Raw genomic sequence first — 72089 nt, forward strand, 5'->3', positions numbered from 1 at the left:
AGATGCCTATAATGTATTACCTGCAAATGAATTTTCACTGTTTGGGTAGTATTTAGATGTAACCTGGGAAATACATTGTTACTGTTTGGCTATGTCTAGAAGAAATATGGGAAATGCATTTCCAACTATTTTTTTTTTATTTTTTGGCTTTATACCCAAAACATGGTTGAGCACACAATCCCTATTACTATGTAACTTAAACTTTATAATTGTATCAGCCATAAGAATTAGCCATTCCTTTTGTATGCCTTTGTGTCTTGACTTGGAATCACATGTTTTCAAGATGTTAACACTAACATGTTAACACTTTGGAATAACATACTTTTATTATGATAAGCCATCATGTTTTTTATGTTTTATTCTAATGTGATAAAGCCTTTCGATCATTTCTAAAACTTCCATCGGCAAATTCAAAAGAAAATACAAAAGTTTGGAGGATTTAACTAGTAACCTAGAAGGCTTTATGACTAAATGAGATGTATTAGAGGGGAAATTATGTTGGGGCATTAGAAGAGATTGAAGAGGTAAATTAATTTCAAAAACCACACTAATTTCACGATTCTCTTTGGGTGAACTCAAATATTTCGAATTTATCAACAAATAATAGTAGCAAAAAAGAAAAAATAAAGCCAAAATAATAAACAGATTGATTTTAGCAGAGAACCCAAATGCGTTTATTTTTTAGATCAATAGCTAGTTGCAAAACCCAAGAAATACATCTTGAATATCTGAAAATAAACAATAGCTTATTGGAACAATAGATCTGTGGTAAACCCAAAAAATAAATCTTGGATATATGGAAATAAACAATAGATCTGTGTGGTAAACCCAAAAAATAAATCTTGGATATCTGCAAATAAACAATAGCTATCGTTGCAAAGATGGGCGGCTGGGTTTTAATTATTTGTTGAAAAAGATAGGTTGTTATAGGCTGCGGTGCTAGTTGAAGAAGATAGGCTATTGTGAATTATGAGATTTAAATATATGTGTGATTCAGTTTGTAAAGAGAATTATTGGGGGAAGATAGGTGATTTATGAGGTTTAAATATATATGTGATTCAGTTTGTAAAGGGAATTATTGGGGCAGGCTTAGTTGAAGAAATTTTTTTATTTTTTTTAAAATTTTTTTTTGTGATTTATTAAGAGGTGCATGATTGAATTTCTTCTCATTACTCGTCAAGTGCGTAATAATTTTTCACTTTAAGCTGTGCACCTAATAGATTTACTGAAAAATCTCGAGTAACTTTTTTTCATTTCCTTAATGTTGGAGTGTAACCGCGCATAATAAATTTACTGAAAAATGTCGAGTAGTCTACTTCCATAGTGAAAATATCATATTTACGTGTAATCTATTTCCAAATGATATGTTACCACGTTCACAAGCTAAGCCCCTAAACCCTAAAAACGTTCAACGGCTATGGTATGTAATTTCAGTAGCTTATCCAGACAAACCTTATACCTCTCTAAAACCCTCTCCCAAAATCCCCCCCTCTCCCTCTGCCCATTGACCTCCCAAAACCTCCTCTGATACATTTTCCATTTCTCTTCCCAAGACCTCTCTCTCTTCATTTCGCTATGGTTTTCTTGCGGACGTAAACAATTTCTCCCGGTTTTCTTGCTAAGTCAAAAGCATTTCTTCTGGTCTATTGACCTTTTGAAGCCTAATAATGCCTGGGCAGCTTCTCTCTCTGCGTGTCCTTAAAGGCTCTGCGTCTGCAACAACGGCTGTACCCTTTCTGAAACCGCACTGTACCTCTGGTTCTCTCCCTACTGTTTCCATTTTCACAAGGTTATTCCCGTATAAGCTCAAATACGTCTCTATCTTTTCAAACCCTACCCATCTTGAACGCTATAAACACGTCGCTACAAAACCTATTTATAAGTCTGGGTTCCATCAGTTCTCCACTAGGTCGAGCAGGGAGAGACCGTCTTGCTTTTCTCGTGGGCCAACAGCTTCCATTCATAGAGATTCAGGGTTTAGAAGTGCGAAATTAGGACAAAGCAAGAGCTTGGTGGAAGACGAGGCAGAGCTCAGTGACTGGATAAGTGACCTAAAAACTGATTCTTTGAAGCTGGGTTTGTCTGATAGTGATTCAGACATGGATTCTAGCTTTTCTAAGAAAAATCACCGAGATTCTAGCGACGATGGCTTGAAAAAGAGGCAGAAAAATGGCAATTTGGGTAATGGGGTTTTCTCGAGGAAGCGTTTTGACAAAGATTCGGATGATGATGTTTTTGAAAAACAGAGAGGTACGAGGGATTCACTTGGTGGGTCTCTCTCTAAAAAGCGATCAGATAGGGGTTTTGAAGGGCGTGGTTCAAGGGGTGGTCCTAATGGTGGGTCTTTCTTAAAGAAGAGAGATGATTTGAGTTTGAATGAGAAAATGAGAGATTTTGGGGGTTTAGCAAGGGGATCTCTTTCTAGGAAGAGGTTTAATAGTGATTCAAAGGAGGGTGAAGGCTTTGTCAAAAGCAAAAGTAGAGGTTCTTATTCGAAATATGGTCAAGGCCGACAAGATGGATTTTTGCAGCAAAGAGAGATTGGGGTGGGAAGAGAGAGGCCAAGAATGATTGAGGATGAAGATGAAGATGAAGGTGAAGATGAAGATGATGAGGATTCGGGATCTGATGATGCTTGGATCAGTGAGGAAGAGGGAGAGGGAGAGGGAGAGGGAGGAGTTGGGGCCTTAACTGGAGGTGGATTAAAGTGGAAATTAGCTGAAGAAAATAATGAGCGTGGAGGTGGATTACAGCCAAAATTAGCTGAAGAAAATAGTGAGCATTCTGATTCTTATTTAAGTCAGACGAGGTATGTTAATTGTGCTTCTTATCCAATGTCTCTTTTTGTATGTTTCAGAATTCCCTTCAATTGAGTTTTCGTAGCGCATCATTAATGAGACCCATAATACGAAGTGTAGCTGATCTTTTCAGGAAACTAGATGGCTGTGATTGGAACATTCCAGAATTTGACCGTATCTTGAATGTATAAATTATTATTGATGAATGAAATTTGATCCTTTCGTACTAGTCATGCATGGTGTCCATTCATGATTACACATTCTCTGCATGGTGGATTCTTTCACATTCCGTCTATTATTTATTTAAAGGAGATATATGTTTCCTTGGTTCTCTTTTTGGGGGTTCCATTGATTCTTTGACATCAAAGAATTTCTTGCCATGCTGGCTAATCCACAGTAATTGGATGTAGGTACCAGAATATCACAAACACTAGAGAGACAATATGTTGTTAGGATGGAGAGTCAATCACTTGGATAAAATAGTCATTTGATGCTAACTCACTACACCTTTTATTGGTTTTTCCCTGGACTACAAATGGCTACCAATATACTTCAAATTTCAAAACAGTTATGATCAACATGTTGCTTGACAAATGCGAAATTAGTAGGCGAGTTTAGACATTACAATTGGCAACCGACGGAAGCTTTAAATTTATGGTGACATGTGCACTACATGTTTCATGTGGAGTTGACAGTTGCGACATGTAAAGGGAAGGATGAAAGCTATAAAAAAATGATTTTTTGTGAAATGGTTAGTCATTAGACTCTCCAGAGTCATCCATCCATTAGATGAGGAGGAAGTTGAAGCAACAATTGAAAGATATGTGCCCTGGATGTATTAGGAAATTGGTTCAAGACGGGATGAAGTAGAATAAGTAGGTTGTAGACTGGAAAAGACCTAAACTCTCATTCGGACCATACAATGAGTCAGAAATGTGCAAAGAGCTTCATGGCAATGAGTTATGCATAAATGCTTTGGCTCATCGATGGTAGTGATAATTGATGACAATTGCTACATGTCTTATTTATTTGGTAATTGCAAGAAAGCTTCATAGAACTGATATGAGAAGCTCTAATAGCAAGGAGGATTGTGTTAGTGGCCTGCATGGGGCACTATTAAAGCATAGTTATGCAGGTGTCATAATTTATAATCATCAATTGCACTTCTAAAATTTGTTGTCTAGCCTAGTTTGAGAACATGGTATATTGTCCTGGACACTAATTGAGATCAAACAAGGAATTTACATTGACATGACAATACTTTTTGCCCTTATAGTTTGATGAGGATGGATTGACGGTAAGTAGCGCCTTTAAGACTAAGTTAATCTTGTAGGGCATATGGACATAAGAAACATAGTACATCTTGGACTGGAATGTGAACCTCAATACATAACTGCTGTAATGTGGCTGGGTTATCTTGGCAATATAGTCAGAACATGTGCTTCCAATTGTTTTATCCGGTGGTGGGGACTTGAGTGCTCACATAGTGAGGTGCAACAAATGCACACATGATTTCAATTATCTTAATTCCCTACTTTCTAGTTGATATACTTTGTCCCAATAAACTGCATCATTGCGGTAAAAAAATTGGTGGTTTTGTTGATGCACTTGTCATTCTTTAGATTCTTTGTGTGAAAGTGAAGTATAGTTGCTGGGATCTCCCAACCTAGGTGTCGATCGTATTGTGGAATCTCGCGCTGTGCTATTGGAAAGGGATCTTCAAGGGATCCTGATTTTCAATTTTTGGGATCTCAATCACCACTGTTAGGTATCTTGATCCCTACCTTGGGGAACCTTGACCCCCACCTTAAAGACAAAGATAACAACCAAACTGGTGATTTACTTTATTTATGGCCAGCTGACAATGCAATTATACTTTTAATACAGTTGAATTACTTGCAGGCTATAATAAAGAAATTCTTACTTTAAGGAGTACATATAATCTTAGACTATATATAATCTCAATAGTTGGGATGTAGTACCCAAAAGGTAGGGATTGGTGATGAAGTTGCCCATTTGGTTGGGATCGAGATCTCTAACATTTGGGGATCTCAATCCTTAGTATATGCCTTGTACATACATATGGCTCCCCAACTATAGGGATCTTTAAGCCTTTCATGAACCCCTGCTCTTGATCATATCCTACTTCGATCCCAACATCTATGAAGCAAGTTTGCTAGTTGTTACTTGTTATGTTTCGGGAATATGAAATGCCATGGTGCAACAATCCATGAATCAACATGTACAAAAAAGCACAAAAACTGAGAAAAGTGAATTGAATATAAGTACTATTTGCAACAAATTAAATAATTCGCAAAAAGTTCTTAGAGAGCTTTGTTTTCATTTCTATAGTTGTCAATGAAGCAGAAGAAGTGCCAAGTTCCTTTAGGGCATGACGAGGGGCTGTTAGCTGAATGGTAGCTAAGAGTATCTCTAATGGATAGATGTCCTTTCTGAACTCTCTCTGAAACAAGAGAATCTATATGCCTACTTCCTGGATCAGCTTATGAGAAACTTTCTTTGGTCGGGTCAGGTTGACAAAAGTAAGTTCCATCTTATCTGATAAGATTCTTTTACCCAAATCTCAAGGGGGACTGGGGACAGAAATTTGAGAAAACACAACATCGCCCTCTTAGGGAAATGGTGGCGGCGTTTGGCCACCCAACCTGGTTCTCTTTGGTCTCAAGTCCTTCGGAATAAGTACAATGTCTCGACCCTTTCGTGGATCCCAGATGACAGATCTTGGTCCAACGCTTCAGGGGTGTGGAGGTCTATTATGGCTTCCCTTTCTTCTCTCAAGAAACACTTAAGACTATGCCCTAGAGAGGGAAATAGAGTGAGGTTTTGGACTGATTCATGGCTAGGTGATGCCCCTTTCAAGGATTCCCATCCCTTACTGTTCTCTGTTGTGAGGAATAAAGAAGCTACTGTTGAGGACGAGTTCAGTATTGAAGGAGGTAGGAGACGTTGGAATCCATCTTTTAGAAAGAACCTTTCTGAGGATGAAACCCTTCAATTTCTCTCTCTCTCATCGCTGCTCTTCAACACCTTCATCCCGATCCAGGGGAGGGACAAGCTGGTGTGGTCCCTTGCCCCCTCGGGAGAATTCAACGTCGCTTCCTTCTACAAGAGTCTCATCCAAACCCCTACCTTCCCCCTCAATCCTACTTCGACTCTCGCACTAGTTTGGAAGATCATTGCTCCCCCAACAGTACAAACCTTTAACTGGATAGCAGGATCTAACAGGGCACTCACAATGGATCAACTTCAAAGGAAAGGTATCCCTATTCCTAATAGGTGTGCCATGTGTTTGAACCATGAGGAATCCAATAACCACCTCGTCCTCCACTGTAACGTGGCCCATGAGATTTGGAGTCTCCTCCTTCAACTCTTTCTGGTGCATTGGGTCTTACCCTCGACTGTAAAAGATCTTTTGGCGTTAAATTTGGCTGAGCATTGGCCGAAAGCTGGTAGAATCATTTGGAAAGCTATTGTGGCAGCAACAATATGGACCATTTGGATTGAAAGAAATGGCCGTATTTTTAGGGGAGAGTCCACCCCCGCCTCTCGGTTTCTGGGCGGCTAATCATCCCTGGTTCAAAGGCATTCCTTGGGACTCTTTCTGCCGGAATTAGGAGCATATTTTATTCCATAACCCAAAGAAAAACAAAGTTATTGTTGCTTGGACGGCTCCTCCCCAAGGAACTATCAAACTTAATTTTGACGGTTGTTCTCTCGGCAATTCGGGGCATGCAGAGGTTGGAGGGGTCTTTAGAGACCACCTTCAAAATGTCCTCTTCTCCTTCTCTGAATACATTGGGGTCCATGACTCGCAGTTCGCTAAATCTATGGCTCTCCTTGGAGGCATTCAAAGCTTTGATCGGTCCTGGGGATAGTTTCTCACTGTCGAGGGTAATGCCAAAAACATTATTTATTGGGCTTCTAAGACAGTTCTTCCCCCTTGGTACCTCTTACCCATTTATGATGAAATCGACTACCTCTGCAGGGATACGCCAAACTTATGGAGGCATACCTCAAGGACGTCGAACGGGTTCGCCGATCTACTAGCTAAGGATGGAGCCAAAGCTAGAGCAAAAGACTAGTGGTGTTATGTGTTTTTTGTGGAGCTCAAAGGGAGGTGTTATGGGGTTTTTTGCGGAGCTCTAAGGGACTGTGCTTTTATTTGATTCTCTTCCTCGCCCCCTTTGTATCTTTTTTGTACACTAACTCTTTACTGTGTAAGGGGACTTCTTATAACCCTATTTTGTTTACGATCTTTTGACCCATTTTTTACCAGAAGCCCTACCTTTTAGGCACTCCTAGTTTGCCTTGTCTCTTGTATCTATCTCTCTTTCTCAATACAAACGTTAACAGTTATCAAAAAAAAAAGAAGAAAGAGAATCTATATCGATGCTCATTTTTTTTGATTACATGGCAATAAGAGCTCGGTAACCCTCCGTAATCTAAGAATCTCCTCTGTTATATCAACTTGTCTCTGGGCGGATCGATGCTCCACAAGCAAGGGATTTGAGCAGTGATGAGAAGCAAAGTCATGACCCATTAGACGGGTTCTTGCTTTAGCTTCCACTCAGTCACATATGCTAGCCAACTCATGTAGTTCTTAACTATTCTGCCAAGTCTATCTCCCCAAGTGGGAGATCTTACATCATAAATATTCTGCCTGAGGGTGTATAGAAACTAAATCTCATACACTTGGAGTACAACTATGTCAAAACTTGAGACAATACAACTTAAATTTTACACAATACACTTGAAATTGAACTTAAAACTTGGAATTACAGCAAGGTTACTGTGATTACAGTGAACAATTGACTTCAAAATACGCTAAAAAAACATATGATACAACTCAATTAGGGTCCCTTGTCCATCAACAAAACAAAGTACTCAAAGAGATCATCAAACTACACATGTATGAGGTAAGGGGATCTCCTCCCCACTTAACTACATGTATGAGGTGCTTTTGAAAATTCTGCTCCACTCAAAATTATAATGCAAAATTATACATCAATGGACTTCATAAAACTCAATATAACATCCAATATAACAACAAATATATGCTCAAGTGTATAATGCAACATGTTCATGGAAAGCCGATTAGAGCTCTTAGGTGCCTGTGGTTTATGGCCTTGGGTCTAGATATGTGCCATTGGGTAACATGTGATGGCATAACACAAAATTCGACCAAATTCATCATCTCAAGAGTGGGAAACTAAGCATCTACTGATATACACTTAAAGCGAGTGATCAAATCATGTGGAAAAATCGTGGGAGAAATTGAGGCTCTTAAAACACAAAATCGGTTCAATTGAGATCACAAATCGAGCCACATAAATACGACATAATCTCTTCTTATGAAAACAACAAGTTGAGGCATCAAAAGAAGATCTAATTGATTGATTTGGTCATGAAAATCTCAGAAAAATATCAGTGAAAAATGCTCCAAAATTTATAGGTAAAAGCTCATGGAAACTAAATCAATTTGTGCATAGATGATGCCTACAACTATATGGATCAAGGTAGATCTAAGATATCAATGATCTAACATCAAAATGATGATGATAGCTTGCTGTAATTAGGAATGTACAGCAAGAAGAATCAACTAGAATAAAAGGAAATTGAAGAGATCTAACTTAGTTGATGAATGCCTTAAGACTAGATCATCTATGACTTGAATTTGAGCTTTGGATCACTATTAATGGAGTCAGCAAGGAGCTTCAATGGAGCCTTCTTTCACATCACCTTCAATCTAACTTTTAAGCGAGAAAGGAAGAGGAGAATGCATAGGGGCGTGTCACTTTAGGTGGGTAGAGAGAGAGAGTGGTGTGCCACTTAGAGAGAGAGAGAGTGAACTCATGTGTTATGGGGTGAAGGCTTAAAGGGGTGTTTATAAGCTTCTATCTATTAAGTGTATAAATGCTTTTAGATTAATGAATCTTGGCTCTCTATGTCATCATCTAATGGCTATAAAGAGAGGCTTGATCCTAGCCTACCATCCACCATCATGCCATCAAGATGTGTGGTATGGATTTAAACACCTTTATTCTCTTTTAATTTATTGCAATTTCCCTTGTATTAAAATACCCATGCTCTTTATATTTAATTAAACCAAAACTAAGTTGGAGGGAATACCCTTGTGTGTTAATTTGTCAAAAACACAAAATTCTAGCAAAAAGCAAATTTCAAAAGTTCCCTCTATTTTATAAGAGCATGCGGGGCTAATGAAATCATACCACATAAGCTAGGTGGTTAAGTGCATAATTACCACATACCCGTAGGGTTAGGCTTGTAGTTACAAACCCCTTTTAGAAGCTTCACACATGTGCACAAACTTTTTTCTTTTCACATTTAACATGTGCTTAAAACATTTTTCCAAAATCACTATATTATGTAAAATACAATAATACAATGCCCCTCACTTAATATAACAAAATACAAATGGACATGGGGGTTCCCAAGTCGGGTTGATGTCACCCCCCACGTCAGCCCAATCACCCTCCATGTGGGTTGACGTGGGACCCCCTAGACCTCTACGTGGACACCCATTGGCCATTTGGGTGTCCCGTGTGAGTCTCGGGGAATTGTCCTCAATTGTCATTAAGCCCAAACAATTTCGAAAAATGCATTTTCTTGCTAAAAAAAATCTAAAAAAATTTCCAAAAAATCTACAAAAATCATTTTAATGATTTTCATCCAAATAAATCATTTTAACATTGTTTAAAAACATTTACAAGGGAAATTAGGATCCTTGCAGTTGAATTAGGAATCAAAGCACTGTTAGCTTTTTTGCAAAGAAAAATGTTTCAAAATAACTTTTATTTTTAAACTTTTATTGTTAGTCTATTTATGTAGGATGGACCTTTGGTCCAACATGTTTTGCTTCATCTTTTGCTTCATGAGGTGGTTTTACCACCTCTTACGTGGCTTCTAAACCCCCCTTTTCAATTGTTTTATTGCTTTCTCTCTCTTTCTTATTTTAAAACGTACACTATCATTCTCTCTCAAATAGGAGCTTCTTGTTGATAACAAGAACTCTCTCTCTCATCAATAACTGGAGAGTAGGTTTACTCTCTTCCTTTCTCCCTCTAAGTTAGCTGGCTCTCTCACTAAAATTTTAGACAGAAGCGATGGACAGTTTTTTCTCCATGAGCTGGATGACTATTTCATGGCATCATGAAGTGAACGATGGATTCTGTTTAATGTATGGTTATCTCGCTCTCTGATGCGTGGCTCTCTTGTCATCCAGTAAGTTTTTTGAACTTAATATATTTTTTATACAAAATTTTTTTCATCTGTTCTGTACCCAATCAAAGTTTGTATTTTATCGATTGGCAGACCAATTTTTAGTGAGAGAGAAGTTGTTCCCATCAATATTTATTATAGTATACAGATTGGATGATATATTTTGTATTGAGAGGAGTTTGCCATCGTAATCACTATTTTTATTGTACCGATTGGATGATGATTTTTATAGAGAGAGATAAGTCTGTTTCCAATTGATGTTTGTGGAACCGTGCCAATTGGAAAGATATATTAGTATTTTTTGTGACTGTGGTTTTGTACGGGTCTCATGAGTGTGCAACTCAGGGACTCAGGATTTGTATTTCGATTTGGCTGTATCCTGGGAGTGTACTCGCCGGGACCCGTTTGTACCTTGGATTTTACCGAGACGGGAGACGTTTAACACTTTGAAGAAAGCGAGCTCCTCTCGTGCCTATAGATCCCTTATTTTTGAACTCTCATTTTTGGGAGTTCATGTCCACTGTGATGTTTTATAAATTGTGGTGAAACCCTAAACAACTAACAAGCACTCTACTCGGCTAGACCCAGAATCCAAAGTCACATTCTTAGTACGACCAATAGACTCATCAGCCACAATGTAGAATCATGGGTTCATGATCTTAGTCTATCAAAGTCAAAGCAATGAGCAACCCTGAATCCCTAAGTATAAGTGGATTTCTGGTGCACGCCCTAAAGGACATGCGCACGCATGGTGCGCGGGTTCCTCTCTTAGCACATGTGCATACCTCTTACCAATGGATCTTTGGAAGGGCAGCTTCTGTTGCATTGCGACTATTTATACACATGCTATGAGAAGGTTCTAAGAGCCGGGGATTTAGGCCCAATGCCCTCTATTAGCCTTAACCTTCCCGTGCAGGGCTATCTCTTCATTGAGCTCATATTACAACCATATAACCACATAAATTGTATCGCCTTGACTCATCACCTAGTCATGAGGCACAAACATAATAGCCGACCCCAACCAAGAGGTAACCCTAGACCCTCTAGGTACCTCTCATACATATAGATCCTCCTCATGACTCACTCAGGGTTCTATGACTCTCGGTCCCAGTGCGCCAAGATCTTAGATTCATGTTGCTCTATCACTCCTGAAGTTAAGAGCTATTTAAAATGTCAGAATTTAATGCCTTTAAAGGACATAATTCCAACATTGCCAAGCCTATCTGTAGCTACACCTCCCAACCTAACAATCAAATTTCATTAAATTTGAGCTTTAGACCTCCTTCAGTAGTTTGGGCCCCCATTTTCTTAGTTAAAGACCAATGTTGGATAAAACGGAATCGGTTGCCTAGGCGTCTAGCTAGCCACCTTTGTGGGCCCCTAGATACCTAGGTGCCCCCCTCGAAAGAAAGGAGAGGGGGGGGGGCACCTAGAAGAGTGGGAGGGGGACTCATACAAGAGTTGAGAGAGAGAGAGAGAGAGAGAGAGAGAGAGAGAGAGAGAGAGAGGCCTTCAATTTCTTTCGGATTTGGTCCCCCAATATCTATTGTGATGGTGTAGAGACAAGATAGGCCTTCAGTATGTTTTGATTTTGGCCCTCCAGTCTTTGTTCCTTTGGTGTAGCGACACACGACCCTTCTATTTGAAGAAAGAGATTTGATGGTCATAGAGACATGTAATCCTTTTCTTTTAAAATAAGATAATTGTTAGAAACACATAACTGCATAAGCCAAATATTTCAACCTATTTTTTCCTTTTTTTTTCTTTAAGAAAAATACTTCCTATGGTTAAGTTGGAAAGACATAACCCTTTTATTTTTTCCTTGTTCTTCTACATAGGCACATGGGCAGGCAATATCAAAGCAGCGAAAGCGTGCATAGGTGGGCTCCCAAATACATGCTCTCAAAGTGCGATTGCCTTGGCCCTAAGGTTCGCTTGGCTGCCTAGACTACCTAGGTGTCTAGGTGTTTGAATTTTTAACATTGTCTAGGATTTTAGGTCCAGAAGATCACTTAACTAGGGTACTCTAGTTAGGAACAACAATCAATACGAGGATTCAAATCTCAGTATCCTTGACCTTGTTTTCCCTGCTTTATTTCCTTTCAATTAGATGCCAGTGATGTTATGGTCGATGAGAGGGCAAAAGTCTCTATCTTTCACTTTCTCTTTCCTTCTCCTTCTTTATATTGTTAATGTTAAAAATTAAATTTTTTTTGTACTTTGACTCTCTTTGTGCTATATCAAAGAGTGGTGGGCTATGCCATCGCTGCTTTTCCATTCACAATGCTACGCTGCTAGCGATCTCCCTCTCTCTCAAGTGGCAAAAAGATCTCTCTCTCTCTCAAATATACAGACTCTGGGGCATTTTGCATACTATCTCATTCTCTCCAAATCTCTCGAAGGGGCACAATGTGATCTCTCTTTCTTGCACCCCTTGCATTCTCCCCCCACAAAATCAACCCACCCAAATGAGAGGGGGACATGACGCAATGAATTAGCCACAAGGAGGTTAAGCCTATCAATTGCATTGCGACCTCTTTCCTTGCTTATAATACCACAACTCGTCTATCCTTACTATCTTCTTCTATCTACTTCCTTCTCTCTCCCTGCCCTCTCCTGTCGCCTGTCTTTGAAACTAGTCACAATTCACGACTCACAAGGTGTGCAAATTGTACATGTGTAAAATATATAAGAAACCAAGGCCATTTACATATATTGTACATGTAAAAAAAATAAAGAACCTCCCTAATTTGGGATCTCTATCAAATTGTATATAGCTCATAGTTTAGACAAAATGATTGCCATTCACAACTACTAAAATATTTTGGTGATTCACATTCTCATTGTAAATGATCTCCAAGTGTGTCGGTGGACCTTGCTCCCAATGTAGAAGAGGCTCATTCCCAAGTTGTGAAGGCTCAATTCTAATTAAATGTTGACTCATGATTTGGATAAGTGGGATTTGGATCCCGTTGACTACGGATTTGGATCCCGATTTTGCAGATCGAGATCCCTAAAATCAAAAAACGCCTAGAATCAAGATGCCTTACCCTGGAGTGCAAGATTGAGCTTCCGGAGCTGGAATGGCCACCTTCTTGGATACGGTGACTATGATCATATTCTTATTCTATTCTCAAATACTTCAAAAGCTTGTTCTTGGATTATCAGAAAATGCGGTGACTATGATCATAATCTTATTTTGTTTTCAAATACTCCAAAAGATTGCTGCTGGATTATCAAAATGTACATTACCTTTCATGCTACACTATTGATCCATTGGGTTGCTTGTCATTTAAGCATCACCCATGACATCTCATACAGGTCAATGAAAAAACCTCAAATCCTCCTTTTGCAGGTTCAATGTTTGATGAGATCTTTTTTCCTTTATGTAATTTTAAAATTTTCTATGACTTTGATGAGAAGTTTTGTTTAAACAAAGTGCAACAGGAAGTTGCAAGTGCTATAAGGGGCCCTTCAATAGCTAAAGTTCATTTGCTTTCTATGGCCTGCCTTGGTACATGTACAACATTGATTTTACAGTATTTTGCTTTAAGTCATTCATTTGTCAGACGATTTCACCCATTCTCCACATGATTGGAGAAAGTGAGGAACTCTTAACCACCCAATGCTGTTTGCCGATGCACTTTCAACAACAGTTCGCCCTTTAAACTCTCTAGCTAGGATTATTTGTTCTTCCAGAACAGCACTGCCTTGAACCCAAATTGCAACCATACGGTTTTGTATAGCATTTTAAAGTCGTTTAATGCCCGACGTTAACTTTAGGCATGCATGTGAAATTCAACTCTACAATACTCATGGAAGGTGGAATCCATCTTTTGTCACAAATATACAACCGTTTTACCGCTCATCATTCATCATTGTTGCTCCACACCTCCACACCTCCAGCTCATCCAAGTCCTACTCTTACCCTATCCAATAATTATGTGAAATGCAGATCCACTCAAAATACACTTAAACAACTGCAATTACTGCTAATTACAGCTAGACAAATCCATTCTAATTTGGTTTCCATGAGTGGATATATTGAGTTCTATTGCCATTTTATTTGAGAGTAGGACTGCCATCGGGTCGGGCTCTGGCTGGTCTAAGCCTGATCTGAAAAAGACCGGCCTAGCCTGGTCTGAAAGAAATGATTTTGGGCTTGGCCCAACCCAGCCCAAAAAAGGCCGAACCCAGCCTGCACCCATTTTTATATTTAAACTGTATAAAACGGCTTGGGAAAGGTGTGGAGGATATGCAGCCAGCCACCCACCATGTTTCTCTCCTCGCCTCCCAAACCACCGCCTCTCTCTCTTTTCAAAAGTTGATTTTTCTCTTTCTTCTCACTTCTCTATCTACCCCCCTAAAAAAGTCCCTATTTTCTCTCTCTGGGTTTCTTCTCCAGTAGAGAAAGCCCGTGACTGATAATGAAAAATCAAAATCTAGAGAGAGAAAGAGGACATGTGAGAGATACAAGATGGAAAATCAAGGTCTCAAATGGGTCGCTGGTTAGTTTTTTTTCTCTTCACGAGAGTTTTGAACTTTGCTGCTTCTCGTAACCGAAAGTCACTCTCCCTCAATTGACTACGATATGAGTTATTTCTCCCTTACTCTATCACTTACCCTTAGTGGGCCTAGCTATCTGACATGGAAAGGAAAGGAATTGATTTTAACCCCTATCTATAAAGATTAGAAGGGCTTGGCTTCCTTAACTTACTGCCTTCTTGTAACTCGCTACAAAAAGAGTTTCCCTTGAGGAGAGATTTCTCTTTGATCGGCTAAGCCGAAAGACAGATCTCATCACATCACTTGCTTTCTCTAAACTATATAAACTGACGGGCGATATTGAAAGAGGGAATTCTCTAATTCGATAGCACTGGACTTGCTTAACGCACTACTAGCTTTGAGTTCCAACTTCAAAGCTCTTATAAGTTCAAACCAAAAAACAAAGCGCATTGTCGGTTTCAGTTATTCGCCTTTTATAAATGAGTGTTGTGTACTAATGGACTTGCTTACCGTAACTGCAAAGAAAGAACGGTTCTATCTACGGTGCTGGAGCGTCTTTCGAACGGTAGTTGTTACGACTTTGCTCCCGAAAAGATAGAGTTGACTCTGATCCACTAACATCCACTCTCGGAAGGAATTGCGTCACTTACCACTTGCTACTCGGAACCTGTTAACAAGAACTTTCTTTCTCTCATGCCCTTGACCTCAAGCTTGACAAAGATAGAATGTTTCACTTGTCCTACCGCTTTCATTGCCCGTAAAGAGTCTATTTCTACAGCCGCCTTCTCTTTCAACATAGGCCATCCACTTTCCCGTAGTCAAGGAGTGTCGGTATTCATTCTGACTTCCTCTCGCAAAGGAACAAGATCTGGATTTGATTACGGCAAGCGCAGTTGACTATGTGAGTGGAGAGATTTTTGTAAGCTAATAGCAAGTGGACTTTGTCCCTCCCAATGTTGGGCTGAACAAGTTTACTCCGCTTGCACTTGAGCTTGGAGCCGAAAGGGCATGTCCCAATCTCAAAGCTACAAGAAAGCTGAGATTACAACTGCTACTTGCCCAATAGTACAACACCTTCCTCCTTGACTTGAGTTTCCTAGCTATTGAGCCCCACTTCAAACCCTTGCCAGAAGGGTGAAAGGAAAGATTTTATGTGATCCTGTTTGAATACCGATAAAAGAGAAAGCTTTAGCAATGGGAGGAGGAATTCCATACTCCAGCACCTGACGAGCTTACTTGAACCTTCTCCCGCAACAAGAAGAGTTTGACTTGGAGAAGTTCATGATATGAAGAACCTTTAGATGAAGAACACCCTACTTAGTTTCTAGCTAGATGAGGAGTCTTTCTTATGGGTCCCTGGTTTTTCTCTACCATGTTTATGAGAGACAAATACAAGATGAGGAAGGAGCATACAGTAAAAGGGAGAAAGGATCATGCAGGCCCACTGCTCCCTCTCTCTTCTTCCCTCACCCTATCTCTGTTTAACTCCCCCAAAAGTCTCTCTCTCTCATCTCTCTCTTCTCTCTCTTGAAAGTTGAAACCACACCATTAAATTGTTAGGGAAACCCACCCATTCAAAACCCCCAAAACTATAATTTCGACTCTTTGCAAGCTAACTGCTGCATAAAATAACCCCACATTCAATGCACCTTTCGCCCTACAATCTATGTTTAACTCCTCTCTTCTCTCTGTTCATATTCATTCATGTTTGCTTTTCCTAAAGCAAGCGAAACTTCTCCTAAAAACGATGGGCATTTCATCTACTTTTCTCTCTATTTCCAGTATGTTACCCCATCCATGGGAGAGAAAAGCGAAACCGATAAAATCTCAGACCCCAACTTCACAAAATGGCCAACAAAGAGAAACCTCCATGGAAGTTGTAGAGAACTCAAGGTCGTCTAACAGCGAAAACAAGGTAGTTCCCTGCCTTTTTTGCACAAGAATGTTTTAAAACTTTTCTCAAGCACTTGGTGGCTAGCAAAGTTCTCACAAGAAGAGAACAACTGCTAGAAAAGCTCAGTGAGCGACGCTTACAGAGGGAGAGGGGTAGAGATGATGTTAAGGAGGTTGGGCTTTCGGGCTGACACAACCCAACTCGAGAAAAACAGGCTCTTTTATAACCGGATCGAATTTGGCCTAAAGCCCGAAACCAGCCCGAATCTTGGCCCGCCTTGAAAGTCCATGGGCCAGCCAAGTCCATTGGCAGTCTTATTTGGGAGAGAAACATGGCAATTGTTCTGACCATTATGGGCTTCTTAAAGATTTGTGATTTGTGATTTGTGATTTGTGATTTGTGATTTGTGAGTATGCTTTTCTCTCACTATATGTCATTAAAGTTTAAGATATCAACCATCATGTGCATCATAAATGTGTGAAACACATCGAAGTGGATTGCCTTTTGCTTCAAGTGAATGTTAATGAGCATAATGCCCCATATCTTTATGGCCTCCTGCAAATCATCATCATCATGCAAGCCTTATCCCAGTGATTTGGGGTCGGCTACATGAATCTTGTTCCTCCATTCTAATAGATTTAGGATTTATGATAAGATGTGGTAAAGTTTTACGTTGGCTGCCTACCTAATGCAAACACACCTCCTTTGGGCTTGGGATGGGTTAAGGGAAAGTTTAAGGTCCTCACTCTTATTATGGCCTCCTTTTGCAAATCTATGACAAAAATTTATGCTCACCATGTCGGTTTGAGAGTGAATGTGTTCTTTCATTAGATCACTGATGGGCTTATTTGAGCTTTTTTGACCTACTAGATTAGATTAATTATCTGCCGAAGGGGGATTCGATATAGTATTTTTAATCATGAAAAGAAGGTTCTCATAGAAATTTATTGTGTTCTAATTGATGAATTTAACATGACTGTGGTGTAACAGAACAAATGAGGCGCTTTTTTTTGCCCTCATATTAGCACATGCAAATCTTGTTGGGAATTTAATATTCTTTTCTTCACATGACAAATATGATATTATGATATTTTTTTTATCCGCAACTACAATTTTTTAGATAACTTCAGAGTGCTTCTGTTATCAAGGACCAATGCACTACATGAAGTTTCTCCTTCACTTTTACCTTCACAAAAGTAGGCGTTTTTTGATAAATGCCCATACAACCCAATTCTTACACCATTTTGGAACATGAGCACTAGGGTTTCAGTTCAATTTTTTTTTGTGTTTTTTAAAGAAGCGTCAGTTCTGGTCTCTCTCTCCATGTCATTGTTTTGCATCGCATTTCTGGGGAGAGGATTTCTTTGCCCTCCATTTGCAACTCATGGCAACCCTTAAAAGATGAACTAAGCATACGGCTGAATCATTTCTGTTGATGATTGTTTCGCTTGCTTTCTGCAAAGCTATAACGTGAGCATTATGGGTTCCACAGGTTTTAATGTAGACTTGGTATGAGATTTATGATGGCTATTGCACGTTTAGAATTATTAATTTAGCATTAGTATTTTCTTCGTTGTTGTGTGGGTGTCTGTGCAATTCATGTGCAGAAACATACATTCTAATTATGCATTCCTTCTTCGGCTGGTGTTGTATGTTCTTTGTAGTTCTTGACAGTGTGTGTGTCCTTCTTCGGCTGGTGTTGTATGTTCTTTGTAGTTCTTGACAGTGTGTGTGTCTTGTAGGTTCGATCAATGTGCAGTCTCTCCCCTGTCTTTAAAAGGAGTAAAATCAGCCGGATATGAAAGAATGACTATTGTGCAAGAGGCAACTCTTCCCGCTATTCTAAAAGGTAGTGTTTGTGCTGGGTATTTGTAAATATGTGATGAGGCTCACTTGATTCTCATAAGACTGACCAAGTAGATTAAGTCAAATCTCTAGTTTAACCTACTTTCTGTCATTCTTATATGTTACAAGTTGATAGGACATAGTTGTTTAGACTGGACCTGTGTGGGTAGAAAATTTAAAAAAACAGAAAACTCAGGACAAAAATGGAAAAATAGAGAAAATTATGGAAAAATAGAAAATATAGAAAATATAGAAAATTTAGAAATAATTAAAAAACTATTAGAAACAAAAATAACCCATTAAGCAATAATTCAGTACGCATTAATAATCAATAAATTGAATAACTATTGAAGGCACAAAACCTAAATCCATATCCCATAGGCCCAAAAAAGTACAAGTTAACAACTAATTCAATACTGATTAGCAATGAAACAAGTAAAAAGCCAATGGTTTTAGACCTCGGCTCATCCGCAGAACACCGTTGCCGCCTGGCTGAGTTATTCGGGTGAGTCCGAGTCGACTTGCCCCAGTCTGGTTGAGCTTGAAAATGTCCAAGAAAAGTTATAGAAAATAAGGAAAATCCATAAAAATCTGTTAAAATGGGGAAAAAGCAAAGAGAATGATAACCAATAGAAAATGTGTATAAGAGATGAGTAAAAGTTTTCGGAAGTTATAAAAAAAGGACACTGCTTAAAGATCATTTTCTCAAAGAAATGAAAAATTATAATAAAATTAGAAAATAAAAAAATAAAAACCCTACAAAGTATAAACATAACTAAATATGTCATGTGTTGTCTTTGATTTCATCAAAGATGAAGTCAAATGATAAATGAACTATAGTTCTTAATATAAAATTTATGTTAATTATGTACCCCAACTTTGGAGGGACTCAGGCAAGCTAAGGTTACTCGGGTGAGTTCGAGTTGCTCCCCTAAGTTTTAACACATTGCGGATAACTATTGAAGATACGAAACAGACGTCCACATCCCATAGGCCTAAAAAACATACAAATCCCCAACTAACTCAATACTTATTAATAATGAAAAAGGTTGAACAACTAATAGAGACAAAAAAAAATATTTGGAAATAAATGAAAGCAGTAAGTTAGTTCATATTAACAATGAATGCAAGCAACATCCCAAAGCAATTATTCAGAAAAAAATTCATTATTTGTAAGAGCCCTAAAAAAACTGATTATTTTTTTTTCAGTTTAGAGAGAGAGAGTCACGAAACGACCATTCTATTGCTAAAAATATTTTGTAACCTAAAAAGTGTTTGAAAATGACTAAATAATATGCCCTGTAATGAACTCAAAAGGCCAAAGAAAAGTTGGTTAAAATATTTTAAATATTCAAAAAAAGAAAAGAAAAAGAAATCATAGTTTTCTGCCTTCAATTGGGACTGGCCAGTTTGGTGTTGGACTGGTGCATTGGCTAGTCCACTAGGCCAACCCTGGTTTGATGGACCTGCCGGTCTAGGGGGAGGATCAATCAAGCCAGGCCTCACCAGTTTTTGGTCCGAACCGGCTGGTCTGGTCTGGTCTAAACATCACGGAATAAGATTTGCACTGATCTAATCGTGGGTGACCCAATGGAGCAAAGTTCGAGTCTCAAGTTCTCATACTGAGTCCCAATGCCCTTGTGAATGAAAGGTGTTCTTATACACCTCTCTTATTCACAAGGCTTTGAAACATTTGGGATCAGTTGGTTTTCTATTGCCCTATTACCTCTAAGGAACAGGCCCTTTACTCTTCCCCTATAGTATCCTGATTGTTGACTGGAATATGTATTTGAATTGTTTGCCACTTTATTATTTGTGAAATCTGTATAATATATTACTTGTTTAGGTTAATGCAGCGTTATGACATATGAACATTTGGATTCCAATGCTAATTGGCCTGATTCACTATTTCTTAATTGGCAATCCATTATACATGAAAAACATATCAAATTGGTTTGCTTATTTTTGGAGAGAAGTTCGTTATTCATATACAATGACAGCCTGGTTGTGTCTTCACCTCCATGCCATTGATTTGCAGCCCATTGATTGGGGCATGCAATCAATGGCTGAGATGGCCTGCCCAGAAATCAATTGCAAACACCTGGGCTGTCATCTCACTGGATTGCTCCATCTTTTATGTTTTCTGTGAGATATTTACTGTTATTTTCTAAATGGGAAGCCTAAAGAAAACCAAGCACTGACCATGCTCAATCTTACTGATTCAGGAAAGGATGTTCTAGCCAAGGCAAGGACAGGCACTGGAAAGACAGTAGCATTTTTGGTAAAGTCCATGTTCTGCTGCCTGCTTTATTTGAGCATCATGGCTACCAAATTGATTTATCATCATTTTGTGCATAAAATTGAAATGAAAAGGTCACACTTAATTTCAGCTTCCGGCAATCGAGTTAATTGTAAAGCAACCCCCAGTTGATCGTGATGAAAGGAGGCCTCCCATTAATGTGCTTGTGATTTGTCCTACCCGAGAGCTTGCTAGTCAAGCTGCAGCAGAGGCTGATAAATTATTGAAATATCATCCTCATATTGGTGTACAAGTTGTCATTGGAGGCACTAGGCTGCCTCTAGAGCAGAAGCGGCTACAAGCAAATCCTTGCCAGGTTTTTTTTATCTTTCTTTTGGTTAATTAGAGGAGTAAGAAGCGGCTACAAGCACTGTTATAGCTGTATTTATGTTTTTTCGTCGGAAGCTTCTGTTTATGGTGTGTTTTTCTATTCTCTTGTTATTAATCATGTTTTCATAGTTTCAGGAGAAAGTTAATACTCTTTTATCCCTTCTCTTATGCTTCCTCATTGGCTTTTCAAATTACCAAAGCAACTCAATCATTGGATAGTCAGCTTGTAAATATAAACTCCCACCTCTAATGCAAAGTCCTGCGAAATAATTTATTTTGTCCTGTGATCATTTTAACTTTTCTTTGAAGTGTAGAACAAAATATCGGACCGATGTGCCTGAGGCCTGTATGGGTAGTTTGTAAGTTTTGTTGTCTCATTTAGAATGTCAAAATTTTGGAACGTGTTCCATATGCAGAGAATTTCACTCTAGGTTATGTTTGTTTTAAATGTGGCTTTCACTCTAGGATATGTTGTGGTCTGCTTTTTGCTGTTTCTCTTTACAGTTTTCTGCCTTCTACTTGTCTTTGTTCATTTTCTCTTTTGATATTACTTTTGCAATTCCTTTTTAGAGATTATGTGCATTGCTCATCTAAAGACAGAAAGATTGTATGCATTGCTGCATTGTACATTGCACATCAAATGTAATGTTGATGTAAATTTTCTACCACTACCAGATGGCTCCCTCCCACATTATCTATTTTGCGATTATCACTCTCTGCAAATATTAAATATGCAGATTTTGGTGGCTACACCAGGAAGGCTCAGGGATCATATAGAAAATACATCTGGATTTTCTTCAAGATTATTGGGCGTGAAAGTGCTTGTACTTGATGAAGCCGACCATTTATTGGACATGGGATTCCGAAGAGATATAGAAAGGATCATAGCCTCTGTTCCTAAACAACGACAAACACTGCTATTCTCTGCTACAGTTCCAGAGGAGGTTATATGATATGCATCTCTTAGTCAACACAGTTTTTCGACCTTTTTCTTGTGGCAAGTAACTTTAACATGTCCATTGCTTGCAGGTCCGCCAAATATGTCATATTGCTTTGAGAAGGGACCATGAATTTATCAACACTGTTGAAGAGGGTAGTGAAGAAACACATTCACAGGTCTTAATATTTGGTCATTAACTGACGTAAAATACTCTTATGCGTTTATTTTTGTATTCTGAATTGCTGTGTTTCATTTTGATAATGAAGGTAAGGCAAGCTCACCTGGTTGCTCCTCTCGATAAACATTTCCCAATACTGTATTGTCTCCTAAAGGAGCACATTGCAGAGGATGTTGATTATAAGGTTAGCAAAATTTTACCATAGTTGCAGAGTTACCTTTAAATTCTTGTTTCCATAACTTCTGCTTCATGTGAAAATTGTAGGTTCTTGTATTTTGTACGACCGCAATGGTTACAAGGCTTGTTGCTGAGCTACTTTCTGAGTTGAAGCTAAATGTACGGGAGATCCACTCTAGAAAGACACAGAGTTACCGAACAAGGGTGTCCGATGAGTTTAGAAAATCAAAAGGTCTTATCCTTGTAACTTCTGATGTATCTGCTAGAGGGGTTGATTACCCAGATGTCACTCTTGTCATACAGGTGATGCAGTGTATTCTTTCTTCTGTTATTTTGGTTAGTACAAGTACTCATACAGCCATGTGTGCGCTCCAGTGAGAAAAGCATTTGAGAATCTCACTGAATTTTAAAAGAAAGAATCCAAATGAATGTACATATGATACAAAAACACACACCCACACGCACACCCTGCACACATATTCACATATCACACACACGCGTGCACACACACACATATATATGTTATGTGTCTATATCAAATGGCTAACTTTCACTCCTGTCTCACTAGAATGGTAGACATCTCAAAATTCCTTTATCTTGAAATTGTCTTCTGGAATAGTCTCTAATATCACTCTCCCCTCTATTCTTCTACTTCCAAACTTCTCTTTCAGTTATCTCTCTTGTCTCTCTATTCTCCCTTCTCTTTGGTGATATCTGACATATGCAGAAGGAGAAAGGCTAAAACAATGAAAAGTAAAAGTGAAAGGTGAGAAATCATGCCCTTTCTCAGAGCTTGCAAACGAATGCACTCCGACAACTCTTCTTCTGTCTTTAAAACAAGAACTCATCTCTGTATTTACAAAATACAATATGTATATTTATGTGAAAAGAATCTCATTGCTATTTTGACTCTTCAAGAAACCTAATTACAATTAAATTTTATCCCTTCATCTTCCCATATATTAGCCATGATAAAGATACCCCTAATATATCTATGACAACAAAAGATACAAAGACTCTAAATCTCTATAACCAAAAAGGCCAAACTGACCTTAATTTCAAATGTCTAGAAATCCAAAAATAAGCCCTAACTGCATCATTTTCTTAGGGTTGGGAGAACTACTACCTCAAGGTTGTTGAGTTCCTCATATCCTTCAGATGGTTCTTCAGTAGTGGTGATGGAGACCCACCATTCATCTAGGCTTTTTCTCCACTTTAATCAATCAACTAATAGAATACTTAATGTAGAATTTGCAGTTGGACTGTGTAATATTGAGCATAATCTCAACTTATTTTTTTGTGCTCAAAGGATTGTACTTCACATGACGCAACCTAATTTTCTTTTGGAATTTGTGGGGGTTTTGTGTTGATGTCCTAATTATGATTTGATGTTCGATCTATTGAATTAACATTGACCTCTTAATCACAAAAAATATTCTTCTAATTGTTCCAACTGTAGATCTAATTTATCGATTCTCCTTGAAGTTATCCAACCTGTAATAAAAAATCTTCTCTCAAACTCTTCATGTTTTGATTCAGATTCACCTTGAGTTGTTGATACAGATCTCCATGAACTGTTGCAATATATCCTAGATTTTAGGACCAGTCTTTGGTGCCATTGTGATGTTCGGATCTTTTGAAGCTCGATTGCCTACTAGTGCGGACAGAGAAAGCTAAAACAATTTGAAAAAATAAAAGTGAAAGGTGAGAGTTTATGCTCTCTCTCAAAGCTTTTAAAGGAATAACCCCACATCCCCCTCCTCACCCCCCCCCCCCCCCCCCTCGCCAACCCCCAAAAACTCTTTAAGAGTCTAAAAAGAACCAACTTGCCTATTTATCACAATGTTTTAAAAAACGGCCTGCCTGGCGCCTAGGCGGCCTAGACCAAAAATCCGCCCGCTTAGACGTAAGTGGCCCTACACGGGCGGATGTATCTGGGCGGGCACCTAGGCGATCTATGCGTTTCTTGTTTTTTTAAAACTACGGGGCGCTCGAGGTTCTGAGCACCGGGCAGGCCGCTTAGGTGCCGCCTAGCGTTTTTTGAAACCTTGATTTATTGATAAAACACAATACATATATTTATAAATGACTACCAAAAAACCAAATCACTATTTGATCAAAGTAAAAGGTGAGAGATTATCCCCCCTCCCCCCCCAAAAAAAAAAAAAAAAAAAAAACTCTTTAGGAGTCTAAAAAGAACAAACTCGTCTATTTATCAATAAAACACAATACATATATTTATAAAATAACTACCAAAAAGCCTGATCACTATTTGATCATGGCTCTTCATCTTGCCAATTGTTATATATTAGCCATGACAAGAATACCCCAATCATTCTCCACCAACAAAAAGATCATATTAACCCTAATTTCAAACTTCTAGAAATGCAAAACATAATGCATTGTGGAGGGGGAAGGCAAATAACACCTCAAAAAAAAAAAAGGAAAGAAAGATTGAACGTTTAGGCTCCCTCTCCGAGCCTGCAAGCGAATCCATCCCAAAAGTTCTTCACAAGTATCACAAACCAATTACTCTTTCCCCTTCATCTTAAAAAGGTTGTATAATTTAGAAGAAAAGCATTAAAATTTTAACTTGACTCCCAAGAATACCGAACCCTAAATTCTTATTCCTATTTACCCCTAAAATTTATCCAATAATTAATGACTGAAACAACCATATGAAGAAGGGGGGGGGGGGGACTAATTCCTTTAGTGCATCACCCCTAGTATTAGGATTGATTGAGTGAAGTTTTCAAATGCTTGGGATTTTGGCTGTTGTTGCATTTTACCACTCTACTAAGGAGTTTTTGTTGTATTCACTATTTGGCGAATTTCATTAAAAAGGATCATTGTATTTGTCATTTAACCCCCTTTGCCTACCTTCCATTGAACCTCCATTCACTGCAATGAGGCGTCTTCCCTTTAGATCTTAATGATCTAGGAGCTATGTCACATTGTGCGAGACTTGATCTTGGTGATACAACATACTATTTTTTTTTCAGCAGTTTCTACAAAATCAGACATAGCTCCCTCCTGGGCAAGTGGCAGTGGAAATTCTCCTCCCCCCACCCCCACCTACGGAAACGGATAATTCCTGCGAAATATCTTGAGTGGTTACCCAGAACCCCTCCTCAGGTCTTCGGGTGCCTGGAAAGGTATCTTATTCACTAGGCAGGCTTTCCTTACTCGCATTAGGATTAGATTAAGCCATGGTCTTCGAATCAAATTTTGGTCCGACCTTTGGCTAGGATCGACCCCGTTGTCTCAAGCCTATCCCTCTCTTTGTCTCTTAGCCCGTGACCAAGAAGCTTCATTCGCAGACTGTCACTTTCAGTGGTTGTAACCTGGTTTGGGCTCTTTTTTAGGAGAGACCTCTCAGACAATGAGACCAACTTCCTCGTATCCCTTCTCCGTACACTTCACCCTATCTTTAGCACCCTTTCTTCTCAAGATTCTCTAATTTGGTCCTCGCTCCCTCGGGCCTCTTCGCTGTATCTTCATTCTATACCTCCCTTCTTCCCACCTTACCCCACTGCCCAATCATAAATAAATGCTGGTCTCTCCCAATCCCACACAAAGTTCAGGCCTTTATCTGGGTCTTACTTCGAGGGAAAACCCTAACACTGGACTACTGCTTCCCCAACAAATGTATGCTGTGTCTTCAGGAAGAGGAGTCAATCCCATACCTATTCATCCATTGCAAGGTAGCTCTAATTTTATGTTCCTCCCTCTGAAACCTTTTTGGGCTTAGATGAGTTTCTCCACCAAATTTGCTTAACCTTTTTCAGTCCTTCTCTCCACCGTTCTCGTCCAATGGGAAAAAACTTTGGCATCTCTTAGTGTCGGCTCTGCTTTGGAGTTTGTGGCTTGAGAGAAACTCAAGAACCTTCAAGGGCATCTCGAAAACCACCCAAACAGTATTCCAATCAATCACTGTTCTCATCTCCACATGGACCATATCCATCCCAATCGTTGCTGCTCTACCAATTGCGAACTTTCTTAACAACTGGGATAGCCTTCTCTATCTCTCAACCCACTCACAAACTGGGATAGCCTCCTCTATCTCTCAACCTACTCACAGAGACCTAGACCCCAATGGACACCCCCCCAGATACTTGAAACTCGACATCGATTGGTCCTCCCTAGGTAACCTAGGCCCATCAGGCATTGGAGGACTCATATTTGACTCTTCCTCTACCCTTTTGACCTTCTCTGAATTCTTAGGTCACTATGATTCCACCTACCCAGAGGCAAAGGCACTGTTAGAAGGCCTCAAAAGGGTTGCTTTTATGGGGATAAATTCCCTTGGGATTATAGTAGAGTTTGACTCAAGCAACACAATCTTTTGGGCTACCCAGCAGAAGCAGCCCGCCCCCCTGAAAGCAATGGTTTGAAATAATGGAATTAAAAAATATATTTCTAACCGACAAGATTGTAGCGGGGTTAGGTAGAGGAACAATTGATAATATTGCCCCTCTACCAAAACCCCTTATTACAAGCCATTGCTTTCAGCCAAATTTGGGTAATTGAAATACCGTTATTTCCATGTACCTTGTAAACAATATAAATTTTGTCAATGTTCCAAAAAACATTGGGCCCGCCTAGGCCTGGGTGATGTGCCTAGGCCTGTCTATGCGGCCGCCTAGGCGCTGGTGGGCCATTTTTTGGAACTATGAATTTTATAAATATGGGTATTTTGGATACCTTTATTTCACTAGGTTACTTATATTTGAATAAAGCAGGTGAATTGTGGATAAATATGTGAAATTACGAAATTATCCATATAATTTATATTTGAATTTAAAAATAGAAAAGCTGAGTGCAGGAAATATAGGGATTTGAAATATCCTTATTTTACTACATATTTGAAAGGTATCCATGACATATGGGTACTTCAAATATCTGAATTTTCCTTAAAGGATAAAAAAAAAGTGCAAAAGATATGGTATTTTTTAAATACCCTTATTTCATTATTTATTATAAAGCACCCTATGAAATATTGGTATTTGAATTATCTGTATTTCATAAAATACTTTGTTTTGAAAAAGCAAGTGGTTTTCGTGGAGGGGCAATATTATCAAGTGTCCTTCCAACATAAAAAAGTGCAAAAGATATGGGTATTTTTAAATACCCTTATTTCACTATTTATTATAAAGCACCCTATGAAATATTGGTATTTGAATTATCTATATTTCATAAGATACTTTGTTTTGAAAAAGCAAGTGGTTTTCGTGGAGGGGCAATATTATCAAGTGTCCTTCCAACATGGGTTACAGATAGCTTGTGCCATGAACTTGGAGACAAGATAGATTGCTTTGGTCTTAGAAAAAGTCACCAAGGATATATTCTCTTCAAAAGCCCAAAAAAGAACATTTTTGTGCACCTGTGTAAATGAAAATGACTCCCATAAGGTTATAGTGCTTGAGTCCAGGAATAACACTTTAATCCTGAGTTTAAGAGAACGTACTAAGAGGTTAAATTTTTTCCCTTGAGGGACTTTCGGAAAAAGAAAGAAGTGAGTAGTCTTATCCTGAACCCAATGGGTAAAGGACACTTGCACTGAAAAAGGTTATGATTGCTTCATAATATCTTTCACTCAATTCAACAGAATTCCTAAAAAATTGGGGGATAAAAAAAAGTCTTCCTGAACAACTGTTATCTGAACCCTGTAATTCCCCTTTTCCGAAGATTCTATGCACTTTGAATTATTATTTTTTCCTAATTTCTACTTGCGGTGACAGGGTTAAGTGTTTTAGCACTTTTTTTTATTTGATTTTATGATATTAACTATATTCACTTTTAATGCACATATCATCAGAAAATCCATGGTTTAATGATTTGCTCTTAGTTGTTCATTTTCCTTATAAATTTATTGTGTAATAATTCATAAATTGTGATCCTTGTTTCTCATCTTAAACTGGTATTGTAGATGGGCCTCCCATCTGATCGAGAACAATATATTCATAGACTTGGTAGAACCGGCCGCAAAGGAAAAGAGGGGAAGGGCCTATTGTTGCTTGCACCATGGGAGGAATACTTCTTATCAATTATCAAGGACTTGCCCATCACAAAGGCTTTGGTGCCCATGGTCGATCCAGATACTAAGAAGCAAGTGAGTAGCTCAATCATGTTGTAAAAAACACTGGGGCGCCTTGGCACCTAGGCCTAGGCTGGCGACCAGCAAGGCGTCCCAAACACACATGCAATGTATATGCGCTTCAAATGCATGTCATATTTATCTAGCATTTATGAATATTTATGCATTTATACGTGTTCTAACCAAGTGTATGTGCAAATATATGCACCTGAATGCGGCATACTGAAACACATTGAAATTATTGAATAATTTGAATCACATTTGACATTTTGCAGTTGTGATATATCAGTATTCACTCAGTAATGTATGCATTAAAACTAAGTTTACTAACACCTACAAGGAATGTTTTCCAGTTTTATGGGATAATTTATTAATGCTTTTTGTTGATTAGTTCTTCCCATGTTTTGTAGATTTATGGGAAAGTATAGTATAATCCTATGGAACATTGTGGATCTTTGTGTTAAAGCATTAGACAAAGATGATTAGCTTTCACCCCTCCTGCCTTTTTCTATTTTTGTCTCTCCCAAGTCTGCAGCTAAACAATCCCTATCTTGCTCCATTGGTTTTATCCTCCTCAGCTCCATTACCACCCCTCGCTCCTTGGAGAGAGGGTTGCCCCGTCCTTTGCCATTTCCTTTTGCCATCAAGAATCCATCTCTCACAAAACCACCCCTCAACAATTGTACTTTCTCCCTCTACCTCATCTACTCCCACCTCAATAACTCATCCACAGCCAACCCGAACGCCTCTTTCATTCGTTCCCAACCTCCGTACCTGATTTAACCAAAACCTTCCAAACCTCCCACCACTTCTGACTCATCCTTAACCACCCCCCCAACCGACTCTCTAAATCGCCTTCAAGCTACACAACCCACAAGAATTACTCAAAATCATCCTTGCTGCCCCCTCTATATCGAAACTACACCCACCTCACAAAACCCAAAACAACGCACAAACCCTACCTCTCCTAAATAACCACTCAAACGCTACATCTTCAAAACATTCAAAACATTATGTTACCCCAAAACAACCACACAAGCCTTTACTCTTCAAAACATTTTGTTACCCCTCCTAATATCACACATAATGTGCTCCATTTATATTTTTAGTGCCAAAACTCTCGAGTGCACCCGATGCACAACCAAACTCTTATGCTCAACCCAATGTATACCTTCTGTTCTCTTTCTTTCTTCCCTCTCCACTTTCCCGTCTTTATCTCCCTACCCATCAAGTTTTTTGGATCTGGAGCTGCTCTATTTTTTGTATTTCATCACCCTATGTATTGACCATATATTATAGAAATGTCGAGCACCCGACCTATAGGATGCCAATTTCACCCCAAAGATGAATTAGGAATTCAGAAAAACAACCACAAATTGTAGTTGAATAAATGAGTAAAAGATATAATACATCCATAAAGTCCTCAAATATCGAACTAAAATGCAAGACCGCAACCATAAGTCCATAATTCATGGACTCTAAGCTCCAAACACAATCCAAAATCCAAACCACAAATGTAGGGAAGCCATTAAAGTAAAACGATACAAAAATAATTTAAGAAGAATTTTGTCTTTAGTTCAATCCTCTTTGGAATCATTGGCTTCGCGAGCACCTCCATCTGAGTCAAGGCATTCATCATCCAAATCATTTCCCTCTTCAACATGATGCCCCTCAGTTTTTTCCGAATCAGCCTCCAACTCTATCTCCCTGCCGCTCCTCTATGAACCAAGAGTAGTGGTGTTGTTGATCTAGCGGTCCTTCTAGGATCGGAAGCATCCCCTTGAAGCCTCCTCAACCATGCACCAAATCAAAACTTTACCATGGAGGACTCCATCCCTAGGTTCTTCAACCAACCACTCACCAGCATCATTCATGTCCCCGATGCAACCAGATCCTTCTAGTCGTGTTCATTGAAACACTCTTTTAGCCTTTGATTTGTTCTTTACGAAGATTAAACCGTTGAGCCTCTTTGCTCAGGCTTTGTCCTTTTCTTTGTATGTACCAATGGGAAAATGCATGAGCTCAAATTTAGAGAGCTAGAGTTACAAATATTAAATCATAAATTATGTATGGACACCTTTTTGTCCCTTTTATTACAAGATGGGGAGTATTTTCCCGAATATTACGCGGACCACCCCATCCAACTTAAATTTTTTCTAGAAATGTCCCACCTGTCCTTTATTAATAACACCGGACATGAGGATTTGCCACACGTTTCCCTATTTTTGTTTCTTTCGTCACCTGTCTGGGGTAAGTATCATTTGACATATGTGTCATTTGGGTAATACATGCACTGTCCGGCAAATGTAAAGACAAACATGTTTATGTAAGCTAGCTCCATCTATTTTGCTGGACAACGTAGTTTGCCTCCACCTCTGGTTTTTATTCTGTATCTCATAATAATCTCCAACCCACATGTCCCCACTTTCTCACTCTATTTCTCCCACATGAATGATCCCTTCCCAAATCAATACACAGGATGATTCGACCCTGTCTTGCACCCCATTTCTACTTGCACTGCCATACCAACAACAACTCCTTCCTCTTCTTTTTCTCCCTATTTCTCCAATTTCCTCTCTCTAGATTACATAAAACCAAGCTCAGCTCCTTGAAGAGAAGCCGTGCCCCTCTTGAGCTTGAGTTCTGCAAGGCCAAATGACCAAGAAAATTACAAGGAGGAGGGGTTTTATGTGTGGAGATGATGAAGGGAATTACAGTGGCCCTTCACATAGGGCTTCCAAGCCATAGTAGGGAGGACAAAGGGAAATTCAAAAGGAGAGCAGCCACTCAAAATGGTTTCCAATGAATATGAACCATCCATGTAGATATTAGAACTAGACGAAACACACCAATATGTTTCTTGGTTTGCCTGGAGCTCCATGAGTGTGAACCATCTGCTCCATCAACATTATTTGAAACTTATTAAAGTAACCCTCTTGCTACGAGACTTTTATAGCGCAGTGATGTAGTGTTAACAATTTGTTCTGGGTAAGGGGGAAACATGACCGAAAAGCAATATATTTTGTTTACAGATGAAAGAGAAAGCAAGATGGTCTTTACATGTGAGAGAAAGTTGGGATAGGTACATAGTGTTTATGAGAGCGAGGGGGTGGGGGAAAGAGACATGGGACTTGTGATAACATTTGAAAGAGGAAGAACGACTGATTGGATATGAAATAGTATTGACTATTGAGAGAGTGGTGACTTGTTGAAAGCTGCCTTGTAAAAGTGGTGCCAAGGAAAGTGATAGTGGATACAAAGACTAGAGCAAATTTCCAAGCCAAAAAACAAGGCAAAATGAGCACTTTCAACAAGCTACTTGCTAAAAACCAAGCTACGTGAATAAGTTACAATCGTTTAAATAACAATTACAGCTATTTCTAGCCTTGTATAACCACTGCAAATAAACTCAAATACCAACCCCTTATGGGGCAATTAAATATAAAGCAAGACTAGCTTATGAATTACACTTCCATAGCATAAATTACATAACTATGTCGCAAAGCTTAAATACATCATGCAACTAATCTAAACAAAATTCTAAAGAATAAAATCAACTAAACAGGAAATTAGAATGCCAAATTAAAATAGGGAAGTCATTTTTCGAACCCCTTGTGCCGGGGCCACGCATTCAGGCCCTATAAGGACTTAATTTTGTTCCTTCCCTATGTACAATAGTGGTTCAATTTCACAAGAGTGTCTAATCCAGATGGGAAACAATTACACACAGTAAAATCACTTCTTAAGATCTCAACACACTGGCATTATCATCTAACACAAAATGCAAAATGTTTAAATCGAATCGGATAAAGAACAAGAGAGTTATAGCCAAACTACACACGGTGGTCCCTCGGTCACCAAAACAGTCTTCTAGGGAAAGATTATGAACCTCCATAGGTAAAAACGTGATGAAAAAGTTTTGGAAATTGAGTGCCACTCTGAGACTCAATTATTTGATGGATTTGAAACAAAGCAATCAATGGATACTATGCATGATCGTGGATTCTCATGTATAGGCTATAACCCATGAAGGACCTCACTGTGAATAAGCATGATGAAAAAGATGATCAAATGGGGATTCTAAGATCAATGAAACTTTTCTAAATTCAAAACTCTAGCAACTATAGATGCCAAGAATATGATATTATGAGAAAAGAGAATTCAATGGAGTTTACCTTGATAAATGCACACTATGGACTTACGCATAAGAAAACAGGACCACCATCAAGATCACCATTAATGGAACTCTAAAATCTTTCTCTACAATTTTCTCTCACAAAACCTTAGAAGAAGGAGGGAAGCACCAATTTTCCAAAATGGCTCAAGAGTTGAGATAGTTAAGGTTTGAGATCTCATGATGTGCTTTTATAACATGGGTGTAACTTTGGACTCAATCAACACCCTTGATGCATTAATCCGAAGGCACATGAGAGGCTAATGTACCTAGCCACCCATCCCCATCCAACTACTAGGATGAAGGGATGGGATTTCACACCATTATCACTCACCCTAACCCTAAGTTATGCCACTTTACCATTTTATCTTTGGCCCATGTTTTGGTTCCAATTGTACTCAATATGGCCTTATAAAAATACCCTTTAGTTTTTTTAATAATGTATTAGAGTAGATAACCACAAAGGCTAAAGGGCAAAGAAGTAATTGGCAAAGCTCACACATGTAGAGATATTCTACTTTATCAAAACCAATCACTTTGTAGATCTAAAATTTCAAACCAATCAATTTAAAGATAATGTCCCCTTCACACGTGTGTGAAGATATTTTTTAACTCAAATTTGAAAATGCATTTTTTTTTTAATATCAAATAGATAAATTAATTAAACTTCACACATGCCATGCATGACCTATGTGTGAGTTAATTAAGACATGTGATAAAAATGGGGCTTTAATTTAAGAATATTTAACAAGGCACCATAACTCAACCCTTATAAAACAAGCAACCAAATGCCAATCTAGTCCCTTGCCTATGGATTAGCGCCCAGCTGGGCGGTGATCCTAGAGTGAGGCGTGAGGTGCCACGTGGCAGCTCTATGGCCACTCGAACGTCACATGGCACTACCAGGTCAGGACTAAAGTGGAACTTGAGTCAAACAATTTGAAAACCCTCATTTTTTTGGCAAATAAAATTTCAAAAAAGTCTCTAAAATTTACAATACATATTTAAAGTATGTTTGAGCAATTATTAGGTTTTTCTCATCATTATAAAATCAAACAAAAGGTATAGTGAGATCTTAGGCTAATAACTATAGGTATCGGAGTACTCCATTGGGCTAGTCCTGAATGATGTTCCGTCGAGTCTTAGATCGACCCAATAGACCTATGTTCCACAGTCTAAAGTAGGAACACATAATTGTCCATATCAAAGCCGTTGAGCTAGAACTTCCGATCATTTGGCTCTCAATGGATTAAAGGTGTACCCTTGTGGGACATGATCTAACTCAATTACAGGGGTCCTCTCAAAGCACATGTGCACTGGCTCTTCTAAACTTTGATAATGCATTTAGAAGAGTGGCTTCCCCGTACAAAATGAAAATGCACATGCCATGCAATGGTCTCGTGCCAGAATACGGACTTATATCCCATAAGTCTTGACCATTCCATACAGGGCGAATACTCGGATTCTATTTTTATTGTTTGGATTCTCCAAGTCATGGCCGATTGCAGCTAAACATGAGGCTAACCTATAAAATCCTGACTAGGAGGTGTCCCTCACACCCAAGGTTTCAAAAAACGCTAGGCGGCCTGCTTGGGGCCTAGCGCCTAGGCGGGCGCCCTGCGGTGCAAGTTCTTAGTTTTTTTTTATATATTTTTTATCCAAATGCACATATATGCATAAAGTTGTGTCAATTTTTGTAATTTATTCCAAAATTTGAACCATACATGACATTTTAAAGTCCAGTAGGCTACTACTATAAGGTCTCCAACTCTCAAATTCAGAAATTCTCCTTATTGGCATATTCCATATCCATAAAATAAACCAGAATAACATCCAAGATTCCAAGTCTCCAACTCTCCAAGTCATCAACAAACTGACTTCCAAAACTATAGAAAAACCAGTAAACCACACAACAAAATAGTCCAAAAAGACAAAAAAATTACAAACCACAACTAAATAAAAATCGTTCAAACTCCAAATGTCTAAAGCCCAAATCAAGATGGTGCGATAAAATATTAAAGTTACTTCAAAAGGAGAGAGAAGACAATCAAGACATCAATAAGAATCAGAATCATCTTCATTGCCTTCATCTGCATCAGAATTGAGGTCGTCATCATCAGAATCATCACCCTGTTCAACATATTCCTCTTCTTCCAGAGATTCTTCTGAATTTGCCTCCTCTTCCTCTATCTCCCTCCGTGAAGTACCAGCAGAAGAAGTTGCTCGAGTAGCCCTCCTAGGATCAGAAGCTTGCCTTGAAGCCTCCTCGACCATTTTCCATGTCAGACCCTCCCCAGGGAAGACCTCCTCAGTACCAGGGTCACTAACTAGCCAATCTGAAGCATTCTCCATGTCTTTTGAAGAGATAGGGTCCTTCTTTGGCTGGTTTTTTTTCTCCTTGAGCCTTTGATTCTCTCTAACAAACACCAAGTCATTGAGCTTTCTTTGCTCGAGCCTATTTCTTCTCTTTGCATGCACCTATAAGGAAAAATAATTCATAAGTAACTACTATAGGTCTATGATCTTCTTACCTTTTATGAATCTATATTACAAAATGAATATGAACTTATAAACAAAAAAAGCGTATAAAATTTTATTCCTTTAAAATAGTAAAATAGTAAAATACCATCTCAAACGAACTCCAATTGCGCTCACAACCAGAAGAGGTAGTTGTCAAACTCAAGATCCGCATAGCCATCTTCTGGAGGTTTGGAGCGCTACTCCGATGTTGTCTCCACCATTGGGCTGCAATATGTGGGCAACCTTTATAATTAATTTAGGTATTTAACGTTATCAGAACTTGAAAGAAAATTATAAATTTATATTTTATAAAACAAAAGTACATAAGTCAAAAGAATATTACCTGGTTCGTCTTTGTTTCTCTGCCTTAATGCCATATCTTTCCCAAATGACATCAAATAACACTTGTACGAAATTAGCTCTTCATTTGATATCTTATCTTTGATATTTGGATCAGGAACTAATTTCTCAAGGCACTCATTAAAACCATCCATAATTACCCCTTTTGACTCAATATCTGCATCTGCATGAAAGAATTTGGGGTTCAAGCCCGCTGCATGCAATGGTCTATGGAGCTGTCTATCCCATTTATCATCTATAATCTCCCAAATTGGGGCATACTTCGCTGCATCATCGCCCAAATTCTCTGCAATCTCATTCTTAGCCCTTTCCATTACATCATATATAAAGCCCATGGAGGGCTTATCAGCATCAACCAAGCGCAAGACCTTCACCAAGGGAAGAAATACTAATATCGCATGCTTCACCCCACGGCAAAAATATTTCGAAAGAATAATATCTCGTGTCTTCTTTCCCTTGGCATCTCTAGACCACTTACACTTACTCCATTCCTCTGAAGCAAACATAGACCTTAATGCGATCCTCCTCTTATACATGCTTTGTAGATTAAGGTAGGCAGTAGCAAATCTAGTGACCCTAGGCCTCACTAGCTCTCGCTTTTTTGTAAACTTGGGCATCATGCTAAGGGTAAGTATGTGACTGTATATGAAGATTGTAACCTTCTTAGCCTTAAAAATAATTCTTTTAATAGGAGGCAATTCACCAATTGCCTCAAGCATAAGATCTACGCAATGTGCAGTGCAAGGAGTCCAAAATATGCGAGGCCTCTTTTATCGAAGCAAATGACCTGTAGCTAGATTGGGAGCAGCATTATCTGTGACCACTTGAATTACATGTTCCTCCCCAACCTCCTCAATACCCTTATCAATGAAAGAAAATATATAATGCGCAACATCAACATCATTGGAAGCATCGATTGAGCACAAAAAAACTGTACCCGTTGGACAATTTACTAATAAATTCATGTTACTCCTCTTATCACTACACATATCTGTCATTAAAGAAACCCCAAATTTAGCCCATCTTTCCTTATGAGTCTTGAGATATTCATTAGTGTACTCAAGTTCTTTCTTCAGTAGTGGCTCTCCAATCTCATAAGGAGTTGGAGCTTTCAAACCTAGCCCAAATTGCTCAATTGCTTCCAACATTGTATGGAAGCTATTCAAACTAGTAGTGTTAAAAGAAATGCCCGCATGGTAAAACCACCAAGCAATATACTGAATCACCCTGGTTCTATCTTCCTTTTTAAACCTATTTTCAATTGTCACTTGTTTTTTCTCCTTTCCCTTACCTTTCTTAATTACTGTCTCAAGGCTAGGTGTAAAGAAACTATCTATAGGCCCTCTCGTACAAGCCTTCTTAGACCCAAAAGCCCTCTTGGTCTCAGAACTTTGAGTACCAACCATGGCTACCTTTTCTTCCCCCTCTTCATCATCTTCTTCTTCAGTTTTAGTATTATCATAAAAAATATGAACCTCTGACTTTAATTCTGCTATATCCTTTTTTTTGCAACTTTTTTACTCTTTTCAGCTTCAATGTACTCCAAAATTTCTTTCTTTACAAGATCTGAGACTTTCTTACATGGGGTGATGTCACCTCTAATACCGGCAAGATGTTTCTTAAATCTATTTATGCCAGCATTAGAAACATGTCCATAGAAATTGCACATAATTTTATTTCTGTTATTCTTATCTGAGTTAACACAATATTTCCATCCCGGATCTCCACTCCTAGTAGACCCCACAGAAGATCTCAAATTGAAAAAATAAATCTCAAATAAAGATTACAGACTGATCTTTTCTACCTAATCTCTAATCTTCGATGTTGGCTATCTCAGTCGAGCTACGAATCAACTTAAAAGTCTTCTTATACCACCAATAGCACCTAAAAATAATTTCAATCAGAAAAACAAACTTTTTCAATCCACAAGAAGTATTTTCGAATTTCAGCAATTGCTTTATATTATCATAAATAAGTTTAAGATTGAGGGTTTTTTTTTTTTTTTTTTTCAGTTTGGGGTTGAAAATAAACTCCTAAACTTATTTTATACAAACTTGGGGGTCAAAATGACCCCCTTTACCCGTTTGGGCGAAGTTAAAAAAAAACATTTCGTCAACTGTGTTGGGCGTTTGCCTGGCGCCCTCTTAGATATAGCCGCCCGTGTTGAGGCGCCCAGGTCCAGGCGTACGGAAAATTTTTTTGGGCGCCTAGAGACGCTTAGGCGTCGGGCGGTCCGTTTTTTTTAAACATTGCTCACACCTCCTTGAGAAACTGCATTCTCAACAGTGAACTATCGATGCCTCATGCGTACTCGGGTTAAAAGAATCTGGGCTCCATTTTGAAAGACGTCAAGATTTCAATATCTCAATCGATCCCACTGAATAAGAGACTACCGGAATTTAGGCCTTGATAGGCCATATTTCCAACATTCTCCCACTTGGCCTTTTGAGTCCTGAAGTCGTATATATCTCTCTCTCATTATCGTGCACAATGAATTAAAGCATGCATACTCATCTATGGATTTATCATTCACAAGCAATAGACAAAGTAATAACAACTATGTCAACCTCCTTAAACCCATCCCATGCACATGCCTCACAAAATTATTTTCTCCCAATCCTTTGGTTAATGGATAGGCATGCATAGCCTCAGGATGATTCAAGAACTTCTTAATCCAAATGGAACTTAAAGCCATATACCTGGCTTCCATGGTAGATAGCGCTACAGTGTCTTGCTTCTTGGTGCCCCAAGAAATGACACCACCCCCACAAAGAAATAGATAACCCGAAGTGGATCTCGAGTCATCCGGGTCTCCTTGATAGTCGGAGTATGTGTATCCCAAAACTTTATGCTCATACACATTGCCATAGGTTAATCCATAATCAAATGTTCCTTTCAAATACCTCATGATTCTTTTCACAGCTTTCCAATGTTCTAATCCAGGATCATTTTGGAATTGACCAATCAAGCTTTGAGCAAAAGCTAGTTCGGGTCTAGTTCCCATGGTTAAATACATTAGTGATTCTACGACACTCCTATACGGGATCCTTTCCATCTCATTTATCTCAAGATCATTGTTTGGTTTCATATGGACATTTAATTTTCCTCTCCTTTCCACAGGTGTATCTATAGGCTTGGATTCACTCATACCAAACCTCTCAAGAACTTTCTTGCAATATGTAGATTGAGATAATTGAATAGTGCGGGCTGCTCTATCGCCTATAATATGAATCCCTAACACATACAAAGCCTCTCCCATATCTTCATATCAAAATTACTTGATAGCATTGCCTTTGTGTCCCTTATATGGTCTAGGGTGCTACTAGCTATTAAAATGTCATCCACATATAGAGTCATGAAAGTAATGCCAGTCCCACTGGTCTTATGGTATACACAATGGTCATCCTTATTTGGTTTGAATCCATATCTAATCAGGGTTTGGTGGAACTTGAGGAGCCATCTTCTTGAGGCTTGTTTGAGTCCATAAAGTGATTTGTTAAGTTTGTACACGAACTTTTCTTTTCCTTTCACAACAAAACCCTCAGGTTGGTTCATGTATATATCCTCTTCTAGGTCGCCATTTAAGAAGGCAGTTTTCACATCCATTTGATGCAATTCTAGGTCAAGGTAGGCTGCTATGGATATGATCATCCTAATTGAAGGCATTTTGGCAACAGGTGAATAGGTGTCAAAATAATCTACCCCTTCTTTTGAGTAAATCCTTTTGCTACAAGTCTTGCATTGTATTTTTCAATACGCCCTTAGGAGTTAAGTTTCTTTTTGAATATCCACTTACATCCAATGGATCTAAGGTTTGGTGGTAATCGGACTAACTCCCATACATGGTTCTTTATGATTGAATTTATCTCATCTTGCATGGCTTCCTTCCATAACTTATGATCTAGACAAGACATAACATGTAGGTAAGAATAAGGTTCATCATCGGGTTCTTCACTAATCCTCTCATGGTCCTCCCCAAGGTAAGTGAAAAGGTAGGTGGTCTCCTTATTCTCTCACTTCGCCTAAGTGGGATGGTTTCAGTTTTTTTGTTAGGTTGAAGCTCATGGAAGTCTACTCTCTTTTGGGTTGATTCTCTCTCAAGGAATTCATCTTCAAGGAAATGGGCATCAAGGCTTTCAATCACATTACGATTGAAGAGGTTATAAAACCTAAATCCCTTCCCATGACTTGGGTATCCTATGAAAACACATTTTATGGTTTTAGGATCAAGTTTGGACCTATTTTGAGATGCTATGAGAACATGGGCTGAACATCCCCAAACCTTGAGGTGCTTTATTGAGGGAGGTCGGCCCATGAAGAGTTGGTAAGGAGTTGATTGAATTGCTTTGGTGGGAGTCCGATTAAGGACATATGTGGCGGTTAGAATCGCCTCCCCCCAAAACTCTAATACAAGATTAGCGGTACTCGTCATACTTTGCACCATCTCAACTAGGGTCCTATTAGTTTTCTCGGCAACCCCATTTTGTTCGGGTGAGTAAGGCATGGTGGTTTGGTGGACAATCCCATATTGGACACAAAGATCTTGGAAAGCTTGGGAGGTGTATTCCGCACCCCAATTTGATCTAAGGTTTTTTTTTTTTGATGGTTTGACCTAGTTGGTTTCTAACTTTTGTTTTATATTGTTGGAATTTGGTTATGGCCTCACTTTTGTTTCTCATGAGATAGGTGTGACCAAAACGGGAATGGTCATCAATGAATGTTATGAAGTACCTCATGTGCCCCCATGGTAGGCACTTTCATAGGTCCACACACATCCGAATGGATTATTTCTAAAATACTAGAGACTCTTTCGACAGTTTGGTGGGACTTCTGTACAATCTTTCCTTTAAGGCAAGCCTTGCATATATTATGAGAATCAATATTCATTTTATCAAGCAATCCTTCTTTCATCATAATATGCATTCTAGATGGATTAATGTGACCTAACCTTAAATGCCATAAAGTAAAATTTTGTAAATCATCACGCAAGTACTCCTTTTTCATTTTAATTTCATAAAGCCCTTGAACCAAGTGGGCTACAAAATCAAGGTCTCCATTAATAGAGCCATCATGCATATAGACATTTTCCTCCTTGAACACGAGCACAAACTTGGCTTTACTCATCTTGGAAATCGAGATGAGATTCTTTCTCATCCCAGGTGCATAGAGGGTGTCCTTAAGCATGAGAGTCTCATCATTAGTGAGTTCCAACACATTGTCCCTTTTTCCTAAGACCTTTTCCATTTGATTTCCACCCATATAAAGATTATGGGTACCGGGTTTGACATCATAAAACCTTCTAAAGCCCTTCATAGAATTTGTCACATGGATAGTAGCCCCCGAGTCACATCCGCCTCCTCATTGGCAATCAAAGTCTCATGGACCACACAAACTCTCTTTTTCCTTGGTCCTCCACCGGTATTAGCTTGAGTTTTATCGGTATTGAGCTTAGGAGCAAAATGAGGATTTTGTGGAGGAGGAGGATACCTACAAAACTTTGGAGTATGCCTGTATTTCTTGCATCTAAAGCATTGCACCTTCGAATAATCTTGGCTGGAGGACCAAACCGACCTCCCACCTACCATCATGGGTGTGGGTGGTGGTTTAGGCCTCAAAGGCATGGGATTGACAAGGTTTGGTGGGTAGGCATGAGTTTTAGGAGGGTAAGGGCTAAATGGATAAGGGGAGTAGGATTTTCCCTTTTGCTTCCCCTTCCCTTTCCATTTGCCTTTTCTCTTTCTTTTCTTGTTCTTAGCATTATCACTCCCACTCGCTCCCACATTACATGTATTCACCATAGAAATGTTAGGAAGTGAAGAAGAGATAGGAGTAATGAGTAAGGGAGTAGAAGAAGATGAGGATTGGTGAGATTTTACCATATGGACCATGGCAGATGATCCATCCATTGCCATCCTTCTTTGCTCTTCCCCTTCCATGAAAAATGCAATCTCGTCCACTGTTGGAGGCTCATCTTTGGCCATCAAATTGGCCACAAAGGTCTCCCATGCGGGTGAGATCGAAAGCACAAACATCTTCTTTTGTGTCACCTCATCATATGATTGACCGACTCTCTCACTCTCTCTTATACAACTCTTGAACTCTCTTAGATGATCACCCACTTTGGTGGGATTATCCATTTTGCAACACATGAGATTCCTCATTCTAATGATCCTTTGAGCTTCATTCGGTGTGTCGTATTTCTTTTTCATGCTTTCCATAATATCTTTGACATGCGGAATTCTCATACTCCTTAACAAAGGAATCACTCATGGTTGCAAAAATAATATTCATGGCACTTTGGTTTTTGTTATGCCATGTCTCATATGCATCCTTAACAACTTGATGAGCATTGATTGTGGTCTAGAAGTCAATAATGACAATATACCATCTTCATGAAACACAACCGATTTTCCTTCTCCATTCGGAGAAGTTGGTTCCATTGAACCTCACCTCCTTAAGCAACTCGGTGAGTATCGAACAGGCTGCCATGGGTTCCTATTTAGCACTCTATAATCCCTCTAAAGACCCTAAAAGAGCCTAGAAACCAATTGATTGCGGATACAAAGACTAGAGCAAACTTTCAAGTCGAAAAACAAGGCAAAATGGACACCTTCAACAAGCCACTTACTAAAAATTAAGCTAAGTAAATAAGTTACAATTTTTTAAATAACAATTACAACCATTTTTAGCCTTGTATAACCACTGTAAATAAACTCAAATACCAACCCCTTATGGGGCAATTACATATAAAGCAAGACTAGTCATGAATTACACTTTCATAGCACAAATTACATAAACTATGTCCCAAAGCTTAAATACATCATGCAACTAATCTAAACAAAATTCTAAGGAATAAAATCAACGAAACAGCGAATTAGAATGCCAAATTAAAATAGGAAAGCCATGTTTCAAACCCCTTGTGCTGAGGACACGTAATCGGGTCTTATAAGGATTTAATTTTGTCCCTTCGACTTGTACAAAAGTGGTTCAATCTCACGCGAGTGTCTAATCCAAATGTGAAGCAATTGCACACCCTAAAATCACTTCTTAAGATCTCAACACATTGGCATTATAATCTAAAACAAAATGCAAAAGGTTTAAATCGAATGGGATTAAGAACAAGAGAGTTATAGCCAAATTACACACTGGGGTCCCTCGGACCACCAAAACAGTCTTGTATAGAAAGATTATGAACCCCCCATAAGTAAAAACGTGATGAAAAAGTTCCAGAAATTGAGTGGTACTCTGAGACTAAATTATTTGATGGATTTGAAGCAAAGCAATCAGTGGATACTATGCATGATCATGGATTCTCATGCATATAGGTTATAATTCATGAAGGACCACACTATGAATAAGCATGATGAAAAAGATGATCAAATGGGGATTCTAAGATCGATGAAACTTTTCTAAATTCAAAACTCCAGCAACTATAGATGCCAAGAATATGATATTATGAGAAAAGAAAATTCAATGGAGTTTACCTTAATAAATGCACACTATGGATTTAAGCATAAGAAAAGAGGACCACCATCAAGATCACCATTAATGGAACTCTAAAATCTCTCTCTTCAATTTTCTCTCACAAAACCTTATAAGGAGGAAAGCAACAATTTTCCAAAATCGTTCAAGAGTTGAGATAATTAGGGTTTGAGATCTCATGAGGTGCTTTTATAACATGGGTGTAATCTTGGACTCAATCAACACCCTTGATGCACTAATCCGAAGGCACATGTGAGGCTAATGTACCTAGCTATCCATCCTCATCCAACCATTAGGATGAGGGGATGAGATTTCACACTATTATCACTCACCCTAACCCTAAGTAATGCACTTTACCATTTTGTCCTTGGCCCATGTTTTTGTTCCCATTGTATCCAATATGGCCTTACAAAAATGCCCTTAGTTTTTTTAATAATGTATTAGAGTAGATAACCACAAAGGCTAAAGGGCAAAGAAGTAATTGGCTAAGCTCACACATGTGGAGATATTCTTTTTTATCAAAGCCAATCACTTTGTAGATCTAAAATTTCAAACCAATCAATTTAAAGATAATGTCCCCTTCACACATGTGTGTGATGATATTTTTCAACCCAAATTTGAAAATGGATTTTTTCTATAATATCAAATAAATAAATTAATTAAACTTCACACATGCCATGCATGACCCATGTGTGAGTTAATTAAGACATGTAATAAAAAGGAGTCCTTAATTTATAACATTATATAACAAAATATAACAATATATAACAAGGCACCATAGCACAACCCCTTATAAAATAAGCAACCCAATGCCAATCTAGTCCCTCGCCTAGGGATCAGCGCCTAGCTGGGCGGTGATTTTAGAGTGAGGGGTGGGTGCCACGTGGCAGCCCTATGGCTACTCGGACATGGCACTATCAGGTCAGGACCAAAGTGGAATTTGAGTCAAACAATTTGAATTTTTCTCATCATTATAAAATCAGACAAAAGATATAGTGAGATATCAGGCTAATAACTATAGGTATCATAGTACTCCATTGGGCTAGTCTCGAATGATGTTCTGCCGAGGCTCAGATCGACCCAATAGACCTATATTCCACAGTCTAAAGCAGGGATACCTAATTGACCATATCAAAGCAGTTGAGCCAGAACTTCCGATCATTCGGTTCTCAATGGATTACAGGTGTACCCCTGTGGGACATGATCTAACTTAATTACAGGGGTCCTCTCAAAGCACATGTGCACTGGCTCTTCCAAACTCGGATAATATATTTGGAAGAATGGCTTCCCGTACGAAACGAAAAATGCACATGCCATGCAATGGTCTCGTGTCAGGATACAGACTTATGTCCCATAAGTCTTGACCATTCCATACAGGGCGAATACTCAGTAAGGACTCGAGTTCTATTTTTCTCGTTTGGATTCTCCAAGCCCTGGCCAATTGCAGCTAAACATGAGGCTAACCTATAAAATCCTGACTAAGAGGTGACCCTCACACCTCCTTGTGAAATTGTTTTCTCAACACGTGCTCGATACCTCATGCGTACTCGGGGTAAAAGAATCTGGGCTCCATTTTGCAAGACGCCAAAATTTCAATATCTCAATCGCTCCCACTGAATGAGAGACTATTGGAATTTAGGCCTTGATAGGCCATATTTCCAACCGAAAGTACACAAGGGGAGACTGGAGAGTGCGCCGAATAGAACCAGTTAGGTGGAGGCAACTTGCACTGTCCGGCAATAGAAATACCCAACAGTTCTATTCAAATCGGCAAATCCTTTTGTCGGTGTTAGTAATACTGGACAGGTCGGGCAATTCTCAAAAAAAAAGAAAACGTTGGCTCGGGGTGGTCCACGTAATATTTGGGGAAATATTCCCCATCTTGTAATAAAATGAACCAAAAGATGTCTACATGTAATTTTCTCAGTTATAAATAAAGCATGAGCTACATGAACTTGTATTGCATGCATACTTCTCTTACTATAATTAATTATCATAAATTCTTGAGTTCATAACTCATGAACATGAATCAGGACTTTATTAATTTGGGGCATATTAACTTACGAATGCTAGACTAGTTTCAAATTTCCAATTTACCATAAAAAATGAACTCCAATTAGACTCAACCAAATGAGCTACATGTTAACAACATATGAAACTATGCGCTATGCACTATGCACTAAGGAAGTTGAAAGAAAGTATTGAATTTTGATATATTACCTGGATCTGATGTGGTTCTTTTTTTGACTGCCATGTCCTCCCCAAATGGTTTCTATTATCATATATACTTTGTAACCATAGGTCTCACTAGTTCCATCTTCCCAATGAACTTGCATATCATGCTAAGGGTAAGGGTGTAGCTGTAGATGAACATTGTCACGGACTTAGCCTTAATAAAAGTCCACTTTAGACCATGCATTTCGCGAGTAGCCTCAAGCATGAGGTCTATGCAGGTAGCTGCACGTGGTGTCAAAAAAATGTGAGGCTAATTTTGGCACAACAAATTAGCAGCAACCAGATTGGTTGCAACATTGTTACAGTGTTTTTCCCAACCTCCTCAATATGTCACTCAAAAGAAGATTTTTGTGCATTATGAACCTCAAAAAGATGATCAAGAGACATCGAAAACACTGTCCCTAAATGACAATTCACCATCAAATTTATTATACTTCTCTTATCACTCCCATGTTGTCATGATTGAGACCCTAAATTTTGCCCACACATATCCATGGTACTTGAGATACCCCTTAGTGATTTATATCTCGTTTTGATGCAATGGCTCCTTAAGCTCATAGTGGTTTGGGCCTTTCAGTCCTGGCCCAAATTGGCCAATTGCCTCACCATTGCATGGAAGCTTTGGTGGGGGAATGGGCATCCTAATAGATATGGGATGTTAGTTGGGGGATGGAAATCCCCCCTCAGAATCTCACTCTGACGATTTCAAGCTGGAACCAATCAGAACTCACTCTCCCTGCCCCCCCAACAGTTGGGATTGAAATCCCTAAAATTCAAGGTGTATGGACCACGATCAAGACCCTAGGGAGCTTCTAGCCTTTCAAGATCCCACACTCCCGATTTCACTCTTGATCCCAACAACTATGGTTCAGTAGTGGGAAATCTTGTTCCCTAGCACTACTTCCCAAGCTCTCCCTAAAGCAACTTCTGACCATAAACCTATCCTTTTAGATACCAATCACATCCTATGCACCAACAACCTTTTAGGTTTGAATTGCATTGATTTGAAGAACCAACCTTCCCACCTCTGTTTGCTTCAGTCTGGTCCTGAACCAATTTAACTGGGTGGGCCGGGTTCAGGCTCACTCGTAAACTCCAAAACCTCAAAGCTGCACTTAAGCAATGGAGCAAGGATCTTCCCTCAAAATTTAGAACCAAGATTAGAGCTTACTCGACCTTAATTTCTGATGTGGACCAGATGGAAGAAACTGGGCCCCTTACCGCTTTAGAAAGACAGAACATAATCCAAGCCAAAATACCTCTCTCAAACCTTAAAACAAGAGGAGACTTATTGGTACCAGAGATCTAGGATCAAATGGCTCAAACAGGGAGACCGGAATGCAACTTTCTTCAACAAGACGGCTAGCTCTAGATGAAGAGGACATGCTATATCGCAAATCGTAGTCGGCCCCCGAGTTCACTAATCCTTGCCACATCAGTCGACTTTTTATTAGATTTTTCTCAAACCTCTTTTCTTAGCCCAACCATCCCTGCCCTCGTTTAAGCAACATGACTAACAAACCTATCACCCCCGAAGCTTCTGCCAATCTAGAGAGGCCCTTTCGCCTTTGAAGAGATTAGGAAAGCAGTTTTTGATCTTCCAAAAGATAAAGCCCCAGGACCTGATGGATTCCCCATAGCATTATTTCAAACCCTCTGGATGTAACTGCCCCGAATCTCTTTGCCCTCTTTCACGAATTCTTTTTGGGAGGTAGACTAAACTGAGCCAACAAATGCACCTTTTTAGCTTTGATTCCCAAAATAGAGGGTGCCCATAGGATGAAGGATTTTCGCCCTATCAGTCTTCTAAACTCTTCTTACAAGATCTTAGCCAAAGTGTTAGCAACAAGGCTTCAACATGTCCTGTCTTCCATCATCTCTCCTTCTCAGTCCGCCTATGTAGCTAACAGACAAATCCTGGATGGGGCCCTTACAGCCTACGTGGCCATCTACTCTAGATTCCTTTCAGGTCAGCAAGGTCTCATCATCAAATTAGATTGGGAGAAGGCCTACGATAGGGTAGATTGGGACATCCTTGAATCCATCCAAATAAAAATGGGCTTTGGTCCAACTTGGAGAAACTGGATTTTCGAATTCATATCTAACCCCCCTGTCTCCATTCTCATTAATGGATCTCTGGAAGGTTTCTTCCAGGCGCAAAGAGGCCTAAGGCAGGGGGATCCTCTGTCACCCTTCCTTTTCACCTTTATAGGGAAACTGTTCACTCATACGCTATGACATTGGCTCCTTTTTGGGGTTCTGGACTTCTCTTCCAGGTCCAACTCTCTCCCACCTCCTTTATGCTGATGACACTCTCATTCTCTGTGACTCCTATCCTTCCCAAGTAGATTGTCTTTGGAGCTGCGCACTGGTATGGAAGTTAATCTTTCCAAGAATAAAATGATGGGCATACATGTTGACAATGCAGTTCTTTACAGTTTGGCCTCTAGGTTAGGGTGTGCCACAGAAACCATACCATGCTCATACCTAGGTATCCCCTTATGCTTAGGGAAACTAAAGAAAGACATGTGAGATAACCTTATAGAAAGATTTGCTTGGAAATTTGCTTCCTGAAATGGTAGATATGTACTATACCTTTCATTTGGAGGAAGAATCACCCTCATCCGAACGCCAACATTCCTATCTACTACATGTCTCTATTCCAAATCCCCATCTCGGTCATCAAGAAAAACTCATTGAGGGATTTCCTTTGGTCAGGGGTAGATGAAATCAGGAAAATACACTTAGTGGCCTGGGATCTAGTATGGAACCCAAAGATATTCGGTGGCCTAGGAATAAAAGATCTTAGGATCATGAACCGAGCCCTTCTTGGTAAGTGGTGGTGGAAATTCTCTTCCTCCCATCCTCTCCTTTGGAAAGAAGTAATTCAAGCTAAATATGGGCTCAATAGTGATGACTGGCTTCCTAGATCCCCCCCTCGTAGATCCTCAAGAGCCTGGAAAGGTATCTTCCACCAGATTAGACTTCACCAATTGAACTAGATACAGATTAGGCAATGGCTTAAGAATTAAATTCTGGACTGACATCTGGCTAGGATCATCTTCAATCTCTTTATTTTTCCCCTCCCTCTTTCTTGTTGCTCACAATCAAGCGGCTGTAGTTGCAGATTACACGGCTTTTTCAGGCTCAACTTGGTCTGGACACCAATCTTCAGACGCAATCTCAACGGCCAAGAATCCACTACCCTAATCTTTCTGTTGCAAATGTTAGGAAGCTCTTTTAGCACCTTATCTAGACCTGACTCCATGATCTAGTCCCCAGCCCCCTCGGGTTCCTTCACAGTGTCATCCTTTTATTCCTCCCTCTTACCCAATCTCAATCCTAAACTTCTCCTCAACCTCTCTATCGATACCTCACAAAATTCAGGCATTCATTTGGTTACTCTTACAAAGTAAAATCCTTGCCCTAGATCAACTCAAAACTTTCCCCAATCGTTGCATTCTCTATTTCCAAGAAGGGGAGACAATTCCCCACCTTTTTGTCCATCGCAAAGTGACCTAGAGGCTCTGGTCTTCTCTCCTTAACCTCTTCGGTTTACAATGGGTCAGCTCCGCAAATCTGACCCAGGTTTTTGAACCTACTTTGCACCACCTTTTTCAAAAAAAGGGAGAAAACTCTGGCACCTTGCTGTTGCCACTCTTTTCTGGAGTCTTTAGCTAGAGAGAAACTTGGGGACCTTTAGAGAGAAACTCGAGAAACTCGAGGACCTTTAGAGGTACACAGAAAACAACACGGTCAGTTTTTGATTGTATTACTACTCTGATTCCTTCTGGGCCAATGCCATCCCCATCTTTGCCACCCTACCTATCTCGCACTTCCTAAATAATTGGGATAGCCTCCTACACCTAGCAGCCCAAACACACGACCCATACCTCATTGGTCTCCCCCCTCAAGGTTTCTTAAAACTCGATATAGATGGGTCCTCCTTGTGTAACCCAGGCTCCTCGGGCGTTGGAGGAACATTGGCGGGATCTTCTCCAACCATCATGACCTTACATTTGTGAAGCTATGGCTCTCTTAGTAGGTCTTAACAAGGTGCTCGAATTGGCGCCAGAAGCAATAGGGATTTTGGTGTGGTCAGACTCTATTAACACTGTCTGATACGCCACACAGATGCAACAGCCTCCCTTGAGGCTCTCATCCATCTTTGAGAACATCTACTTCTTATGCAATTATCTTCCTCAGGTTTCTTTCACTCACATCTTTAGATAGGCGAACTCGGAGGCAGATCGACTAGCGAAGGAGGGAGCCTACCTCAGCACAGCAACTCAGCAAGATACCTAGTTCCACTCATCCTCCTCTCTCTCTACTTCATTTCTTCCTTCTCTTTAGCCTCACACTCTCATATCTTAACTGCTGTAAGGGGCAAGGAGAAGCGAAAAAAAAAGGAAAACAGGGAAAAAAAAAAGGAAAAAAAAAGGGAAAAAAAGGAAAAGGAAGGAAGAAAGAGAGAGAAAAAAGGGAAAAAAATAAAGGAAAAAAAGGGGGACATAAACAAAAGTGATACCCATTTTTGCTCTTGCTCGCATACCTTCTTCTCCAATTTTCTATTCACCCTCGGCTGAAGAGATCCGGCACAGTCGGAGAGCAAAGCTATCCCGCCACATCACGACTCTTCCATAACGGTGAGAGAAAGATCTCGTAGCTGCCTCTCATACCTAACGCTCTCCTGCACTCAACTTATGGCCTTGCTTCAGATCTCAACAGCCCTACGCTTCACTACACCCCTACCCTCTCGCAAACTCACTCCCTCCCTTCTCAACTCTCGCTCTGTAATCTCTCTTTTTAACCCACCTTCTTCGTTATTCTCAATTCTACCCAAACCCCTAATCTTCTCTATTCTTTCTGTCACTCCATAACTATCTCTATATTTTCTGCACCCTCACAACCCTTCTCCCTCTCTCCCCAGCCTCTCTTACCTAAACTTCTCTATTTTTTTCTGTACCCATCAACTCTGTTCTCTCTCTATTCTCTGCTCTTCCCCTTAAAATTCTTCCATCTTCTCTGCCTTTCTCCTCTCCCTCGTTTTTTCTCTCCCCATCTCTCCACCTCCTTTCTCCACTCTTCTCTTATCAATATCCCTCTGAGCCAGTGCCCCATTACTGGAGTTTCTTCATTACTCCAGGGAATGGATATGAGAATTAGAAGGAAGGGAAAATCAGATATGGAAAAGGAAGGAGGAAAATAGTATATGGGAAAAGGAAGGAAGGAAAAGGCAAAAGGGAAAAATAATAATAATAGGAGTATTGACAGTTTAAGAAGACAGCGAGAAAGCATGGAAAAAGAGGAAGGGAAAAAAAAACGAAGAAGCCAAATTGGAAAAATAAAGGAATAGACCCCAATCAGCGAGGAGGTAAATCTGGTGAGTTGGTCTTATTGGACCATCTCTCACCGCAGCTTAAGGTCTTCTTCCTCTATCCCTCGGTTTCTCTCTTTTGTTGCATACCTCACCTCTTCTACCTCACCTACCCCTCCTTTTTACCTCTGCTTCCCTCTTTATCCCTTCTCCCTCCTGCCCACTACTTCTCTCGCTCAGTATCTCGAGCTTTCTCTGCTTTGGACAGCAAGGCAATTTTTGCACAGTGCGCTGCTTGAAAGAAAACAGTTAGCTTGACGGCTGCAGAATTCGCATCATCAATCTGCTGCCCACACTCGTTTCTCTCGAGGACTCTGCCGCCATCCTTTTGACTGGGCCTGCCCTTGCATTATATGCTTCAAGACTTGGGGAATTTGGCTCGCTGCCAATGCTACTGTGCCAGGGTTTGGTACCTCTTGGGCTCCTACTGGGCACTGCACAACCCTCTTTTGGTGTATATCTCCCCTTTGTATTACTTACTTCTCTGCCCTCTTCTTACTCTCTTTACAATGTTGTCTGAGCACCCAATATGTGGGACTGCTGTCTTTATGTCTAAACCAAATGTTAAATTCTTTTATCATATTAATACGATTGTCAACTTTTATCAAAAAAATAACTACCTGCTGCGTGTAGTGGTTGATGAAGCTACGCATCGTATTTTCTATTTATAATCTCCCATATTGGGCCATAGTTCTCAGCATTGCCCAATGCCTAGGCTATCTTTCATCTTATCACCATAACAGGTTTTACCTTGCTATCAACCAATTGCAAAACTTTGACCAAGGGAAGAAATATTATGAGTCTTGTAGCCCAGCACAACAAGTCACAAATTATATCATGTGCTTTTTTCCCTTTAGCATGGCTGGTGTAGACTGCACATTTGAAATGAACATCATTCTCATGCTTCATAGGTCTCACTAGTTCCATCTTCCTAATGGACTTGCATATCATGCTAGATGAACATTGTCACGGACTTAGCCTTTCTAAAAGTCTGCTTTAGACTTGGCATTTCGCTAATAGCTTCAAGCATGAGGTCTATGTAGGTAGCTGCGCGTGGTGTGAAATTGGCCAATTACCTCACATTGCATGGAAGCTGTGATTGGGGGGATGGCATCCAAATAGATGTGGGGTGTCAGTTGGGGAATGTCACCCCCCCCCTTGGAATCTCGCTTAGATAATTTTGAGCGGGATTATAGTTAGAATTCACTCCCCCCGCGTCCCCAACAGTTGGGATTGAGATTCCTAAACCAGGTTGTATGGACCATGACCCAGACCATATTGAGCTTCTAGCCTATCACGATCCCATGCTCCTGATTCTACTCTCGAATCCAACAACTATGGTTCAATAAGTATCAATTGCATGTAGTGGTTTATGAGGCTCCACATCCTTTTTTCTAACTATGATCTCTCCATAGTTCTCATTATTGCCCAATGCGTAAGCTCTTTCTCTCTTATCACCATAGTAGGCTTCACCATGCTATCAACCAAGTGCGAAACTTTGACCAAGGGTAGAAATATTATGAGTACTGTAGCCCAGCCCAAAAAGTCACAAAAATTATATCATGTGCTTTTTTCCTTTAGCATGGTTGGTGTAGACCACTCGTCTGAAGTGAACATCATTCTTAATTCATTTGTATTATCATATATGCTTTGTAACCATAGGTCTCACTAGTTTCATCTTCCCAATGAGCTTGCATATCATTCTAAGGGTAAGGGTGTAGCCGTAGATGAACGTTGTTATGGCCTTAGCCTTAATAAAAGTCTGTTTTAGACTTAGTATTCACTAATTGCCTCAAGCACAAGGTCTATGCTGGTGGCTGCGCGTGGTGTCCAAAAAATATGAGACTACTTTTGACGCATTAAATTAGCATCATCCAGATTGGGTGCAACATTGTTACATGCTCTTTCCCAACCTCTTGAATGTGCCTACTACTCAAAAGAAGATTTTTGTGCGTCATGAACATTAAAAGAAGCACAATAGATATAAAAAACACTGTCCCTAAAGACAATTCACTATCAAATTCATCATACTTCTCTTATCACTCCCACGTATTTGTCATGATTGAGACCCTAAATTGCGCCTGCACATCCCTATGGGACTTGAGATAACCCTTAGCGATTTGTGCCTCTTTTTGATGCAATGGGTCCTTAAGCTCATAATGGTTGGGCCTTTTAACATTGCCCAAATTGGCCAATTGCCTCACATTGCATAAAACTGTGATGGGGGGGATGGCATCCAAATTGATGTGGGGTGTTAGTTGGGGAATGGGGGATAAAATACAATAAAATAAGGGATCTCGGTTCCTGTTGTATAGGGATCTCGATGCCTGACTAAAAGGAATCTCGATCTCTATAGAAGGGGATCACGACCCCACTGAAATGGGGACGATCTGAATAAGAAGGAATCTCAATCCCAGGGAAGTTCCAAAACTTCTTGAATTGTATACACATTTGATTTTGCAATATTTTTTTTTGCTTTCTGATTATTTTCTAGCTAACCTGTTGATCATTTTTGTTTTCCGTTTTTGTGGTTGTAGTTTGCACGTAGTTTTCACCAATGGCTGAAAATTGGGTAGTCCACTGGGAATCAGACGAGTCATCTTGGACCTGGCAGGGTCTTTTGTCCAGATGGTCCTGATTTGGCATGGTTCTCACTGTAGTGAATCGCCTTTTCTGGCCTAGTTTGTTGTAGGGAATCTCCCATCTCAGGCAGTTCCTAAGTTTGGTTCTTATCATGGTCCTACAGTCTCATTGCCAATTTTTTGTAGGACATTCTAGCTAAGGGCTTCTCATTGTGCATGTGTGTAAATAATCTTAGAAGTGAAGTATGCGTTTTTTGATTTTTTATATCATAATGTGTGTGTGTGTGTTAAAGTGCGCTTACATATATCAGGCTGCTCCCTGGACAACACTCCCAAGCACTCCTAAGTAGGGAGCTTCAGCCAAGGGTTGATCCCAGGCTCTTGCACCCCCTCCCAGCAACTGTGGGCGTTCATATGCCCCTTCATACGAGGCTTCTTAGACCCAGTTTCTCTCCTAATACTTCGAGAGGGATCCACTTTAGTTTCCACTTCATCATCTCCTCCTAATTATCATTGAAAATATTCACCTCGGCCCTCAACTGTGCCATATTTGCCTGTTTTTTTGGGCATCCAAAAAGTCAAATGTTGCCTTCCTAACACATTCACCGAAACTTCCTTATATGGGCGACATCCTCTCTAACAGCAAGGTATTTGTTAAACCTATTGGTCTATGCATTTGTATCTTTACTACAAAATTTGCACCTAAATTTGTTCTTCTTGTTTTTATCTATGGAAAAACCATATTTCCATCCCGGATCCCCACTCCTATTAAAACATGTAAAATAAATTTTTGAAATAAGGAAAAAAATCTCAAATACAATATATTTTACTAACCTCTGTTCCACAATCTTCAATCGTTGATGTATTTGGTATCAAGCTCTAGATCACCCAAAAATTCATCTCAGAACCTCTCTTTATACTCTACTATCAATTCAATAAAGGTAGTGAGGTTTGAGATGATTTCTCGAACTTCATATTCTTTTGTAACTCACAAAAGTTTTACAAATCCAATATTTTGAGTTTCCTTTTTTTTTTGTACATAAAAAAAATAGACCCTGAGGAATTTTAGGGGTCTTAGAATATCCCTCCCCCCACCTTTTTCTCCTTAGGAGTGGGGAAATATGCTTTTTGCCCCTTGCCTGAGTACAATATTCAGCCTCAAGCAAGGGCAAAGGCGTGCCTAGACTACTTGGGTGGCATGCAGGGAGGGCTGCCTATGCTCAGGCGGGGCAGGGCAACCACCTAGGCTCTTGGCGGTCCCTTTTTTTTAATAGTGAGCTGAACTACTTGTTTCATGTGTGTGGCATTCTTCCTCGTGATCCTTGATTGATGGATAAGACAATTGTCATATACAGATCTTTTTAAAACTCACTTTAAATAACGCAGGCACTTTATTGTGATGCAATGACGTATTTTGACTGTTTGGGAACCACATTCTGCAGACTACCTCTCAAAAAAGATCCCGTCAACAAAAACAAATTCCTGTCAATTAGGGACAATCCTTTCCGTCCTTTCGTTCCCAATATAAAAACTAATGACATCTAAAATATCACTCTTGATGTTAAAATTACAATGACTACCTTACAAAGTTGATTTTCAGACAGTTTTTAGTACATATTATATCCCAAATATAGTAGAAAGCCGTATGCATAGCCTGGCATTTCGTTCATCATCACCATCAGAGCATTTTCTCAACTGATTAGGACCGGCTACACAAATCCTAGTCCGCCATTCTGCTCTATTAAGGGTTATACCTACATTGAGGCTATAGTTACCTGAATTGTGTACCAAGGTTGGGAATCGTGATTCCGCAGATCCTAGGATGAAACACGAATCTGGAAGATACAAATCACGTTTTCCAGTTTCATGGAATGCGTTTCAAATTATTATCCGAACTTTGATTCTTGGAAGGTTGGAATCTAGATTTCATATCACAGAATTTTCGATTCCTAGCTGCACAACAATGCGATTCAACGTGTGCAAGACGTTGATTCCAAATTTTTAGGAATCGCGAATTCATGTTGTTGGGAAGCGAGTTCCACATCATCAAAAGGTGCAGTTCTTAGATGCACCAAGCATTATTTTGATCAATATTGAATTAAGTTCTAATGACATTGAATCAATATTCAAATGCAAATGTTGAATGAAATATGTTGACAAGTTGTATGTTGCGGGAGGAGCTTCGGGAACTGATTGTATGTTACCGGAGGATTTCCAAGAACCTTTTCGTATCATGTTACAAGTTTGTACGAGGTTAAATATCTCCATGATTTGGGTTTCAAGATTGTGATGTTGTGAGCCAAAAAGCCTTAATAAACTTTTGATATGAATCCATGTACAAGAATCTCTGCCAAGTTACCCAATGGATTTATCAATCTATAAATCATGAAGTGGGTGGAAGTTCCACCTCAAGGTAAGACGGTTGGGTGGCAGCCCCCCCCTCAAGTAAATAATTATGTCAGGCATGCTTGGTAAGTGATTAGTAAAATGCTTATTAATGATCATCGACGGCACTAAAAATGCTTATCACTCGTTGTCTCATTGTATATTTGGTGGGGGACATGGACTTAAAGCCTTAAAAGGAAAAAGAAAAAGGAAATGGATTAACGGTGATCAAAATTCATGGCCAATTGCAGCCTTTGGATTTTGAAGAAAATGCAACACATCTTGGTCTTTCAAGCTGATACCAAGCTATGATATCATCTATGATTTCTGCTTGGTTTACATTAGATAATTTGGGTCAAAAGATGGTATCATCTATGTCTCTCCCCAATCATCTATATAAAATTTTAAATCTCTTTTCGCAATATACCTCTCTCTTATACTAGAGGGTATGAGTGCACGATTCTTGAATTATGGGAATCTCGATTCCCAATTGATTGGGACAATGATTCCAGTAATGTAGTAATCATGATTCCTATTTCTTCGGATCGTGATTCCGGAAGTCATCAAACTGTGTGGGGTCATGTGCGATTCCTAAAGGTAGGGGACTTGATTCCAACGTGATGGGACACCGATTCCTACTAATAGGAATCATAGTTTTTATTTTATTAGATGGCGATTTCGATTATTGGGAATCACAACTCCAATGGTTTTCATTGTACGGATGGAGATTTCGAGTTTAGAAATCATCTGGCACATGCGATTCTGCGATTCCTAAAACGAATCGGAGTCACGGGCGTTTCCCTCAACTATAATTGAGGCCATATGTCCCAATATCTTTTCTCACTACTTCCAACCATGTCCTTTTGGGCATGTCCCTTGGCCTTTTTGAGCCTTCCACTTGAACTAACTTGCCCTTCTAACAGGTGCTGTACTTGGTCTACGTTGTACATGGCCAGCCCACCTAAGTCTACTTTCTCTCATTTTATCGCCTGTTGGTGTCTCCCGAATATATTTATTTCAAATTCTATCTCATCCATCTCAACATCCTCATCTCAACTACATCTATGGGTATGTTGTTTCTTGACCGCCCAACATTCTGTCTTATAATGCAAAGCTAGTTTCACAGATGTCTTATAGTATTTACCCTTCAGCTTCATTGGTATGTGGCGATCATATAAATTCCGGTTGCACATCTCCACTTCACCCACCCAACTCTAATTCTATATACGACATCTTCCTCAATCTCTCAATTTTCTTGGATTATTGACCAAAGATATCGAAAGTGCGCTCGTTTGATATTTCTTAGCCGTCAATATTAACTATTTCCTCATCTCTACTATTTACACTTGCATTCCATATACTTTGTCCTAGTCTGGCTAATTGTAAAACCTTTAGATTCTAAAGCATATCTCCAAAGTTCTAACTTTGTATTGACGTCATTTCGGGTCTTATCGATCAAAACTATTTTTGTGAAGAACATACTCAACGATATCTCATCTTGTGGGTGCCTAGTTAAGTCGTCCATAACTAAGACAAGGGTATGGGCTCAATACACAGTCCGACATTTCCTTGAAGTATGCAATATAATTGTGAATAATTCTGCCCTTCTTTTTCAGCGTTGTCCCTCTTTAGTTCATCTTGCATCTTGGGCTCGGCCTTTCGAGGGGGTCGCAGTAGGTTTTCACCATCATCCTAAGTATGAGACGGACTTCAAAACTCAAATATAATATACGATAAGTGTTCTCATCTTAAATTTTAACCAAGTGACGAAATTTCTAACAATTTCCCAAACAGATAATCTCTCCTAACCCGATACTAAATGGGTCTGCCAAAGGTATCAGTTTCAAGAGGTATTACTGTACTGTCTTGTTTTTTTGAGGAACATGTGATATTAGATAGGCTTGTGAGGAAATATTTTTGATTAGGCTTGTGAGGAAATTGTTTCGGCAACTATTGTCATCACGCGTTTTAAGGTGCTTTTAACATTTGCTTGTGCTTGTCCTGGTCTTTCATGCAGAGAGAGAGAGAGATGGGTGTTGATCGTGTTTTACATCTTAGCAGTAAAAAATTTGTGTTTTACTCTACCTGTGTAGGTGGAATGGGCCCTATCACATGTTGATGTGAAGAACAAGGAGGCAGCATACCAAGCATGGCTTGGGTACTATAATTCTGTGAAGAAAATTGGTCAAGATAAGGTGAGACTTGTGGAGTTAGCCAATGGCTTTAGCAGCAGCATGGGGCTCGACAGGCCCCCCGCCATATCAAAACTGGTGTTGGGCAAGATGGGCCTCAAGAACATCCCTGGTTTACGTGCAAAATAGTGTTTATTTCCTGTGATTGATGTAATTTTTTTCCTGTTCATTTGTATTAGATATGTTAGTTTAAACTTCATATTATGGGGCAATTTTTCTGCATCTTCAGCCCTGGAATGCAAGACTTCGATTTATTGATTTGAGAGCTAGATATGCTCGCGTTTGTGTCGTCTTTGATGTGGTTTACAATGTAGATACTAGTATTGTGCATATGTATCGTTAATTGGGGGGGGGTGGGGGAGGGTGAGGGGGACGGGGACGGGGACGGGGACGGAGGGATGGGTGATTTGATGAACTGTTGTAACAAGGCTTAGTTTGGGTGGAGGATTCAATCATATTGATGGGTTTAATCAGGGAAAAAGTTTATATAGGTTGCAACCTTAAAATGTAGAATTAAGGTGCACCTAAAAAATCTATCATAAAATGTTGTTTCGATGTTGGAAAATGCTGTATTTGATCATCTCGATATCGTGATCTATGAATATTAAAAGAGAGTTTATCGAGTCCTGAAAATAGTGTATCTTGCAACTCATTTGGATTGTCCATTTTCAAGTGCCTTATACTTCTATTTGGTTTGAACCATTTTTAGATTTTACAATTTTATAATTAGAGATGAAAATATTTCTCAAGCCATCCAAAAAAATTTTGGCACTAAAATTATATTTATGATAAAAGTTGGAGTTGAGATTGTTTTAGGTTACAACCTTATACAAACCACACTCTTTAATCAGAGTGATACTATTTTTCCCCTTATCTATTATTGAATAGTGTCAGGAAGGGTTTGTTTGGCTCCCACCAGGCCTGCTTCTTCCTACGCTTATTTGAAAAATGCTGCTAAACATTCCCAAGCATATACTATAAAGGAACCTAGTTTACCCTTATTTAGCAACCAAACTCGGCCTCTAAATGTTAATGAGTTCCATAGCCTACAGCAAAACACACTTAAAAAGAACTGGAGTCCATTTTCGAAGTTTGTTTACCTTGTTTGCTACTTTATAAACATATATTAGGTGTCGCTGAGATGGACGGTGCCGATCTCCCCACACATTACTTTTTTACCCTGTTTTTTTACCTTGTTTTTTTACCGTGTTTCCTACGTCATAAACATATGTTGGAGTGCCTCTGAGATGGACGGTGCCGATCTCCCCACACATTGTTAGATGTGGACGTTGGACCCAAGATCCTCTCTTCCTTTTCCTTTCATGTCAAGTAGTATGATAAATTCTCACCCTCATGGTTCAAATGGACTCAGTTGTTAGAACACCAGAAACAATGGTAATGACAGTAGTAAGGTAGTGGCAACAGAAAGGCTCCTCACGAACAAAACTAGCAAAAGTTCGGATGCATACACGATGCATAATTTATGGTTTTCTTTTTAGGAGGATTTTGAAGATCCCTACAGTAAAATATAGATTTAAACCGTATGCAAAGACCTCTAAACTTGTGGCCCATTCATGCCTGTGGGCACCACTGACTGGTTGCATGCATTATTATCACGGTTTTATGTTTTTTTGGGTAATGCAGTGGGGATGATGAGCTCTTAGCTGTTTTTGAAATCGTTAGTAGTTTTTTAAGGCGTTAAGAATAGAAGTCTAGTTGGAGCAAATGTGGTGCTACCACCATGACTCCAACCCTATTCTCGCATTATTATCACAGGTGAATCACTATTAATTCATGCTGTGTTATATTATTATTATTATTTTGTTTTTTCAAATTTTTAACGAAATTTTATTGAGAGAATGAAGACCAAAACCACAATAGGCTAGCCTTTTGGTAAACAGAGGGCATTTTTAGAGGAGACCCAAACAGCAAAAACAGAAGGCGAAAAGAAAGCAATAACGAAGATTAAACGAGAGTAGCGGGCATTCTCTAGTTCGTCTTGCCGATGAGCCAAAATTTGATTTGATTCATTATTGTTCTCCGAGCCCACGGGGTTGACTGCGTGGTCTTTACACCATTTTATTACATTGGCAAAATCCTTTTCAGTGACTGGTTTATTATACCACTGATCCAGCTCGAAACCCCAAATATTAAAGCCATCAATTCTGCCTCTATCAGCTGCTGTAAGTACTCAATTGATCTTGTTAGGTCCTTAGCATTTCCCCCCAGCATTCCTTAATAATCCGCCACGCCCCGTTGCTTCCCCATTTCTCCTCACACTTCTATCAAAATTCAGTTTTACCCATTGCACAGGAGGGGGTAGCCACTGACTTGATTTCCTAACCTTTTGTTTCTCGAGAAAGAGGTCTCTTAGATCTGAGCTAAAATTTTCTTTTGAGACCTCCTTAATGCCAGGGTAGCCTGCATCCATTGGATTGTGAGTCGCTTGTTTGATTTGAGGGAGATCTCAATCGATTATTTCTTTCCTTCCATAGTTGCCAAATCTCTGCAGCCACTATTATCTTCCATAAAAGTTAAAGGCAAGGAGCTTGTTGTTTCTGGTAATTTTACAACTGATATTGGCATTACCCAGCATCATTGGGGTTTGTTCAAGAGCCATTCCAAGATGTTTTGAGAGAATGAATAAGTGTCATTGGTTTCAGCATCGTCTCTGCACAAAGGGACACCTGTTAGTGATTATCATTCCTCTTTTCCTTAACTGCAAATTATTTTTGTCAATATATATTCTCATCTCTTCTATGTTTGTTTTGATGACCAGTTGCCAATTTGTTCTGTCCCTAATCCTAATCTCTACAACCACCTGGTCAACAAGGCCTCATTGACAAGCTTAAGTCTTTTTAGAGCCAGAGCTCCCTTGGACAAGTAGATCACGCTCCACTTCACCAAATGAAATTTCCTCTTCTCAGCATTTCTACTCCATAAGAAATTTCTCATCAATGGTCCTAGTTTCTTCACTAAATGGGATGGAACTTTAACTAAGGATAAATAATATACTGGGAGATTGGTCAAGGTGGCCTTGATAAAGGTTATTCTTCTCCCTACGGATAAGTATTTGCTCGTCCACCCATCTAGCTTGGTCAAAAATCTCTCCACAATTGTGCCCCAACCAGCATGAGTAAGCCCGCCATCAGTTTGGAGGATTCCTTGGTACTTGACGGGTAGGGACTCATTCTTACACCCATCCACGATGCCCACTTTGTACTTTTTTTGAACGAGCAATTTATACTACAAGTGTAGTTTTGCTCATATTGATTTTTTCCCCTAAAATCAATAGATAGCATTTGAAGAATAGCCAATGATGCTGCGCTTGTGTCACATAAGCTTCAATGCAGAACAATGTGTCATTTGCATACTGCAAGTGGGAAATATATGGACCATTCCAGGAATATGGCACTCCCTCCCACATTCCCATGTTGGGAGTTAGTAGGGTTTAAAAGGGGAAAAAGATAGTACAAATAAAGAAAATTGAAGCTTGAATCCTTCTTGTTTTTGGGCATGTAGGAGTGCTATCTCAAAACAATATTTTCCCCTCTTCGATACTGTAATATGTGTGCATAAAATGGGCAACTCATCCTTAGAATATAGGAAAACAAAATGATCTCTTTTGATGCTCCAAAGCTCTATGCACCCGAGCTTGAAGCTCACAGTAGACACCATAGTCTTGAGTTGTTTAGAGAGAGAAAAAGAGAAAAATGAGTAGCGAGAGCGAGAGAGATGCATTCTCTGTTATGCTCTCTGGAATTTTGCAGAATGGTGTGCGAAAAGGTATGAGAAGAGTGTTGCAAGAGTATAATTTGTATGGGAAACATGACCCCTTTTATAGAGCTCCAAGAGGTTGCCCATTTACTCTAGGAGTGGTTACATGCACCACCAATAGTCACAACTTACATGCACGCCCTTAACTCGATGGCTGCTGTTACAAGCCTCCATTTCTTCAATGACTATTAACTGTTGGACGTTCCACACGAGCCACGCTCTAAAAATATTTTGAGACTCAAGCCCAAGCCGTACACGTGCTTGGATGAGAGGTGCCTCATGCGCCGATGCGAGCATGCGAATTGCGCCATCAAGCGCTCTGCGTGAGTATGTCGCACTCTTCATACGCTCCATATATGTACTATCAGTCTCACATTTGTTCTAAGAGTAAAAGGCATGAGAATGCCTGCACTTAAATACTACTTAATCTACACTCTCATCTGCAATGTGAGACTAAATAACCTACAATTTTCCCTCTCTACAAAATGCAGTTTAAGAAAACCACACAAAACTATATAGTTATTTTGAAATACACAAGCAGTGATTCAAAAAGTGAACTGCTTGGCACCTGAGCGCATCACCTAGGCCTAGGTTCTAGAAAAAGGAAAAAATCCCTGGGCACCCCCCGTAAGTGCCTAGGAACCTGCCTAAGCGAGCACCCAGCACCCAGCCTTGGATGGCCGCCCAGGGCTTGCGCCCTGCCTAGAGGCGGAAAAGCCACTCGATAGGGACATTTTGTGTCATTTATTTTGATACTAAGGGTTCAAAATTGTGGGTTTTAAGTTCATTTGAAATCTAAAACCCATTAGAGCTCATTTTAGAGAGAGAAAAACCCAACAAAGACTAGTTTTTGGTGATTTCATTGGGATCGAAGGGTTTCCCAAAGTTATAAAAAATTGATTAAAACATCACCCATTGCTATTAAATTTAATTTTGGATATTTTATAAATCTATTAGAGGGTTTTTAGAAGATTTTGAGTCCTTAGAAACATCTTGGAGGTGGAAATTTGGAGATCGAGCAATCAAAGTAAGTGATTTTTTTTTTGATTGCTTGTATAAGTTGTATTATTTTGAGATGTCTTCTTCGAGATCTAATAAAAGTATCAAGGGGATGTTATCCCATGTAAAAAAGAAACTTTGAACATTGATTGAAGATTCTTTTAAGTCTTCAAGTATTTCTTTCATTTTTGTTTTCCTCATCTTGGTTGTGTATTGTGGATAGTGGATTTGTGGTTCCATTGGTTTGGTATTTGGTAACTTTGGTTTGGTAATTTGGTTAGTAAATTTTAAGTTTTAAGTTTTAACCATATGTGAAATGTTGATTGTGGAGTGTAGACTGTAGACTATCAATCAGACTATGGATAATTCATAAATCATAATTGGATATGGATTTCTAGTTATGCTTATGCTTATGGAGTGTATGCTGCTATGTGTTGTGTAGTATACTTTTCAATTTTGATGTGCCTTAAATCCATAATTCTTATATTTTATACAATATACAGTTATACTTATACTGTTAGAGACTATAGAGACATTTCTTTTTTTTTTTCTTCTAGTGGGCCACTTAGGTTCTCGGCGCCCGCCTAGGTGCGGGTTGGAACCCCCAAGCTGCCTAAGACTCGCCTAACTCTTTTTGAAACACTTCACACAAGTGTTTTTCAAAACAAAAAATATTAATATTTTCCTTAATTATTTCAAAATAACGAGGGAATATAAGAAACATAGTATTTACACACTATGAAGGTTTCTTTCGATTTGAACATTGACTTTGAGTGTACATTATATAGTCCATCAAGTACTATGGTAGCCTATAGCTTTGAACCATGTAGCTTATTGATGTAGGAGAAATGAAGGGAAGAACTAATTAAGATAAAAAAAAACAAAGGGTGACAAAAAATACCTGTTCTCAGGATCTGTAAGGGAATCCACCCTCAATGGTGAGAGAATATGCCCTATCTTAGGGTCTGCAGGGAATCCACCCCCAAATGATCTCTTATCAATATCTCAACACATATTCTTTCTTCACAAGATAACCACCTTCTCTAAGAGGGAGCTCCTCCCTTTGAATACAAGAATTTAAGTAACTCAAAAACCCTACAAAGCTTCTACAAAATCCTAGCCATCCATTCTATTTAATCCTAACTCCCTATTATTAACTTAAAAATAAATTACTAAACTTGTCCCTAATGAAAATAAAAAGAACAATAATTACTAAACCCTAATAACCTAAAATAAAAGATTAATTTTTAAAATTATCTAAAATGTAATCTAGCCGTCCATTTTATTTAATCCTAACCACCTGTTATTAACTTAAAAGTAAATTACTAAACTTGGCCCTAATGAAAATAAAGACAACAATAATTATTAAACCATAATAACCTAAAATAAAATATTAATTTTTAAAAATCCCTAAAATGTAACCTTAATTCCCTTAATTAAAATACATAATAAAACCCAAATTAACCCATCCCATGACTGCGTCAATCTCCTCTAGTTGGAGAAAACACGTCCTCGAGTTTTGAAGAGGCCTAAAATGTGATCTACATCAAATCCACATCCTTCTTTTGACTTCTTCTTATTTGGCTCTAAAAGTAGGAATGGTTGTGAAAATACCTCAAGAAATAGATTGGAATATGAAGATGGAGGCATAAATGCAAATATCTTAAACTCAACTATCCTTTCTTCATTGTCGTCCCCAAAATCCAATGCCTTGCTTGAAATATGGTTTTTCACATGGAGAGGAAGTTTGACATTAGGAACATCTTTTTTAATGATATGTTCCATATTCTTTTCTAGTAATTGAAGGGTTAGATCATTGAACTCTTCACTAACAAGAGCTGTTGGAAGTTGATTGGGAGCGAGATTAAAGTCACCTCCTTTACCATCATTGCTTTAATATCCAATGTTAGTCTCTAGATTCCTTTCACGCCGAAGATGAGAGAACTCCTTTGCCAGCTCTTCTATTTGTTTACGCTCCGATCTGCGTTGATCTCTGGTATGATATCTATTCAAATCGTAGCAAAAACTAAGTTACTTTTGAAAAGATAGAGAGAGTGGGGTCGCTTGAATTATGAGCTCAAAAAAATCCCAGGTCTATATAAATCTGGTCTTTTTCTGAATCCACTGGCAGCTCCAGCTCCAAATCCATATTTTGACCTAAAAAAACTTCTAAATTTAATCAAATCTAATGATAATTACTTTTTATTTTAAATTAAAATAAAATAAAATAGAGAATTAAATGAAGAAAAACATATTAAGCGAAAAGAAGTGATACTTACCTTTAGGGACCCGAAAGCTGGAGTTTCGGGCTTGGATCAGGCCACTATTCCGATTTGTGCCACTATCTCCGTTTTTTGGATTTCTTTACTTGCTGGAATTAGTAGATCTAAGGTTCTTTTGACCTAGATCTAAGGTTCCTAAGGTAGGAAAAAAACTGAGAATTTTAGATAGGGTCTACTTAGGCTTTTCTTACGATTGAAGGATAATTCCCTTAGTTTTCCGAGTTTTTGAGATTTTTGGGGATTTTTCTTAATTTTTTAGGAATTTTCTAAAGGGTTTTTCTTATTTTTGTGGCAATTTTTCTAATTTCGAGAATTTTTAACAGATTTCTTTTTTTTTTAAGTATATTTTTGTTCTATTTTTAAGTTAGGGAGATGGGGTATTTATAAGATTAAGTTGGTGATTTTTCTTGATATTTTTGGAATTTTTTGTATTTATCTTGAAGTTTTAACCTTATCTAATTAAAAAAAATGCCTTTACTACATCATAAAGCAGGTTGACTGCATCACCAGGCCGCGTCTACGTCTTCAAGCAGCGTATGGGCTTTTTGGGCCGCGTTACAGCCCGGCCCATGGCCCGACACTTGGGTCTTACAGGGACGAAATTATCATTTGTTAAATCATTTTATCCGTAAGTCCGATTCAGATGATTCTTAGACCGTTGGTAAGATCTCGGGCTCTACTTTAAGTTGGGATAGGATTTGGGTAGTTTTGGAGTAATGAAATATGTTCTAGGTTACCTATAGTCTACTAAGGTTTGTGTGGTCCTTTAGGACCAAGATCGAGGTTTTTAGGAGTTCCTCTATAGCCAGAAGTTCAAGAGAGTGTCCATACTATTATATTAGCTAGGGGCATGAGTTTGTCTACTTTCTCCACTAGGGCTTGTCTCTTTGAAGCCATCGGAACCTGCTATGATACCAATTGATGCAGGGGAATCCACTCTCTCTTAGAGACGGCAAGGGAATCCACCCCCAACAGGAAAATATACCCCCTATCAAGTGTTCGTAAGGGAATCCACCCCACTATCTTCTTACAAGATCTCAACACACATTATTTCTTCACAAGATAACCACCTTCTTCAAGAGGGAGCTTCTCCCTTTATATACTAGAATTTAAATAACTAAAAAACGGTAGAAAGCTCCTACAAAATCCTAGCCGTCCATTCCATTTAATCTTAACCACCCATTATTAATTTAAAAATAAATTACTAAACTTTTCCCTAATGAAAAAGAGAAAGAATAATAATTACTAAACCCTAATAATCTAAAATAGAAGACTACTAAAAATAATTCTTAAAATCCCTAAAATGTAACCCTTAATTCCCCTCATGGATGCTCATTTATTTAGCAGACTGATAGTATTACGTACAAATAATATTCAATTCTAGTGCCTATATTTTGATTTCATAAGTACTCTAGAGACGAGTCCCATCTCATAGGAAGCAGCTTCACTTCCACACTTATATAGGTATGTCTATCAAGAGTGCCCCTCATATAAAACATTCCGACTTATGTTTAGTCCATAGCCAATATTAAGAGTATAACTTAACCTACTAACATATATGTCATCATTAGACTTATCCAACATATGGAATTTCTAAGAATGGGTACCTATTGTTGGGTATTGGTGGCCATTAATGACCTTATGAGAGCATGTAATAAATATTTTGATATAGTGGAATAATGAACTTAGTGAGAGCATGGTCAAGTGGGGCTGAGATTGACAAATGATGCCTGCCAAAACTCAGGCTAGGCTTAACGAGTAATGACAGTTGAGTTACAAAACCCTAAATACGTTAGCATAGAGCACAACCGATGAGGGTTAGTAGGGTTATCCCTTGATGAGGTCGGAGTTGCCCACGGTAGTGAGCCAAAGGACTGTGTAACGCTTGTGTCTGATAGTAGGCCTGTAAGGATGAGGGCCAAAGCCTCATCTTTTCCATCACACGATATGTATAGATGATAGCCCTATTGGGAAAGCAAATCACCATTGAGGGTGATACGTATACATATACGAGAGATGACCCCATATGTACCATAAAGTTGTGTGTGCACAAATTGCATGTGTTATCTTGGACTTGTCCCTGGAGAAAACCTGTAATCTGTAGACTAGGATTGTGTCTCCTCACCTATTGACTGAGTTATATTGGGGGTCTACCATGAGGTATGAGGCCCACCATAAAATACATATGGGAATTGCGTTGGTCCCATATATGGGCACCAAAAGTGGCCCTCCCCACTTTGTGCAATTGTTTCTATTTTATGTTGAGGCCATCAAGGAACTCAATCAAGTTGAAACAAAATGGAAGGTTTGAGACTTAAGGATATTTGATTTTCAAAAGAAAGCATGTGTAAGAGAGAATATGGAAATAAAAGGTATATATACTGTAGTTTTCATATTTTATTTAATTGATGGGATTAGGTTAAGGAAACTGAAGGACAAGGTTCTAACACATTCCTTTTAATTATAATGACTGATTTAATGATTGCATGGCTAGAATCTCTAACCCCACTGGTCTTTTATGATCAATAGTCTGGATCTATTTTCTATAAGGACGGCTAACCCTAAACAATCCCAACCTTAGAGAGGGTCTATAAATAGGCACCATGGGGGTCTCATTCTACACATCCCATCGGTCTCATTCTACACATCCCATCTCTTTTTTTTTGTTCTCTCTCAAGGTGGTATGCCACCCTCTCACCTTCTCTCTCTGATATCTCATCTCTCTCTAAGACTTGGAAATTTTTATAAAAAAAGTAGGGGGCACGCCCCAAGCATAGTGCTAAGAGAAGGTATGCTCCATACTAGACATTAAGGTCTAGTCTTGATCCAAGTTGTTCCACCATTGCTCTCTGATATGATTAAAGGTTGTAGCCTAAGGTTTCCCATACTATGAAGATCTGATATATATCATTGATCTCATGCCTATTGGAGGAGGAGACCCAGAGTGGGGTGTGTAAAGTCCACTTGAGGTAATCTTCTGACATCTTGTTCTGTGGTTTGCAATCTTATAATTTCTTGTTCCCAACAGTCTTATGTGATTTTTATTTATTGAATAAAAGAAGTTTTATTATTGGCAGCAAGTGAGAACCTTTTTTGTAATTGATATTGGTTTATTTTGAATTTATTTCATTGTATTTGGACCTCTGTAAGTATTCAATTTAGTATAAAAGAGAAAAATTAAATGCCGCATATACCGTGCTAATTCACCATGTCCAAATTTCACCGATAATTTATCGTCTAGTGATCAAACTAATTATACATACATTTTGTTTCTAATACTGTGAACCTAGAATTTTGAGCTTATAAAAGACTAGGTTGGGTTCCCACTATAGATGATTACTCAATGGACTTTAGCTCTATTCTTTTTGACATCTTACTAATGTCATCTCTTGCAAGGCATTTTTTCAATGGATCAACCACGCCTTTGATCTTACATATTCCTCATTAATTACTTTATTTCCAATTAACATTTTAATGGAGTTATGCTTTCACGTAATATTTGTAGATTTTTCATTATATACATTATTACGAGCTCTCGCTATAATAGTTTGATTATCATAATATGTTGTGATCACATTTATTGGTTTTGGCCATATGGGTATATAATATAGCAAATTCTTTAGCCATTCTGCCTCATTATCGGTAGAGTTCAAAGCAATAATTTTGGACTCCATAGTAGAGTGTAAAATATACATTTGTTTATTTCACTCCCATGATATCGCACCACCTGCTAGTATAAAAATCCATCTGGATGTTAATAATAAATCTTGGATTTTTTTGTTCCAATTAGTGTCATTATACCTTTTCAACACTTCGATATAACTCACATAGTGTATGCCATAATTGACAGTTTATTTCAAATATCTTAATACTCGAGATATGACATCTCAATGCTCTCTACCTGGGCAACTTGTATAGCTACTCAGTTTGCCCATCGAGTACAAAGTTTTCTTTTCTATTGTTTTCAAAATGCTGGTTGAAAGTTGGACTATGTAACCCAGGCAAGTGTATACTGATTAATTTTTTTTTTAATTTTCTTCGTTTATTTGATTTTCACCACCTGAATTATTAACAATTGTCCTTATACATAATAAAAATCATAAAGAATCCCAAGGACTATCACTTTCTGCCAGTTTAGCAACTATTTATTGCACAAACAAAATTGCATAAACTTAATCTTGAGATCATGAAAACATAAGCCTGCATACCATTAAGAAAATTGGAAGAAGATTACTTCAACTGGGCTGTACACACCCCACTCCGGGTCTTTACCTCCAATGACATATGAGATCAATGGTCTATCTCAAATCCTTGAAGTACGGGAAAACATGGCTACAACCCTTAACTAAATCAGAGAGCAATCGAATAATGTGCATACTACAAGGTCTCAATACCTTATGCATGGGGCAGTCCATCTCTTGGCACCATAGGGACGTGCCCCCTATTTCTTCCTCAATATATTTCCATGGGAGAGAGCAGAGAGGGAGGGGCATGCTACCTAGAGAGAGAAGAGAGGTGAAAGGTGTAGAGAAAGTGTAGAGACTTGACCCCTATTTATAGCCTTTAATAGGGTTACGGTTTCTTAGGGTTAGCTAACCTTATTGAGATTAGATCCAAATCATTGATCATAATAGACTTGTGGAGTAGATCTGAGCCATGCAAACCATAGATCAATCATCATAATTCAAAAGAAGGTGCTAGAACTATATCCTTCAGCTTCTTTGACCTAATCTTATTAAATAAATATATTATGAAAAATATAATATACTTGCATTTCTTTTCCATTATCTTCGTACACATACTTTAAGTTGAAAAGCAAATCTCTTAATTTTCAAAACTTTCATTTCTTATTTCAATTAAAATCTCTGCAAAACACTTTCCATATGGGCCCCACACACCTTCCCATATACTATATTTTAATGGGGCCTATGGAGTACAATGGGCTACCATGTATAATATTAATTTTAAAATAAGGAAAAAGGGTTATTATTTTTATTTTTATCTCTGAATGTTTAAAATATTGAAAATTCAGTTTCTCTCTATTTATAAATCCATTTTGTGAAAGTAAATTATCTAGAGACTCCAAAAAATTCAAACTATCAATCTAAAATCATTTAAGATCAAAATAATTAATTTTAAATAATTTTGATGGGGAATTATAAAATTTGTTGAAACACTCCATCTATTACTTAAGACTATAATCTACACTCACTTTCTCAAACTGACTCAGCAGTTCTTATGACCAACAGACTATTGTAGGGGTTCATGATTGCACTACCAAAGCCAGCCAATAAGTGAGGGGACACAATCCTAGTGTATAAATACGGGTTCTCCTCTAGAGACAAGTATAAGATCACACAAGCGTGGTGCAACCACAACTCTATGGTGCATAAGACTAATCTCTTGCACATGTACATGTATCACCCTCAATTGTGATTCACATTTCTAATACGGATATCATATCTACATGCTATGTGATTATTCAACGATGATGCTTTAACTTTCGTCTCTACAGGCCCACCATCACACACACCACACAATCACTTGGTTCTCTTCCCTTGGCAACTTCGACCTTATCTAGAGATAACCCTACTAACCCTCATCGATTGTGTTCGATGCCTAGGTAATTAAGGGTTTTCCAACTCGACTAGCCTAGCACATTAAACCAAGTATGAGTATCGAAAAATAACATTTCCCTACCTCGGTCCCTCTGGACCCTAATCTCTTGATCCTATGGACCACAATCTCTTGGTCCCTTTGGACCACAATCCCTTGGTCCCTATGGACCACACTTCCACTGGAGTTCATTGTTTCACTATATCAAGGATTGATTATATGATCTCATAAGGCCTTTAATGGCCACAAAAACCCGACAATTGTACTATCTATTAGTGTAAAAATCCATTCCGATGTTAATACTAAATCTTGGATTTCTTTGTTCCAATTAGCGTCACTATACCTTTCCAACACTTTGGGATAACCCATATAGTACATGTCATAATTGATAGTTTCTTTCAAGTATCTTAATACTCGAGATATAACGTCTAAATGCTCACTACCTGGGCAACTTGTATATCTGCTTAATTTTCCCATCGCATATGCAGTGTCAGTCCTTGTGTTGTTCATTGCATACATTAAACTAACAATTATCCTAGTACATTCAATTTGAAATATACATCTCCCATAAATTTTCATTAACTTAATATGAGGATCTATAGGGATAGAGACTGACTTACTATCAATATGCTCAAACTTATGGAGTGTTTTCTCAATGTAGTGAGATTGAGTTAAGATTAATTTATTTTATTTTCTCACTATTTTAACACTAAGTATTACATCAGCCTCTCATAAGTCCTTCATATCGGAGTTAGATGCGAGGAATCTTTTAGTTTCATCGACAATTTCTAGATACATAGAGAATTTATTTGCTTACCATATACATATTGTAGACACCCCCCTTGAAATTATGGCTAAGGGGATTCCTAAAACCCTGATTCTGAGCTCTAAGTACCATAGAAACCTTAGTAGACCTTAGGCAACCTAGATCTAATAGAATTGTCTTAAAATCACCCAAGATTATCCCAAGTTGTAGTAGAACCCGAGAGCTTTCAACGGTCTAAGAATTTCCTGAATCGGACCTATGGATCAAAAAATACATGCTTTGGAATTTTAATGGGTTAAATTACCAAAATACCCTTGACAAATGGGCCTGAGAGACCTACTCGGTGCTCTGTGTGTCATGCAGGCCACGAGATGCTTTGTGTGCTTGTGTATCCGAGCGCTGCCTAATGATGTAGTAAATACGTGTTTTGATCGAGGAAAATAGGGAGAAATTAGAAAATAACAGCAAAATTATGAAAATTATTCTAATCCTAGCCCTATAAATACCCCCTTCAAAATAGACCCTAATCATAGTTCAACCCTATAAATACCCCCTTCAAAATAGACCAAATCCCTTGCAAAAAAAAAAAAAAACCCTTAGAAAATAGGAGAAAATACAGAATAGGAAAAATATCCCAAATATACCAAAAAATAGGAAAAAAAAATTGGAAAATTAAAAAAGTCATGTAACATTCCAAAAATCCGATTTTATCTTAGGATATGCCTAAAAACCTTAGAAAAATAAGGAAAACCTCATAAAAACCTAAGAAAAGCCCAAGGAGACTCTACCTAAAAATCCATAGCTTTCTTCCTAGCCTTAGGGGCCCTAGATCTAGGTGAAAGAACTTTAGATCTACCAATTACAACAAGCAAAGGCATCCAAAAAGGAGATGATAGTGTAAATCTGAAGAACAGTCAGATCTAAGTCCAAAACTCTGGGTTTCGGGTCTCTAGAGGTAAGTATCTCTTCCTTGATTAATTTAGTTATTTTCTTATCTAATTTAGTTTATTTTTCTGTA

At 38.8% G+C, this 72089-nt stretch overlaps 1 protein-coding gene across 1 annotated transcript; it reads left to right on the forward strand.

Moving 5' to 3' along the window:
- The first annotated feature begins 1320 nt into the window (after nucleotides 1-1320).
- Nucleotides 1321-57923, forward strand: LOC18428346 (DEAD-box ATP-dependent RNA helicase 31). Its single transcript, XM_006837381.4, has 10 exons — nucleotides 1321-2809; nucleotides 18201-18307; nucleotides 20529-20584; nucleotides 20694-20918; nucleotides 21670-21876; nucleotides 21962-22048; nucleotides 22139-22234; nucleotides 22315-22530; nucleotides 28157-28339; nucleotides 57533-57923. Exons 1-10 carry the CDS (start codon nucleotides 1668-1670, stop codon nucleotides 57758-57760), a joined length of 2547 nt encoding a protein of 848 aa, XP_006837444.1. The 5' UTR covers nucleotides 1321-1667; the 3' UTR covers nucleotides 57761-57923.
- The last annotated feature ends 14166 nt before the right edge of the window (nucleotides 57924-72089 follow it).

The sequence above is a fragment of the Amborella trichopoda genome, chromosome 1 (assembly GCF_054954075.1).
Source record: "Amborella trichopoda isolate Santa Cruz 75 chromosome 1, AtrichopodaSantaCruz75HAP2 v2.0, whole genome shotgun sequence".
Lineage (NCBI taxonomy): Eukaryota > Viridiplantae > Streptophyta > Magnoliopsida > Amborellales > Amborellaceae > Amborella > Amborella trichopoda.

Excerpts from the sequence above, each read along its gene's own strand:
- LOC18428346 (XM_006837381.4), top strand. The coding sequence starts at position 1,668 with ATGCCTGGGCAGCTTCTCTCTCTGCGTGTCCTTAAAGGCTCTGCGTCT. Across the intron at positions 20,919-21,669 it reads TACAAGCAAATCCTTGCCAG|ATTTTGGTGGCTACACCAGG; the intron begins GTTTTTTTTATC and ends TTAAATATGCAG. Across the intron at positions 21,877-21,961 it reads CTGCTACAGTTCCAGAGGAG|GTCCGCCAAATATGTCATAT; the intron begins GTTATATGATAT and ends CATTGCTTGCAG.